Source organism: Accipiter gentilis, chromosome 3 (assembly GCF_929443795.1).
Source record: "Accipiter gentilis chromosome 3, bAccGen1.1, whole genome shotgun sequence".
Taxonomy (NCBI): Eukaryota; Metazoa; Chordata; class Aves; order Accipitriformes; family Accipitridae; genus Astur; species Astur gentilis.
In genome coordinates this window covers 42,576,139-42,646,014 of record NC_064882.1, presented here as the reverse complement: position 1 = coordinate 42,646,014, position 69,876 = coordinate 42,576,139, and the positions used below count along the sequence as shown (strand labels likewise).

At 48.6% G+C, this 69,876-nt stretch overlaps 3 protein-coding genes across 6 annotated transcripts; 1 reads left to right on the top strand and 2 right to left on the bottom strand.

The window, feature by feature from the left end:
• Nucleotides 1-16,651: 16,651 nt before the first annotated feature.
• THNSL2 (threonine synthase like 2) lies at nt 16,652-27,244 on the bottom strand. Of its 3 annotated transcripts, none has more exons than XM_049834440.1 (9): nt 27,146-27,244; nt 24,269-24,496; nt 23,364-23,558; nt 22,953-23,105; nt 22,030-22,260; nt 21,007-21,155; nt 18,239-18,364; nt 17,141-17,280; nt 16,652-17,018 (listed from the first exon to the last, which is right to left on the bottom strand). In XM_049834440.1, exons 2-9 carry the CDS (start codon nt 24,489-24,491, stop codon nt 16,790-16,792), a joined length of 1,446 nt encoding a protein of 481 aa, XP_049690397.1. In that variant the 5' UTR covers nt 24,492-24,496; nt 27,146-27,244; the 3' UTR covers nt 16,652-16,789. The 3 variants fall into 3 exon arrangements, with proteins under 3 accessions (XP_049690397.1, XP_049690386.1, XP_049690406.1); XM_049834429.1 differs by lacking the exon at nt 27,146-27,244 and adding an exon at nt 25,116-25,226; XM_049834449.1 differs by lacking the exons at nt 17,141-17,280; nt 27,146-27,244 and having other exon boundaries at nt 16,817-17,018; nt 24,269-24,589.
• A 9,234-nt stretch (nt 27,245-36,478) lies between these two features.
• On the top strand, nt 36,479-40,368 carry FABP1 (fatty acid binding protein 1). Its single transcript, XM_049792111.1, has 4 exons — nt 36,479-36,608; nt 37,567-37,739; nt 39,623-39,715; nt 40,252-40,368. The coding sequence occupies exons 1-4, from the start codon at nt 36,542-36,544 to the stop codon at nt 40,300-40,302; spliced, it is 384 nt and encodes a 127-aa protein (XP_049648068.1). The 5' UTR covers nt 36,479-36,541; the 3' UTR covers nt 40,303-40,368.
• Nucleotides 40,369-42,530: 2,162 nt separating this feature from the next.
• Nucleotides 42,531-69,601, bottom strand: SMYD1 (SET and MYND domain containing 1). Of its 2 annotated transcripts, XM_049835267.1 has the most exons (10): nt 69,465-69,601; nt 58,692-58,868; nt 57,787-58,000; nt 55,950-56,080; nt 54,067-54,105; nt 50,953-51,145; nt 47,531-47,623; nt 46,164-46,327; nt 44,434-44,602; nt 42,531-42,939 (listed from the first exon to the last, which is right to left on the bottom strand). In XM_049835267.1, the coding sequence occupies exons 1-10, from the start codon at nt 69,599-69,601 to the stop codon at nt 42,781-42,783; spliced, it is 1,476 nt and encodes a 491-aa protein (XP_049691224.1). In that variant the 3' UTR covers nt 42,531-42,780. The 2 variants fall into 2 exon arrangements, with proteins under 2 accessions (XP_049691224.1, XP_049691234.1); XM_049835277.1 differs by lacking the exon at nt 54,067-54,105.
• Nucleotides 69,602-69,876: the final 275 nt, after the last annotated feature.

The window sequence follows — 69,876 nt, the reverse complement described above, 5'->3', positions numbered from 1 at the left end:
GTGTTGTGCCGCTTGCCCTTCTCCCTTGCTGGGATGTTCTGCAGGTCTCTTTTTTGTCCTGTTATTGAGGGCTGGCCCAAAGCCTGTGGATGTCAATGAAAGCCAAGGATGAGTTCAGTGGTCTGGCAGGTCCCAGGCCTGGACACCACCACCCCAGCCATGTGGGCATGGAAGTAGGGGGTGACGGTAGCTCCCATAAACTCCCCAAGTGTCACCCGGTTGGATCCAAGGAGAAGAAACATGAGGGAGAACCAGCTATGAGATGCGCTCTTCTACAAGCATGGGCTGGTCCCCAAGGTTTCTTTGTTGGAGATGTCGGACCCTGATACGGCCCCCTCCCAACAAGTTAGGGTTTCCATCCACGTTCATACCCTTCTCCAAGCCACAAGCTTCATCTCTTCAGGTAGGGACTCCCATGGCCCCCAGCCTTTCAGGCCAGAGACGTAGCCCCATTTGGGACATACCAGGTGTGCTGGTGGGGCACAGGAATGCCCTGCAGTGGGGAAGCCAGCACACCGGTCTGGGCTTCTCTGCCCTGCAGTCAGCCTTTTGCAGCCATAGACGTGAGCCCACACTCACGAGCTCTCCAGCAGCCTGGTGGGAGGCAGCGAGATTAGACTAAAGGAAGAGAGGATGCTCATCTCCTAACTTACCTCCTAGAGGCTACCCATGGCACATCTACAGTCCACAGCGAGAGACAGGATGCCCCAGAGGACCATCCTGCTCCATCTTCTGAGACATGTCTAGGGCAGGTAGGCTGAGTTTCCCTATGGACATGGGTATTTTTCTCTACTCGCTACTGAAGGACCCCAGGCAGCCAAGCGGAACTGCGGCGGTGTTCACAATACTCACCAGTCAGTCTCTGCAGCATTGACTTCTGGAGCCGAGCGGGTACCTCAGCTCCCTTTGTAGTCACCAAAGGCCCTCTGGAGGTGCGATTCACCCAACCTGCTAGCAACTGCTTTAAGACAAGATGAACTGCACCCTAAATTCCCCTGGCTGTACAGATTAGATCTCCATCAACTATAAAGGGAGCATAGCAAGACCTCTAGGCCTTTTACCGGTCTGCATTTAGTCATATAATTCCCACCCTTGGTGACTGAAGCTGGGTGAGATAAGGATTTGCATTAATAGAGGAGAAACCAGGGTAGGTGAGGCCCCTGTAACTGGAACAAGGAGAAAGATCAGCAAAATGGGCTTGGGGGTGAAAAAATTGACCTGTCCCACAGGGATGCCCCTGCTTGGGTGGGATCTCCGCTGATGACTGCTTGGGGCAGAGGGGACTTCAGCAGTGGATGCCAGCTCCCAAGACAGAGTGGGTATTTAGTCCCAGCTCCTCACTCCACCTAAATCCAAGCTGCAGGGTGAGTGGCATGTCCCTGGGCTCTCAACAGTACCATGCAGTGACACAGTGAGACGTATCAGCTCTTGGCTTTAGCTTGACCTAGCTAACCTACCATTGCACCAACTCAACCCACCATGCTGGAACCGACCCAAGGGAGTTGTCATTTTTCAGGTCTACTGCTACATTTGCTAGAGAAGCATCTTTGCGAGTGGCTTGGTCTCCCAGCCTGACATCTCTGTGTTGCAGATACATGATGTTTAATGCAAAGTGGAGGCAACATACCTTCCCTTCTGGTGCTGAACAGGATGCTCTTGCACTCAGCTACAGCTTTAGCTGTGATTGCCAGTTCTATTAGCCCCTCCATTACCCTGTTCATTCAATTTCCTTATGATAAAATTATAATTTATCCATTTTATCATTTACGCTTGGTTGTCAGTCAGATGTGATAACTGCAGAGGAGGTTATTCTTTATATTACACCTCCTAAACAGACTAGGGCCTCCTAATCTGACACCAGCAGCAGTAGGTCTACCTCCATCCATCTCTTTTTCCCCATCCCATGAGCTGGCTGCCACTGAAAAGGAGACCCTCAGTGCTACAGCTTCTACTGTAGCACTTCTAAACACACTCCTTTAAGGCCCTTTCAACAGATATCGCCTTAGCATGAGCCTTGAGAAGGAGGTTGTGTGCTCAACCCAAGCCCCTCTGTCCCCTGCCCTATCCAAATATCCCTCGGCCCCCTCCTTGTGACTGTGCAGTCGCTCATCCGTCTGAACACTCACCTGGCAGGGCTTGGTCCCCGCTGAGTTGAAAATGGTTGTTTCTAGAAGGTTGGGATCTTGGGGGCTGCAAACGTGACCCCTGAGCCTAAACAACATGCCACCTGTGCCAGATGATGGGAGAGGAGCAGCACCACCCTGGTGTCCCCCCATCACCCGCCTTGTGCCAGCGCTGATCTCCTGAGGTACACCTAGCTCACACCAGCAGGAAGGGGAAGGAGTCCTGCAGATGTGGCTTGTACCAGCTTGCCAGGCAAAAGATCAGTGCGAAAGAATGTACCTCCAAGTATAACTCCACAGATTTACCTTAGGGCCTCTGTCATTGCAGAACTATCGCCCCGGCTCGTGCCCCAACCAGATATTGCCATACAGCAAAGGTTTCGGGTGAAGTCACCCTTGGGAAAGGAGAAGCCAAGAGGACTTCTGCTCTGGCCTGGCTGTGCACCATGCACACAGCCATGGGAGGGACAGCCCGGGCTCCCCAGTTAACCGCCCAGCAGAGACCATCCACCCCTCACCAGGGCATCCATCAGCCACCCTTCTGCTGCAGAAACCTCCCGGGGACTCTTTTCCTCTTTCCATGGTTTTACTCTGTGAAGCAAAGCTATAGAACTGGCCAGACAGAACCAGGGCATCCAAGAGCCTGGGAAGGGCATGGCTTGCACCCACTGCTCGGTTTGGATGCCTTCAGGGAGGATGGGTTGAAATCAGTGTCCTGCCAGCAGCAAGTCTTCCACAGACATCCCCTTTCTGCAAGAAATAGAGAGGGGCGGTCATCCCTGGTGGTCCCCATCTCCTCTTGTGTGGCATCTAAGCAGCATCAGGGATGTGCCCATGAGGCTCCAGTGTGCACCAGGACACGGCACGAGGGCGACGGTCCCTGGCCGGATCCTGACACAAGGAGCTCGATATGGGACACGTGGCCCCAGGCCAGTCTCGGCTGCCCGCTCATACAGCATCTCCCGGAACCCCACCACGTGGCTTCTCCTCGCAACGCCTTTGCTCCGCAGTGAGATCAAAAGGCATCCAACCCACTGATCGCTCGGTTTTGTGTCGAAAGGCTCCCTGATTACCTCACCATTAGCTGCACCCATTAAACAAAATCCTAAAGGTTTTAGACAAAGCTGAGGTTTCAGATGAGAGGGCGAAGGAATGACTCAGTGCCTTTAAACGCCAAAGTCTTCTCCTCCGTCCTGTTTGTACAGCACCTAGCACGAGGGGTCCAGGTGCATGCCTAGGGCTCTGAAACACCGCCACAATTAAATAATAAGTGTAATAGCAGCTGTACTCCCACCAGCAGGGTTTCGTTTTATTATTTAAATATTCAGTTACGCTCAGTAGCACCTTTCGGAGATGCAGTTTACTTCAGCGAGGTGGGGAATGACCCCCTGGTTGGCCACCGGCAGCCACCGTTGCAGCACGGGTACGACTGGGAGCCCATCGGTGCATGTTGGCACCCATGGGAGCAGCCCTGGTGCTGGTGAAAGGACGGGGCAGGAGACGGTGGCCCCAGGGTCATGCATTTTCCCAAGGGCTAGGGCTGGGAAAGGGGGTTTTCAGCTGATATTAGAAGCTTATAGGGCCTTTAAAGGTGGTGAGCCCCCCATTGGGACTTGTCCAAATGAGACCCCCGGCTGTAGGCACCTCTCCAGCTGAGAGCATCTGGGGACAGTGGTCACAGCAGAGTCACCTGGAGCTGGGTGCAAGCAAAAGGGAGCAGGGAGGGGTGCAGAATCTGTCTTCTCCTCCCTTTCCACCTGGAGAATCAGCAGCAAACACCCAATTTCAACCCTAAAAAAAGAGCCGATGATACAAAACAAGCAACGCCGTGGTTTGGCAGCGCTGCCTGAGGTTTGGGCTGATGATCGTTGACTTGCCGTTGGGCACTGAACCCAATGGGAAGGCAACCTCCAGGAGGACAGGTCTCCGCAGGGACCTTGGAGACTGCCCAGCTCCCAGCATCGGCCAGCCACAGCCCCCCATGGAGCCCACCGCTGGCTCCTGGGGCTGGTGGGGCTCCTGGGAAGCAGCTTGCCCTCAGCCTGGTGCTTCTCCTGCCAGGTCCAGCTCATGGTTCAGAGCAGGGATGGGAACCACCTGCATTTATGGCAGAAGAAATAGTGCCATCTACTGACATTAATAACTCTGTTCCTGGAAAGTGAGGGGCAGATGTTTTTCTCCCTTATGCTGATGGGCATTTGGGGGTCATGCCAGCTCAAGAAACACCTACATAGGGTCGTGCCAGTGGGGCAACCCCACAAGTGACCCACGCACAGGGCTGGGGCATGCAGGCAGCCTGAGACACCTCCCCAGGCATCCAGGGTGGGCCCGTGGTTGGGACAGCCTGGGTACTGGGGATTCAGACCCAGAAAACCCCTGGGAGAAGAGCTGGAGGGGAAGGTGCTGGTCACTGCCACCCAACAGGGTTTAATTAACCTCTTATCCCCTTCACTGTAATTAACGAACAAAGCTAAACCCCTCCAACAGGCTGCTCTTCAAGGGTCATCCCCCATCCCATACAATTCTTTAGTATAGTTTTTTTCCTCCTTGATCTGTGGTCCTACCTCCTCTGATCCTGTGAGGTGCTGGAGTTACTGGGGCTCCTGGAGGAGTTACTGGAGAAAGTCCCTTAGCTGGTGTGGTAAGGGCTAAGATATTTTTTTTTAGTGGTCCTTCCCAGCCTCATGAAAGCCTCAACTCCCATACAAGTCCCTGGGAGGTAACTGCATTCAGCACAATGGTCCCTACATGAGCTTCAGACTAGATATAAGGAAGAAATTTTTTATGATGAGGGTGGTGAGGCACTGGCACAGGTTGCCCAGAGAGGTGGTCGATCCCTGGGAACATTCCAGGTCAGGTTGGACGGGGCTCGGAGCAACCTGATCTAGTGGGTGTCCCTGCCCTTGGCAGGGGGGTTGGACTAGATGAACTTTAAAGGTCCCTTCCAACTCAAACTATTCTATGACTCTATGAGAGAGATATATATATATATATACACACTGTATAGATCGTATATGTGTTATGCAGGGACCATGGCAGGAGAGGCCACCGGTCTCAGACATCAGCAAGGCAAAAGTCACTTCTCACATCCGAAACTGCTGGGAGAAACTCTTCCCTGGGAGCATCTTTTCCCACACAAGGAGGCACTGGGACCCCAGGTAGGGAGACCCCCGTGACAAGGAGATGTTTCCACCCCACCACCTCCCCAGGGACACGTGAGTTGCAGGAGACTAGGTTGAAATGAGACCGCATGAGCTGTGGCGAGTCGCTGAAGCCTGGTGGAGCTTGGCCTGGGAACGGCCCGTGGAAAGCGAAGCTGCTGATTTTCTGATTTTCCGAGCTGACCTACCAATAGCAAAACCATCAAAGCAGGCGGCGCATTCCTGAGGTCTGACCCAGCACGGCAAAGTCAAGGAAAGGTTCCCACTGAACTCAACGGACACTGGACCGTGGCCACAACACTTACATATAACCAAGATTTATTTATTATTTTTCCCCATGGTTTTATCCAAGACTTCATCCCGCCAGGGCTCTGTCTCATCCTGCAACAAGGAAGTCAAATTTATCCTACAGAGTCATTGTAGCACAGTAGATAACCAAATATATATAGTTAGAAACATTACTGTGTATGTATATATTTATAAAACACATATATATTATATATACATACAAATAACTTCTTAAATGAGAGGCCAGCATAAAAACCAATCAGAATAAACACTGTAATAATTCTAATTATGCAACATATTCTGCCTAACATATTTATTTTTAATGGTAGTCATTTTAATAGCTCTAAGGCCCTGAATTAGTCCAATATGTTCTTAACTATGTTCACTTTAAATACAAATGTTAATGACTTTTCCAGAGGGTCCAGCGCCCTGAATGAGCTTGCTGCACACCAGTATATTCTCCTTAACATGTTTACTTTTAATAACAGGTTTAATGATGCACTCCGGGCCTAATAACCGCGTTTAGTCACAAAGAGAAAAACCAGCTACAAAATACTTTCTCTAAAAACTAGGCTACAGGGGATTGCCATACCGTTTCAAAGCCACACTGGCCATCCTTTAATGTGCCTCTACGTATTTCAGTTCTGCCCGCATCCGGGCTGGGGACCCTGGCCACGGATGAGCAGCCCCGGTGGATTTTTGGAGCTGGTTTTGGGGTGACGCAGGGACCCCATGCAGCGGCTGAGCCATTTGGGGTGAAGGACCGCAGCTGAATGTGGCCTCACCTCCTCCCACCTGCGATGCTCGGTGGTTGGATTTGGGGAGACGCACGGGGAGGGTTTCAAAGGAAGGTGTTCTGGGCTCCGGCGGAGGCATCCCAGGGCTCTCACTGACGTCGTCAGCAGAGACGTGCCAAAGGGGAGCGCGTTTGAAAAATCACACCCACCATCCATGAAAAAAAACAAAAAAGAAAACACCACCGAAAAAAACCACCACCAACAACAAAAACCCCCAACTCCTACTTTTAGCTTTATGAGAGCTAGAAATACAACCAAATTAAGAGGCAGGAGGCAGCTGCTCTCTGCTTTTGTGCCCAGATCAACCCGTTCCCACGAGCCCGCAGCCCGGCCAGCCCCGCTCTTGTCTCAGCCCTCCTGGCTGGGGCTGGGGGCAGGCGGGACCCCCTGGGCACATCCACCCTGGCAGAGAGGTGCTTTGGGCTCCCCAAAAGAGATATTTGCCCGACAGTGTGGCTGGCAGGGCTTCACCCTCCCTGGCTGTGTCCAGACTTGTCCAAACCCAGACCTGTGTCTGGACCTGCGAAATCTCACGCGTCGGGGAGATGCTCGGAGCCGCCTCCGTGACCTGCGGGCGTAGGACCAGCCCAACCCATCCCTTTCCATCCCCAGTTTGAAGGGCGACCCCACGGGGTGTCACAGATGTCCCCAATGCACGGCAGGTCTTCGGCAGCGTGTGCTGGCAGGGCTGGAGCTACCCCAGGGGCAACACACTTCTCCCCCCACATGGGAGCATCCCGGGGCGTGCAACTTGCACCAAAAAACCCTTATGGATGGTCCTAAATATAACCACGGCAGACCTCGCCAGACTTCAGCTCCGCTTGCATGAAAAACACTTGCAAGGCTTGAACCAGCTCTAATTTGTATACCTTCTGCCCCAGGGCCTGAGCGAAATGGGAGGGTGGAATCCAATAGCATGTTGTGCATAAAAAGATTATGCCAAAGATAACCTTATTGCTAATAATAACCCTGGAATCTGATCCTGTGAATAGGCCCTATTGAATGTTTGAACACAGGCATTCCTCGGTTAGGTTTTTCTGCCTACAAATATTTCGCTTGAGTCTTTAAATACTAATCACAGAATTCAGACGAAGGCTTTTTATCTTCAAAGTGCTGCAGAAAAAAAAAAAAATTAATTCATTAATCAAAGATAATTAAAGGGCACAAAATATGCCTTTTTCAAGTGCGGGGAGCCAACCAACGCAGCGTGAAGCCATCGCGGGGACTCCGAGCATCTCTCCCACCGCGAACGTGATTTTCCCGGAGCGGCGCCCGGGCAGTAGCCTTGCTTGTTCCCAGCAGCTCCGCTCGAGCTGTCTTCCTGACATGTGTTAGGCTGTATGTCTGCCACGCAGGAAATAGGGTTTGAAGCTCACAGCCAGGAGCAAAAGCTGAGATTGAGGCTTTAATGAAGCTGGGATTGAGTGGCTAGGGTGGTTCAGTGAAGCAGTAAATGCAAACACATTATCACCTGAGAACTTGCTCCAATTTCACACCAATTAACTAGGAATGAGAGAGGAGGGCTGGGGCTGGCTGCAGAGATGGCTGATAATCCCGTGAATGGGCAGAAATGGCTCTTACGCAGACGCGCTTGTGCCAAAACGAGTTTGTTAGATAACGCCGGTCCCGGCAATTTTGTCTTGGGGAGTGAGCATGTCATTACTGGAGCTGCTTTTATTAGCAAATATTAAAAACATTTGCAGAAATACAGATGCCCGTGAGGGAAGTACGGGTGGAAAGTAATAAAGCAATAGCTGATTATTTTATTTCTCTGCCAATGCGTCATATCACAAGGGGAGGGAAGGGGCAAAGGGAGAGGGAGAAGAGGGCTGGGATGCAAAGGACTGCTGGTGCAAAGCTGGCAGCTCATGGTGGAGAATATCCCATCCTCGAGGAGCCCCTCGGGCTGTTCAGCTCTGGATTTGGGGTGGGTTTGACATCTAACCCACAGCCTGCAGATATAGGTCTGAACCCCACAAGGAGGGCAGAGCGGGTCCCCAAAACTCGACTTGGCAGCAGCAATGGGACCCATCCCCGTTCCCTCCACCTGCAGCCAGGAGCCAGCTCACCTTCACAGCACTTTAATATTTGAGCTATTTCCCCTTTTTTTCCTGTTGGGATTATTTCCAGGTTAGGAATTAGGGTGCAAAACGGATAGCAGTTTAGGGGCAGTGCTATTAAATGGATTGCTATGGATTAAATACTAAAACAAATCACATCTTCAGTGTGCTGGGCCCCACATTACCCCTTCATTAACTGCTGGCTTCGATGTCTGCGCGTGACCAGCCTGATCCTCCAAAATGCACCGGCCCTGAGACATCCTGCAATCAGCAGGTTGAACTAGAGCAATTTCTTGTACTTGGATGAAATCTTGCCATCATTTAAAAATGCATCAGTGATAAAGAGGCTACTACAGATGCAAGGGCAAGAACCCCTTGCTGGGTTCCATGCTGACACACGGGGCTGGAGAAGATCTCAAGAAAAACTGGGGTTTGTGTTGTTTTTCTCATTCGGGCTGGAAATATTTGAGAGGTTGGGAGTTTCCCATCTCCTGCTGGGGAAGGTGCCAGGACAAGGCAGGGAGCACTCCTCATCCTCTTCAGCGCAAAGTCAGATGGGTGAGAGCGAAGGCTTCCAGGCTCAGCATCATGTACCACCGTTGCTGCTCAGCCGCCGGGTTGGTCCCATCCCTGAGAGGGACATGAACAAACCACTCGTGAGCAGCAGCACCTTAAATGATGGCAAAGCAACAGCCTGGCTAGAAAAACACGCTGGTGCCCTTGGGCATGCGAGTCTATATAGATTAATTTGGATGCTTTAATGTTGGGTGCTCAAGATGCACTTCATTAGGGGACTGAAAGAAGCTGCAGCATTTTTAGAAGAGAAACCTGGTGTGCACGGTTAGTCTTGGGGAAGGTCTGTGTCCCGAGAGGGGTCTTCAGTGCTGCCCCGGCTCCTCCGCGGCAAGGCAGGACCTGGGAAGTCATGTTATCCCTGAGAATTGGCCTGTCCTGCTCCCCGGCAGGGAGCTCCAACAAAATAATTGCAAGAAAGGTGCAAACACGGAAAAAGCAGTTGCCTCTCACTCAATATTGAATTACTCCAGGCTACGGGAGGGACTGAGACATATTCCCTTTAACATCAGGGAGATATTTTCCCTGGCCATGGAGGATGGATAGCCAGCAAGGGACCAGGATACACCGTAATAACTTAAAAAAACCCCAAGTATGGGCCACCTCACTAAGAGTCAAGCAGAGTGCTGAGGCTGGGTGAAGGTGATGTCTCATCTCTGGGCAAGGGGGGCCCTGGGTGCTCCCTGCCCCACTGTGAGTCTGATTTTCGGCATCCTGCTCACTTCAGGCGTGCGTTCCCTCCTGAAAGGGCTCGGCAAGGAGGAAAAAGCTGTGGCTTAAATGAGCAAGAGTCAGCACCTGCCAAGCCCGGTGCTGAGGGATGTTCTCCCCCGGGGCAGGCGGAGTGGGGTGCCAGGGGAACCCCTTGCTCCAGTTGTTCCAGCCGCGGGGAGCGGGGACCTGCAGTCCATCCCTCCTTGCGGCATCCAAAACGCTCTCCCGAGCAGGTAAAACACTGCTGAGCGGCAAACCTCCCGTACCGTTCAAAACAGCGCGCCCGAGCCCCGGTGCAAATCCACAGGGCTCTTCCCGTCCGCTCTCTCCAGCCTGTAATTATCTTAAAGGCAACAATTAAAACTATTGAAACGCATGTGATGGGTTTAGGGAGCATAACTTGGCTAATCCCCACAAGCATCCCGAAGGAACGGAAGCGAGGAGCTCCCCGGGGGCTGGATGCTGGTGCTTTGCCGGGCAGGTAGGGACCAAACGGAGCCGCAGAGGACCAGGCTCGGGGTGAGGAGGTGGAAGCACCCCGGTCCCCAGCCGGCGTGGCACCCCGGGAGTCACCCACGTCGCAGCACCCAGGCTGGTGCCAAGGGCCGGGTGGGCTGTGGGAGGGTCCCCCCCCCCCGGTCCTCACCCCATCTCGACGCTCCCCAGGGTCACGCAGAAAGTCAGCGATGGAAAAGACCCCATCCCCAAAAGCTACTGTTTTGCTTAAAGCTCTGTTTGTAAACTTCGACAGCAAATATGTCATCTTTCTTTTTTCCGCGTCGGTCCGGGATCTAACGCAGTGAGTCTATTCCATATGTCAGATACCAAAATAATGCTGTGTTCCTACGTGGCCCCTTCTGCCTTCCCCGTCCTTTACAGCAGCATCCCACTGCTGTTTCATATTCATGTGCAAAAGCCTGTGCAAACATCCACGATGCTCTCTGCTCAAGGAGTCTCAAAGCGAAAGCAAGGAGATGGATAGTGAAGAATTGCATGAAATATCACTGTCCTCCTGTGCTCATCACTTCTTAATTATTTTTCTTTCCAGGAATCATAATTTTTCTATTTTTCTGAAAACATCACCTTCCTGGAGCCACGTTATATGTGATTTTTCCGCTCTGCTTTCTTTAAGAGGCGGTTTCTACCCTGCCATAAAAATACTGAACAGCTTTGAGAGCCCCAAAAGGCAGGGAACTAGAGAGTAAAAAAAGAGAACACAAACTCTTTGTTCTCAGTATCTCGTGATCTTAAAGCGCTCGGGGTGATCTCAGGGGTGTCAGGGCAAGGACAGAGCCACACAGGGCAGCTGCTGGCTCCTCTCTTTTCCGGCCCTCTTGCTCCAGCAAGGCAACACTTTTCCTCTCACCCATATTGCCTTTTTTTCTGTCATATGGTTTTTTAAAGATTTCCAAAATTTCTAAATTTGCTTCCTTTCCCAAAACTCAAACACAATTCTAACCATTTGGACTAAAAGTGAGTCATTTTGGCTTCAAAATATCCCTTTTTTTTAGCTCAAAATATATATTTCTTTTAAGTTTCTGCTCAAAATCAGCTCATTTTTGGTGGAACAAAGTCTTCTGTTACAATCCAAAAAAGTTCAGATTCCTTTCTAGTTAAATATTCAATTTCTGAATGCAAGCTAGCTTTACTTTCTCCTTTTCTTTCCTTTTCTTTTCTCATTTCTCTCCTTTCCTCGCTTCTAAAATACAAATAATTGGGGAAAAAATCCTCTTCTGAGCCACTTCTGCTGCTATTAACATCGACAGCCCCAAGGATGCTCCCAGCCCTGCATTCCCCTTGCCAGGGAAGCACCCTGCAAAGGGTCCCAGACCCTCTCCCGTGTTCCCTGTCTGGCTGCATCAAAACCGCAGGACAGACCCAGCCACGGGACTGGGGAGGGGACAGAAAAGCCCATGGCAAATCCAGCCTTGGGTTGATAGGACCCCAAAAGGACCGTGGCTGTTTTCTGAAAAGTGTGAGGAGCCATCAAGGCAGAGGAGCATCACTCGGGGTGCCCCAAGGGCTGCGCTATCCCAAATCGAGGAGCCCCTCACAGGCAGGCAATGCATCTGTCTTATAGTCTCTGTACATTTATTATACGTACTCTACAGATCTCAGGTTCTAAATTACACAAATGCATACTTAAATGTTTCCGTTCAAAACAATTACACATGTGCAGCTCTTGAACATGTTCCCCACTGCCTTCGCCACGGTGAAGCTCTTCGCTGTCGCCGTCTGTCGAGAACTGGGTCCAGCTACAGGCTGACGTGTGGATTTGGGGTGACCGGCAGGAGCTGGCTCCGTTCCCCCTATGCCTCCTCTCCTCCCTCCCACGCTCCTCACAGTGGCTGTGGGATAGAAATCTGTTTCTCATGGCCCAGCTCTGACCAGGGCATCCTCCAAGCAAGCTGCATCTTCCCCCACCGCTCTTACAAGTGATACAGCAGACGGCCAGTGTTTCTTCATGTATTTATTGATTAATAGCAGCATTTTAGATAAGCGAAGCCCTGCTGCCTTTGAGGGCAGGAATAATTTTGGGTGTAGGTGTCATTCAGCGTTGTGGTCACATGGCAAATTTTATTTGGGGGTTGCTTGCCATCACGTGAGCATCTGACTTTTTTATTTGGATTTCTAGAGGGCTTTAGTTCTGAGTTTCTATTTGAAGCCAGGGAGGCGAGAGGGCAGCAGGGTTGGTGGGAACTAAGGTTTCCCCGGGAAGCACATCCTGCACTGGGAGATTAATATTGACCACGGGAGCAGCACGGGGATGGGGATTTACAGCAGTGCCTGGTTTTTCACAGCAAGGGTGAAAAAAACCAGGGAAAACCAAGAAGCAAGTGAGAGGGTTGGAATCCTATCTCCAGAGCTTCAGATCGAGATGTTCATAAGCCAACAAGTTGTCGGGCTTGATGAACGCGGCAGAGTGATGTTCAACAGCCTGTGTTGCGCCGGAGATCAAACAAAGTGATCTCCTCTGCCTTTAAAATGTATGAAGCTGCAAGATCTTAAGGGCATATAAACTTACTTTGATTGCAGGGCTGGGATCTTGGAAGTTGCATTCCTTTAATTTCCTTGAGCTGGTTGGTTTCCCCGTGAAGGACATGCACAGGGTGGTGAGTTTTCAATGGAAACTGGTTTTGCCTCATTTTCCACTTCTCTCCTGCTACAAGGAAAGAAGTGCAGAGCTCCGGAGGCCTGCCTGCCTCTTTCTATGCAGACAGAAAGGGCTGGGTGTCTGTGTTTAATTACAGCCTGAAAGAACTGCATTTAAAAGACAACAGCAAGCTATTTAATTAATACTTATCATTAGCACACATAGGAATGCCTAGCAGCAAATTGCAACAACAAAGCAACTCCTTTTTTTTTTTTCCCTTGCACTTGGGATAAATTAATTTAAAAAAAGAGTAAACAAACGATTTGCACCAGATTTGAGATGACTTTTTATGGAGTGAAAGTACTGGAATAGTAGGTATTACCCTAGGACAGCAGAGATCTATAAGAGCAGGCTTTTCAATCTCCAGCTCTCCTGGAGAAGAAGCTTATCTTCATCTATCCATCTATCTATCTTTCTATCTCGGCATTTACACAGGGCTCATCCCCACGTCTGAGCGCCTACTTGTCTTCATACCTGTCCATAAATTACACGGTGCCCCCAGGGCATTATAAATAATAATTCAACTCCCAAACCTTCAGAACACTGTTTTAAAGCATTGGCTTATAATTCACCATGGTGTGGACTCCTCCTCCCAGCCCATAAGGGTAACGTTGGAGCAGAAGGACGTGACGTCCTGGTCAGCGGAGGAAATGCCCCAAAATCAGTTCCTTGGGTGGGAGAGATGGGGTGGGTGGCCATGAGTTGGAAGATGGGGATGGACATTGTGGCAAAGCATGGGGGAAGGCACGACTGCTCAGCTCGTGGAAAATACATACATAGCATCCTCATCCACAGCCCATTGGGGAATTTTATAACCCCCCAAATTTTAGCTCAGCCAGCACTGCAGACAGCCAGTCATCCCATGTCCCCCTTTAATTAATAGTACTCTTGATGGCACTATTAATGGATGGAGTGAGGAACCACAGCATGACTCCGCTGCTGATGCCTCCACGAGGTGCAACGCCAGGCGACGAGTGCTAGCTCGGAGGCAGATGGCTTAAAGGGTAGACCCCACGTGTAGCCAGACAGATCCCAACTTACACTGGGACAGGCACTCCAATCCCTTGTTGGACAAGCCAACAGATGGCTACAGGACAGAAGGATGCTTTGGTATGTGTGAGCTATTGGGTAGAAACCTCCAGCTGAGCCATGGGGGCCCTATTTCTCTATCCCAGTACATTGCATCTCCATCCCAACACATTACTCTGTCCTCGAGGTACGTAGGCGTTAGGAACACGTCCCAGCCATGTCCCTCAGTGTGAAGGGTGTCCTGACCTCTGGGGGAACACGGGGTCCCCACGGAGGATGGCCATGGGCTTGTGGGCATCACTGTGTCCTGGATCACGTGGGTTGGCTCTGCTCAGGGTGAGGGCCCTGAAATGGGAATTTTTGCTGGAGAAAAGCATGAGCAGTTGACGTATGAGATGAATTATCTCACAAGTCTGGCCTGGATTTGTGATCAGCTCTGGAAGGTGCAGAACTAATGTATCATTAACCCTGGGAGCATGCCAAGCTTCCAAAGCCCGCAGCCACCCATCAAAGTGTCGAGTGAGGAGATACCGCCTTTCTGCACGATTTTCCTCCCTCCGTTTTCCATCTTTCCATGAAACAAAGCTGACCTTTTCTCGGCTGGAGACCTGAGAAAGAGTGAGCAGAGCCCCGAGCACTTGTTTTGGGGCCAAAGTGGGAGCTCCTGGTGTGGAAGCACACGGTCCCCGAGCAGGCGGTGGGACACGGCATGTCCACGAGGCCAGGTTCATCCCCGCATCCCTGGCACCCGGGCCACCATTGCCCTCTGTGGGACCGTGGCCACCCTGCAAGCCGAGCCTGTCTGTTCTCCCTCTGCCTCCACTCCAGGCGTGAAACAGGCTTTTCCTGCTGCACTTCTGCCCCAGAAATCACAGAGACAGTTTTTCGAGCGTGCTGCACAAAACCAGTCCAGTTTGGACTGGGGGAGAAGCAGCACCCTCACCCCATAGGGGTATCCTCAGGGATGGTTGAGAATTACACCCCTTTTCACCCCGCATGGGCATCGTCTGCAGCAAGGCTGGACCCTTTTACCCATCCTACTGCTTCGGGGCACTGGGATGGGAGCGTGGGATGTATTTGCCACGCTTTTGCTTGCAAAACACACCAAGGCTTTGGCGGGCTGTGAGCCCAGTGCCCCTAGCCCCGTGCTTCCCAGGGATCCCTGGCCGGGGATCTGGGTCCGGTCTCTCACCCTCCCGCCTCCCCTCTCCTGCTCCAGTCCCGGCCAGCAAGCTGGATTTGCAACCTCTCACTTGGATGCGGATCTGGGTGCAATTTCAGGCCTCTCCCCCCCTCGTGGGGTGTCTCAAGCTATGATTAAGAGCTAAATTACAACTGGGCAACCATCCCTGGCCGAGAACCACAAGATCTGGGGAGGCAGCTATTAAAGACGGTGGAGTCCAACGAGAATAACGTGGGCATCAATGAAAGGGGCAGCTGATTGCGGGGGTCAAACAGGATCAGGGGGGTTTCTCATCGGCACCACCAGTGTCTTGCTGCGCCGGCCCCCAGTGCAAAGCCATCCTTTGGGGCAAGGTTATTCCTGATGACAAGGCTGCGTTGCTGCTTAAATAAGAGGTATTTTGCTGGCCACTTTGGCTCTTAAAGAGGGGTAAATGATGGCCTCGTGAAGCATCAGACCTTTCCTGGACCCCACCACCATTTTCCTCCCAGCTGCTCGACCCATGCAACTAGGAGAGCTGCTAGCATTAAAAACATCCAGCATCCAAGCGCTGTGGGGTTTTGCATCATTTTCAACCAAGCCGTTTCCCTCAACCCCGTTAATTAGGATGGGGCAGCCTCAGCCCCCACCTTGGAGAAGGCACGGGTCCCTCCTATCCTGCAGGGTTTCGGTGGGATGGAAGGAGGCAGCGCGGGGCCGTCTGTGCCGGGGGGAGCAAGAAAAAGGCTGCCCAGGTGCCAGCAAGGTGGCTTGCAGCCCAGGCAAAGCTTCCCACCCTTCCCGCACGTTCTGCAACATCCCATGCTGATTCACTTCACAGAATTTACTTTTACCCTGCTAAATGCCACTAAACCTTCAAATTAATCCTCCCATTACGGGACTTCCTTTGATGTCAAAGGGGGAATTTTTTTTGATGGCAAAGGGGGATTTTTCCCCCCTGGTGTAATTCCTTTTTTTTTTTTCCCCCTTTTTAGGCACAAGAGATTCCTGCCAGATGCATGACTTGTGGAGGCAGCTCCCACACAAGGTATTTATATATTTATATGTATATGATGGGAACGTGGCATTGAAAGACCTGAAGTTTCAGGCAGAAGATAAGGGGAATTTCCCATTTCCTATTTGTTTCAGTGGAAGTTGCCCTGGAAGAGTCTGCAGCAGGACTAGGACCAAAAGCTGCAAGATATGGCACTGGAAAGTAGCTCCTTAAGATAAACATGTCCAGGGAAAACTTCTGCTATTTAACTCCATGACCGAGCAAGTTTTGATGCCTGGGAATGATCCCTGGCACTGCTTAAATTACAGGGATGGGTAAAGCAGATCCACTCCAGCCGTGCATATGTTTCTCACTGAGCATCTTGGGTGCTACTGGGATTGCTGGGCTGAACATCCCAGCACGGGGCCAGAATCGCTGGATAATGCTCAGGAAGCTGGTGCCTGTGGGTTGTGCTAAGGGAGCTTTCTGTGATAGCTAGTAATGATAGAACAGGTGGGTTTATTCAGGGTTTCAATCAGTTTTTATGAATTACTAGGAAGAAGTGGACACAATTGCAGAGCTCTTTACTGAAAATGTTATGAAATAGTCTATATAATTCAACAGCGCAGTGTGTTCTTGCTAATAACTCATTGCATGGAGAGCATAGGCTCCTCTCCCAACGTAACACTGGGCTCTCCTGGGAAAGGAAAATGAGCCGGCCGTGCCCCAGTAGCTCAGGTCTGCGTGACCCCCTGCCCAGCAATCCCCCGCCGCCGTGCCATGGCTTCAATCTGCTCCCGGAGTGCCTGCGCCCAATCCTGTCCCCGCTCCAGGGGAGTGGACCTGGTCTCCATCGCCCTTAAGGCAGTGATTTCAGGGGGAAGCTGGAGAACCAAGCCAGCTCGGAGCAGGGCGTCCTGAAATTTGGCTGCGGAGGCTGGAGCTAAGCAACACCGGGGCATGCTGAAAAGGAAAGAAAAGCAAGAGAACTTTTGATGTAAGTGAGCCCTGAGCTGGAGGTGCTGCAGGAGCAAAGGGAGAATTGATGCTCTGGTCCCCGACGCTCCCACCACGGCTTTCCTTACCTGTTCGGCTGTGAGTAGTGGTAGTGAGCAGCCACAGCAGAGTGGGGACACAGCAGGTAGCGGTTTTCCTCCCAGCAGCGTTGCATGGCTCGCACGATGTCTTCGTCGGAGGCTGAGCATGAGCGTAGGGTCTCAGAGAGCTGCGGCCCCAGGGGAAACGTTTTGGTTTGCACAGGGCATCACCACCCCATGGGTATCCAGCCGGGCTTGTGCCACGGGCAGTCGGAAAAAGCAGTTGGAAATAGGGATGCTGGAGGATGGGGTTCCTTAGGGACTGAAGGAAAAGGGGTTGCTGCTGCAGCCGGGAGATGAGGCACTGCTGGAAAAGGCCACAGGTCCGGGGTGCGAGCAAGGGGTTTCCATCCCCAGGTGCTGGGAGCGTGGGAGGAGAGGAGCTGAGATTCAGCCCCTCAGCTCTGCACTGCTATTTGCAGGCTCCAAGGGAGTTTCTGAGAGCTTGTAAAACCCACCCCAGTGTAATAGCTCTTCTTTCTTTTAATAATGCGATTTTTTAGTATTTATTTTTCCTGCTGCGCAAGCAGGAGCGGGTGCCGGGCAAAGGATGCTCAGTGGGGGACGACACGTGTTGGATGGGAAGAGGCAGGACTTTGCATCTGGCCCAAAGAGCCTCACAACTCATATGTTTGTTTTTCTCTTGTACTTCTTTCAGCTTTGTGTTTGTGCTCCCATTTGGGACAACGATGAATTGCAGCACCGATCCCAGCAGACACACTCCCAAAGGGCACACTCGGTTTGTGCTGGCATCTGCTGCACGAAGCCTCGGTGCACAGCCGATGCCGGCACTGGGGTGGCCAAGGAAGGGGTGGTTGCACGTTCTGCTTAAATAATTGTAGGCAGTTTTTAACCAGTTTTGCAAAGAAGAAAGAGGTTTCTTTAAAAAAAAAATAATTTAAAAGGGGGTTTTAACATCTCCATGCGCACACACTGATATAAAACTCCTCTGGCCTCACACTTAAGTTTTTGGTTGGAAACTCTCCACTATGATTTTTTTATTCTGAAAATGAGTTGAAAACAACTGGTAGCAATAAATCTCCTTACACATGTATACGCACAGCACCGCATGCGTGAGGAACTGACCTTTCTGTGCAAATCCTCCGGCAGCTTAAGGCTTTTCGACACGCTGAATCGCTCCATCAGCATTTTCGTCAGGCTGCTGTCGGAGCCCAAGAGCAGCCAGAGGATCCTTTCCATGTTGTAAGGCTCCTGGGATAACAAGGCAATAGGTGAGCAGAGGAAATTTGAGCACCTGTCTCAGGGGGAGAGCACCTGAGCGGGTTCTCTGATGTCTAATTAGGGTTGAGGTCCTACTGCCACGTTTTTCTTGGTGGAAGCTGGGGTGGGCTTTGTGTCTTCCCCCCGCATACCTACATCCCAAGACAAGTCTTTGGGAACACGATGTCTTTCAGACCTCTGACCTGTCAGAGCAGTCTGGCAGTGGCCATCGAATTAAAAAAAAACCCTAATGAAGGGATCACTGATAAATCAACAGTGTGACCACATCTGTACAATCACCTTGAGGAACCCAGGCTAATAACACACTATATATTTGAGAACCAGAAATATCCAGCTGTTTACTCGGTGTTGTAGATGCTGCTGTGAGTCACCCAGCTCCCGCGTGACTTAATGAGACACCCAGCTCCCTGCAGGGCTGACTGATAATCTTTATGAACATATAAGGCGCATATAGGGCCTGACTGGCCTGTATGGCTATGTAGCAATCGGCGTTGCAACACTGCAGCAAAACTTGGTGCAAGACCGTACAGGAGGGTCCCAAACGAATTTCACTGCTCACTGTCTCATTCCTGCATGCTCACAAGCACCAGGAAATGTTCTTCCAGGTGGTTTGGCCAAGATACTTTGTAGGAATGTACAGGACAAGGGGCACCGACTACAGAGTCCTCATCACATCTCCTGGGTTCAAGTCCCGGTCTTGGATGAGCTCTTTATATCTTTTAGGAGCTGACAGTGCCTGTGACCTTTTGTCTCTCCATCCTGTCCTACCTTGTTGAGTCATCAGGACTTATTCAGCCTTTCGTGTCCTAATCTGGGTGGTTTATGGCCTGAGTCCTGTTCTTCATCTTCCTACCACCATCTCCCAGAGCCTCCAGCCTGTTATCTTCAGTCTAGTCTGGGTGTAGTCTGCCCTTTGCTTTAGGCTGTCCCCTGTTTTAGGCTGTCCTCTGCTTCCAAACCTGGCTGTCCTGAGAAACTACGTGTCAGCCTGCCTGGACTTCGATGACCTGCTACTGGAGGTGCCTCCAGCACCGTCCTCCTGACACCCCTTCTCCTGCCCTTCCTTCTGCTGCTCCCACATCCAGACCTTCCCCTTCACCCTCCATTTGTACCAGCCTTCTGGTTTCCACTACAGGTCACTACATTGGCACCAGTAAGTCAAACTGGGCCAGGACACTGGTGCAAGCGCTGGCCTTGCCATTTAAGTTATTAGCCAGCTCTCTGGTCTGATTTTGTCCCATGCCGCTAGAGTTGTCCAGGAGAACATTGGGTCCCAGTTTGGAGGACAGGTCATGCTGGGGACTGTTCCTAAGGAAAGCTGTGGTGTGTGGACATGAACTGCACGGTGCTTCCTGACCTCAGGGCCAGAGAACAGCCCCCGTTTGGCTTTAGGTACTGCAAAGACACAGAATCCGCTGTGATTCTCCTGGGATTGCTCCTCACAAGGCTCATCCACAGTAGACTTTCTGCTTCACCTTCAACTCTTCAGTTAGTGTTTAACTGGAAAGTTTTCTCTGCTTTAGCTGAGTCTGCAGAAGAGGCAACCTAAAGAGGTTGTGCACTCTCCATCCTTGAAGGTTTCCAACCCCTGACTGGACAAAGCCCTGAGCAACCCGGTCTGACCTCAGGGCTGACCTTGCTTTGAGCAGGTCCCAACTACAGATCTCCTAAATTCCCCTCCAGCATGATTGATCTGTTGAGCTATGGAAATACTTGCATGGTTGCTTCAGATGTGAGCTGAACAATGATGTCCCATGGAGAGGGATGTGCAGAGGGATACACCCATCCAGCTCCTCGGGAATCTCTGAGGAGCCCAAAAAATTCGTGCCTCGGAAGGAAAGTCAAGCTGCAGACCACAGCAGCCTGGTGATGGGGGCATAATGACTTAGTGACTGCAAAGCACGGCAGTTCCTCCAGGCTCCCAGGTCCTCCTAATGTGTTTGAACAGCTTTTGGAAAATCCAGGTAGCTTAAGGCCACAGTGATCCAACACCAAGTGTTTCACACTTTGGTCACTTGTTTGGAAGCAGATCCAATCCCTGTGGATCACAGGGTAGGTATGAAATGGGAGGAATTTGCTTCCAGGTGTTTGGTTTCTGTACCTTCATGACTTTTCATTTCTGAGGCCTTTGCCTGCCTGCTGAGACTTGTTTTGCTCTGAGCAAGCTGCAGATGGCCATAGATGAGGCACTTCTTCTGGACTTCCCTACCTTCTTCCTGGTTTCTTCTCTTGCTTTTGGTGGAGCCTTTCAGAAGGATCAACAAAACGCCTGAGACGTGATGGGATTTATACTTTTCTAAGTGTCATATTTTGAGAAAACATCCCTCTTGCTAACCTTGCACATAACGAAACCCCAGAAACCCAGCATTTAAGAATGAAGATTACAAAGTCAAGCCCTGAAAAGCGAGGAGGAAGGTGTTTGATCTATCTCAGCTCAGCAGTCTGCAGCATAAGTGCTCAATATGAGTCACACCTCTTAATGCATCACTGAGAGGCACTGCCAGTGGCAGAATTATGCTTTCATAAACCAGGTAGAACAGAGTACAAGGAAAAAAAAAAATTATAAAAATATATATTTGGTATTTTCCCATTTTGGCCAATTCATTACATACCTGAATATCCATGGCTGATGCTAATGTAGCCTTCACGCTCTCTGACAGTGAGAAATCTCCATGTTGAATAGTCCTATGAATGATGTCATTGCTGTTAACCACGGCAACAAGTTGAATCGGGAGACCCATTTTCTGGGCAATACAGCCAGCTAGAAAAAAAGTGAAAAAATACATGCATGCCTGATGAAGAAACATTCAAAGGAGATTTAGCAAAGAAGTCATTGTACAAATTGACTGAGCATACAGTTCAGAAGCAGACACAAGCGACATTCCCTAATGGACTCTGAGATACCCGTCTTTAACGTTCTGATAGAGCACCAGATTATAAAATCCAGGGATGCAATTCTCCACCTGCCATCGAACACTGACCCTTGCGCATCTCCACATTTAAAGATGGGTGGGAAGGGGACCAAGAGGTCAGACAGCTGCTGTTCAAGGAAGAGAAATGAAACTTTTTGGCTCTTGCAGCTTATTTAAGCTGCCTCAGATGGGCAGCCTGGAAGTGCAGTGAATGCAGTTGAGTACATTGAATCCTTTATTGCTTTCATAAGACGGTTGTATGCCTATTTTGGGATTAAGGCAATCAAGGACTCACATTTAGAAGGCCAGATTATGCAATTAAGAGTGGTTCTCTTGACTCCACGCTACCATGCAAACCAGAGTAGGACCAGGCAGGACTCCACACCTCTGTTAATGTCTCACTTAGGAAACCAGAGCCACAGTATTTTCCCTCTTTTCTGGATCAAACACATTCTGCTCTCTTCTAATGTGCTCATCCTGAAGATAGCTACAGTCATCATCAAAGGGTTGGTTTGGGATTTTCTGCACCTTGCAAATCATCAGTGACACCCGAATGAGTAATAGCCGTACATGAGTAATAAAATGTAAGTGGTTCTGAAGAAATCCTACCAGAGAGTGGGTGTTTTAATAAATAGCAATACCCAGTATCTGTAAAGTGCTTTTAGCCCATAGCTCACAGCACTCTCTCTCCTCCTTATCTAACCTATCTTTTTTTCCCTTCACCTGTGATATTTCCTCCTCCTCCTGTTGGCACAACAATTTCCACCATTGGCAGTGGGGTGGTATCCAGAGACGGGGCGCGCTGAAAGTACGCATAGAAGTGGTGAGCAATCTGCACCATAATCCTAGACCAATTGACCGAATTCAAGCTCATCAGATTGTATTTTCTGGCAAAATCGACATCAGCGAACAGTTCCTTGATGGGCTCGTCGATTTCATCGCTGTTCCCATGAGCTGTCAAAAGGAGAATGGAAAGATTAGATCTGCCAACATCAGCGCATCAGGCACAAGGTATTTCTGCTCAGAAATAGGGCCAGTCTCAAGCCCTGGGGTTTTCTGCGGCCAGGGCCGTCCTGAGCTGCCCATCTGCCTCAGGGGTTGAGTAGCGCCGCGTGGATGCCGGGTGGTTTCTGCAGACACTGCGCTCTGGGCTCTTGCTTATACCAAGTATATATTTGCCAGGAAGGCAAATGCCTGCATCCCCTCTGAGATGCCAAGGTGAGACCTGGCTGAGCAGAGGAGTCCATGGGACAGCTCAAGCATCCAGTGGTGATTCCGAACCATGGGGACGGCACAGCAGTAGGGGATGGACCACCCGTGAAGGTGAGGGGACGGAGGGAAGGGGTGACTCTTGATCCTTTTAGTGCCAAGTAAACAGAGCTGAATTCAGTGCAGCTAAACACCAACCACCTGCATGGAGGCAGCTTTGATCTGTGGCCAGGAGAAAAGGAAGCCTTGAACCACTTGGTCACCAAATTGGGGATGTCTGCTACAGGCTCCTGTGAGCCAGATGTCTGGGCATGGTGACCATGATGGCAATGACCCAGCTGGCTGCAGCTGCTAAAGCAGCAGGCCCCTGAGACTTTTAGGGTCATGGTTTTGACACAGCAGGGCCATAAACTGGACAGTCCAACAGCAGTGCCAACCGGCAAAGACGTGGACGTTGTCTTCAATGACAGTGGTCATCTGAAGTTCCTGTATCTGGGTGCAGAACCCCTTGGGCAGCACAACAAAGATGTCCACGTTCTTCTGCCCTCTCACACTCTCGATGGCCGAGCTCCCCGTGTCCCCAGAAGTCCCTGTTTCAAAGTGAGGGAGAACCAAAAAAAGCAAAAAATTGATGCGTCAGTCAAACGTGCATCTCTGCAATTTAAGAAAAAGATGCAGAGATGCTCCATGAGATGTTTTTGTGGCCCCAGCATTGCTCGGAGATCACTCACCAGGCACCCACAAGGCAATACTATCCTGGGGCATCAATGGGAAGGGCGATGGGATGATGCCCGTCAAGGTAAAAACCTGCCCAGAAGTGTTACCCCCCCACAAAGAGGCATACTCACCCACCAGAATAGTGACGTGCTGCTTTTTTTTCTCCAAGAAGTACTGTAAAAACTGTCCTGTGCAGGACAAGGACAGATCCTTAAATGCATAAGTAACCCCGTGCCAGAGCTCCAAAACATTCAGCCCGTCTTTCAGCCTGGACAGATGGACGACGTCCTTGTGTCTGAACCTGCTGAAGGCCCTGTCAATCAGGTCTAGAGGGAAAATGGTTAGAGGGGCTGTTAGATTGGGTAGAGGAGTATTTTTCTGACCCATGGTTTCCTGCATCTGTGCTCTTCATGCTCCTGGGAAGCTTTCTGCACACCCAAAGACTCTCAGTTGCTGGAGATGTGACAGATATCCAACAAGTTATTCTTAGTTATTAGGAGTAAACCAGCCCAGCTTCATTGTGTTCAATAGCTCTAGGGCAAGCAACCCCAGAGGACATCCGACACAATCAGAGCAAACCGTGTTAACACACAAAATACAGGAAACCCAAATTTTATCATAACACGCCGTTGAGACAGAGGTTGTAGCTGCCCTCTGGTGGAAGTGATAGCTGTTAAGTGTTAAAAACATTAAAAATCAGATCTCGGCGAGAGCGTGGAGCAGCAGAAAGCTCTGGTGGGAGGGCAGGTCAGCAGAGCAGCAGGGTCCCTCAGCAACAAGCAGGGCCATGGCATCAGCCATCGCGATTGCAGTCACCAGAATCCCTATTTGGACACAGGGGACACCTTTTCCAGGAGGTGGCAAATACCAGCGGGGTGACAGAGGAGAATAGGGTAGAGAAAGGAGCAGGCAATGGTGCAGCAGGCTCCATCCTCTGGGGGTTGTGTGAAGAGGATGGGGCAGGCAAATGCATCCGAACGCCCCAAAATCCTCGTGCACACCCCGGCGAGCAGCTCTCTGCACGGTTGAGGCTCACCGTTGAGCGTGCTCGGCGGGACCAGCTCAGCCGTGATGAAGAGGGAGCACAGCTCCTTCACCAGCTCCCGGTAGGGAAGGCGGCTCCACCTCCGAAGGGTGTCCCGGTCCAGCGAGGGGATGCGCTGGGGCATGAAGAGGCCCCCGTCGGGTGCATAGCCGGAGAAGAGGGCTCCCTCGAAGTCGACGGCCCCTGCACCTCCCCGCGTGCTGACGTACTCCATGGGTGCTGGGGGAAGGCACCGCAGTCACTGCCACGGCCCCAGAGCATCCCCCCTCCAGCGGGAACAGCCCCGCATCCCAAGCTGACTCCCCCCCAAAACTTCCCATGTGGACAGACAGAACTCCTCAGGGAAGAAAACGCCTCTTCCCATGGAAAAAAAAAATCTCACAGCGTGGGGAGCTAGAGCAGACAGAGCCGGCGGAGGGCACGCAGCGTTTTGCAGGCAGTGGAAACGCTGCCCGAGATTTGCACCGAGGTGGCTGGAGCCTCCTCGTCCCGCTTTCCCTGCGCCCTTCCCACCCTGCCCCGGAGACACTTTTCAGCCTGAGCAAAAGCCCTGACAGCGCAGAAGTCACTGCGCAAGTACGTCATGTCCCCTGCAGGCTATTTACAAAAGCTGGAGTTTAAAAATTTTAAAAAAAAACAAACCCACAAATAAATAAATATTTTTTAGAGCAGGCTGATTTTGTTCAAAGGGGTTAAACTAAGGACAGGATTTAACTCAGTGTAGGAAAGGCTGAGCTAAATCCACCAGATTCATGCAAATCCCACGGAGCAGCCGCCGGCATTGCCGGGAGAGCCCCTTCTCGCCCCGATCCCATGAACCCCCCCAAGCCGTTCCCACCTCAGGCACTCCGGCCGACGGTGCAGCCCCTCGGCACGGCCACAGGCCTCCTGACCCCACGCAGGGGCAAGAAAGCGGCCAAGCGACTCCCTGCCACCACCGCCACTTGCAACCCGGTCACCCTTTGCGCTTGTGCTCACGGAAAAATTCTCCCCGTTGCAACCCGCCAACGTTTCCCCTCGCTGCGGCAAGGGGCAGCAGGCATGAGCTGCAGCTGGGGAGAAATCTAGTTAAATATTAGGAGGTAGATTTTAACCCTGAGGGCGATCAAGGACGGGGCGTAGAGAGCTTCTTGTCTCCGGTATTACCGCAGAGAAACTCAAAATTCAACTGGGGAAGCACCGAGCCACCTGATTTCACTGTGAGGTTGGGCTTAAATTTGAGATTGAACCTGCTTAAAGCAGGGTTTGGGTCAGAAGCCTCCAGAGGTCCCTTCCAACTAAAATCAGTCTGTAAATCAGCTGTGCAAAGCCAAGTGTTCAACCTGCGAGGATGGGATGTCATAACAACCCCGGCCCACCGATGGGGAAACTGAGGCACGGGAGGGAGAGGGGACATGCACGAGGCTGCGCAAAAAACCTCAGTTCTCCTTTGCAGGGAAGGGCTGTGCACCCCTTCCTTTTTAGTTTAATAAATAATAAGTGGGTTTTGAAGGGCAAGGTCAGCACAGGACTGGTGGCTGCGTGGACCCGGGGTGCTGCTGGACCGCGTGCAGGGACTTCAGCCCAGGAAGGCAACGTGCAGAGGTACAAAGAATTGCTGATAACAGCCAGCCGTGAGTCAGGAAGCCCGTGTCTGCAATAAGGGACACATAGCCTGCCAAAGCATCAGAGTCCGACCCGACACGCTTTGCCTCTCTAAGTCTGGTGAGTAACTGGAGCCGTGAGAAAAGTCTCTGGTCCAGTTCTCGCCCTGAGCACTGATGTGGAAATGGGCTTTTCTACACCCAGCATCCAAAAAGGAGCATTTCTGCAAGCTCCTCAGTGGGAAGCAGAAGCTGAATTTCAGGCTCTGGGCAAAGTTGCCCGTGATTGTGTTGCTCAAGGTCGAACAGGGCAGCTGGAGCAGAGCAGGAAGCAAACAGCAGCTTCTTAATTATAGATCTGAGCTTATCCAGTGGGCCAGAGCACTGCTAATAGTCTCCATTTTCTGATGACCTCTAGGAAAACAGCTAGAAAGGGAGCTACTTATCTATAATTATAAAAATTTTATCACCCAACCAGCCTGCACCTCCCCACCATAGGGAGACCTCCGTGTTCAATGTTTCTCATTACATTGCAAAGATGAAGCCTGAGCCACCCAAACCTGCTGTGGCCCCAGGGTCTTCCCCATACCCAGAGCCCCCAGGTCCTCACGGCACATTGGCCTGTAATGGGGTGCTGACCCTGTAACGGGCATCTCTCCCCATCCCAGATGTGCATCCAGGTCCTTTCACAAGGTGCTGGAAAAAACACACAAGCAGGGTTGGACCTTGTTCTTCAGGGATGCCTCAGGTTTAAATCGACGGTGAAATCTCCCCAGGGCCATCCCTGGAATCACAGAAAGCCTCCAGGGTCACCTGGCCAGCGGAGGCGAGTGGCCAATGTCTCTGAAACAGAGCCTTAGCTCCCCATCGTGGTCCAGTGGTAGCTGACACAAAAAAATTCAAGTAGCATCTCTGGGGAAAAAAAGTGACATACTAGAAATAAAGAAAATACTAAAAGCTGCAGGATACATGATTTGCCTCCTCTATTCTAACCTCTCCCACAACGGTGTGCCAAGGTGAATTCAGGATTTTCCTTCCTTGCAGCAGTCTCTGCCCACGCAGAGGCAGAGCTCACTTTGAGCCCAGCTCAAATTTAGGCTAGAACGAGGACAGGATCAAATCCCCAGGAAAAGCTGCACAAGCTGGTAGTTTTTATTACCAGTGTAATTATTTAATATCACCAATGTGCAGCTGATCATCTCCACGAGGGTCACCCAGCACGCCCCAGTGGGACCTCACCTACTCCCACCACCATTAGACTTTATGCCTCTGGGCATTTACTTACCATATGTCTGATTCTTTTAATGTGTGCCTTAGCTGTGTGAGATGACTTCACTGATTCATCTAATTATTTTTTTTTCAGGTGAAGAGCTTACAATGAGATTGATGATCCCTTTCAGCATTACATCCCTCTGGGGTGCATGCAGGAACTCCGAAAAAAAATGGGTTATACCAGGATACTTGCTGCGCTGTATTTGCAGACAGAAATAGCAGCAGGGTTGTTGCCAGCTTTATCTATGCCCTCGGCCTATCAGCAGTGATAGCCCTTGCTAATGAGGTCATCGTTTAATGCTGTGATGGCAGGGACAGCTTATGTGGCAGCCACAGGTGAGCACAGAACACAGGGCAAGCACCTAGGTCATGCACCAGGAGGACAGTGCCATTTATTGGGAGGGCTTTTCCCATGCTCGGCCCTGCAATATCCATGCATTCCAGGTTAGAGTGCCATTTCTTTAATATTATTTTGAATTTTAAAAGAAAGGAGGGGAAGAGAGTGCCCGTGCTGCTGCATGCCAGCCCGTCAGGGCTCATCCACCGCAGCAACAGATCAAGAGCTGAAAAATGTAATAGCCTTTAATTAACCTGGTCTTACTCAGTACCTCTATATTCCTGCCGGGATTTGCACTTCCACTTTGGACCTTGTCTGTTCCTGAGCAGTTCATGCACTTTGGACCCACATGTCAGAAACGAGCTGTAATTGCAAACCCCAGCTAAGGCTGCTGTCGGACTTTTCCAGCTTTTTTTGGTACTGCATCAATTTTACACCCCTCCAGACAGAATTTCCCTAGCCTCCCCACCCACCAAAGGCATCCCAAAGCGTGGCGAGGCCTGAGGAAGCAGAAGGGCACATACACCAGCGAGAAGCCAATTTTTCCCTGCACAAGGCCCTCCCCCCCCCAAAAAAAAAAAAAAAATCAGGTCTCACCCCAGAGCGTTGCAGCGCCCGAAGGAAAGCACCGCAACGCTCTCAGCTTCGTCTTTGCTGAGCAGTTTTCTATCCTCTCCTAGAACGGACCCCTCTGTATGTCCCAAGCACAAGCAAGGCGTTGGGTTTGGGTCCCCTTTCCATCTCTGCCCACCCCAGCAGAGCATCCCACGGACCCCCGCGAGTCCCCGTGTCACTAGATGGCGGCAGTGCCTTGCGCCCACGGAGGAGATGCACGAAGGCTGCAGCCTCGGGGATGCCTTGTTCTGCTCTCACCCAGCCTTTCCCACCTTCCCACTGGTCCCTCCGCCTTTCGGGCCACGGAAACCCAGCCATCCCACTGGGATTTCAAGGAAGAGCCGGGAAACATTTCTCCAAAGAGGTCCATTTTGGAGGCGAGGAAGAGGAGGCACGGGCGATGTCCAGCGGTGGAAGGTCGGGCTGCGAAGTTGGGCGGCCTGAGCCGACGCAAGAGCTCGTCGAGGTGGGAAGGGGGTTCTTCATGTTCGCCCCATCTTCTCCCTGAGATCCGTCCTGGGGTTTTGTCACCCTCCTTTGTCACTCCAGCAGGGTCTCTCCTCCCCTGGGGGTCTCTGGAGCCTACCCCCAGGGACAGACTCAGAAAGGGGTACGTGGAAGGACCCCAACTCGCAACCAGGACCAGAGCATCCCAAATTCAATAAAACAGCATCACATAAGCCTGAGCAGCACAAAAATCTCCCCATATCTCCCAGTCCTGTCTCTGTCTGCAAGCTGTCTGATGTCTGAAAACCATATACAAACAAAAAGCTTTCAGAGCTACCCAAGCAACACCAGGCAGGTCCAGTAAGCAAGTGATAAGGACTTTTGGGGTTTTGCAATGCCATTTACTACGCCATACAGAGTACGTCCCAGTGGGAAGCGTGTTATGTTGCCTGAGAAAAAATATATAAGCTTGTTGCTGGGGATTTTTGAGGAATTTCTGTGTCCCCTGCCCTCTCATGCACAGAAGTATGAACTTTGGCAGAGAAAACAGGGAGATTCCTGGTAAAAACTGTAAGGTTTTGGCCAGAAATCAAACTATTTCAGTTCTGCCTTTCTCAGAGGCAGACCCACACGTTGGTGAGGTTTGGAGATCCATAGCATGAAGGGGGCTAGGAAAGTTTGCAGAGAGTGTCTGCAGCTGCACAGGCAAACGCGCACCCAGAATCATTTGTTTGAGCCTCATGTCGTCGAGATATAAGGCAGAAATGTACAACTATAAATGAATTAAAGTGCAAGAAGCTGCCCCTTTGTTACGGCAAATGTAGCTCTTTTCCCCTCTTTCTAAATCTGATATAAGTTGCCAGTATCTCAGCTGAATGAAGTAGGACTTCCACGTGGGACACATCTTCTCACCTACAAATATGCACACACACACACACACACTTTTCCACCTCCACCTCCGGTGATTTTGCAGGGCAAGGAGCTACCAGGGCATTGGCTCTTTTCCCACGGCTGGGTGCGATGGTCTTTCCTCACTGCAAGGTGTTTCACAACAAGCTCAAGGACATCCATGTTGTGGTTTGGGTCTTGTAGACCAAAGTGCAGCACCCACTCGTAAAGGCAGAGCAGAAAGGAAACGCGAGGATGGGATTGTGCAATGCTGGCTCCCGCGGTGGGACATTGAAGATGCTATTACCTGCAGAGGGTTGTGCAATCTGGTCCTAATATGCCAAAGTTTACATTAAACCCCAGGGCCAAATTTTATCTCAAAATCTACATACCCATTGGATATGGGGTCTGGGACCACCCGCTAGGGACTCGACAAGGAAGATGCTGTGGAGGCTGAGCACTTACAGCACGTTTGCTTTATCAGCTTCTCCAGGTGACTTTGGGAAAGTCAGTCAGGTTCTGTGTGCTCCCTTATGTGCAAAATGGGGATACCTGTGCTCAGGGAGGTGCTTTAACTATAGCAAACACGGCAGCAGTGCCAAGCGGGACATGCACGGAGGCAATCCTGGGCTTTGTCCACAGCTCTGGCCTTGCTGGCACCATGGTCATTTCCCATAGAGCATCTCCCTGGTGCTCCATGGTGAACCTGGTGAAAACTCAGGTGCTCTCAGACCCCATGCAACCTCTCTGCCCTCCTTGCAGCAGTGTCCTGCCTCAGCACTAAGCCTCTGGTTGGTGCATAGCTCTTGTGTCGTTGCTTTCCCCAGCCAAGGAGCACCATCTGCTAGGGAAAGTCTTGGAGTCTTTTGTTTGTACTTTCCTTTATTTTAAACAGAAGCTGTGGTTATATATTTGGCTCAGAGAGAGACAGGAATGACCGTCTTTGGCACAGCGCATCTGCACATTCACTCTGCAGCGGTGAAAATACCAGGGTGATGATCACCCCGGAGCATGAGGCTCCACTAGATATCATGGGTGTGGGACACCAAGTCAATTGCTTTGACAGTGATACTACATTTATGAAACGCCATTTCAGGGAACGGGACATTCATATAGTGCATGTGTGTGGTGAGATGGGTTGCACATCAGGACTCACGTGCAAACAGTAGGGCACACAGATGCACAGGCTCCTCCTCATGCCTATATGGGCCTGAGAAGCTCTGCTTGACTAATTAGCTGCAACCCACTGTGAGCAGTCATTAAGTGAGCGGCTGTGCTTGATAAATCAGGATAGAGGAGAGCACAGGCCAGCTGGAGAAGTGAGCACAGGCCCACAGCAACAGCCAGGTGCCCCTCCAGGATTGGAGCTCGTCCGACCTTCTGTAGGGTCTTGGAGGCTGCTGCTCTTTGCATCCCAACATGCAAGTCTCCACTTGGTCAGACCAAGGTTTATTATCCCCACTGTGTCTCAGGGGCTCTTCATGCGCCCGGATCAGATGGAGACATCTGCACTGCAGACGTGTGGTGGGGTGAGGTGAAACACATTTGCATTGGTTAAATGTTCATTGGCTCTGCTTTGGGAGAGTCTTCCAGACCTTCCTTACTCAAGAACATTAACTGCTAATGGCTCCATTTCTTTCCCAACATTTTCTTTCCCTGCCCTGGCACAAACTAGCTCCATAAGCAGCAAGCACCATCTTCAGTCCTTGTCCCCTGACTACATAAGCTGGGCGGTGGGATGGAGGACACCTTCATCCCACCAAAGGCCAAGCTGCAAGGACAACACGTGCCCTCTGAGGGGGTGAGCTGGGGTCCACGTGTCCGGAGAGAGGCAACAGCACTACACCGCAGACGTTTGAGGCAAGAGGGTAGGAGGCAAATGGCAGAGCCAGCAGCTTTATTCCTGCTATAAAGCAAGACCCTGACAGCAAAGGCCTGCTCTTCTGTAAGCTCTGCTCCTCAGGTGATCATAGGCAAGCAAAGCTTAGGCAGCGATAGGTCTCATGCTATCAGTGAAACCGCAATTGAAGAAGCAATATTGAGCCTTTGCTCCCTTTGGGACCTTTGTAAAAAAGATGACAAGGGCTGAGGGCTGGCCTTTGCTGAATTTTGGCATTAATGAAAAGCTTTATCAAGCAGCAGCGCTCTGTACAAGCTGCCGCTTTTGGCAGTATTATCAAGGCTCTGATAATGGCATATCTAATCTAAACCAATATGAACTGGTGCTTGCATGTCTACGGCTTGGAAGTTACAGCTTGGAGGCAGCCACCACCCAGGAGACTGCCACAGCTGTTTTAAAAAGAGAAAAATGTGGGAAAGGTGCCATATTTCAGCTCAGTGCTGTCTTGGTAATGCAGCACAATGAAAACTTGGCGGAAACCAAGAGGGACAGAGAGTTGACGGTGGCAGCAGCATCTTTTTCCCATCCCATCCAACCTTTTGAAGCAATGCAGTCATGTGGCCTGCTGAAGAAACCTTTGTTCCTCAAGGTTAAAGATAATCAGACCAAAGATGTGAAAACTAGGCAGCAGACCAAGTTCCCAGGTACAAGCAGAGCAGAAATAGGGATCACACAAGCAATAATATGGGTTGAGAAAGAGGGAAGCCCACCTGGGGATCTGTGATTGGCAAGCCTGTGTCCAAGCTCTTCAAAAAAATGGCTAGGAGTTTTGGGGTGTCCAACTGGTTCTGCATTAGAGAAATCCACAACTAAATCAGCAAAAGCCCTGGCTTGTAGCCTTTCACATTTGGGCTAAGAAAATTTCAGGGTAGAGCCCAGTCCCAAATTCCCAAAGCACTGAGGTGAAACCAAAGGCTTCACAAAGTCTGGGGAGTCATTGGGGGGATGGATAAGAAGAGCAAGAGAGATAGAGGAGAGGTGCATGAAGACATTCCCAGACCTCCACAAGGCTGCCAGGTACCCCGTCCTGGGCTACAGCGAAGTGCCTCTCCCCACACAGCGCTCCAGCTGTAAAGTCCCTTTCATAGTTCAGAGCTTAAATAAGAGCTCTAGCTCAAACTGGAGGAGGCAGAGAAGGATTTTTGCTGCAGCAGCCCTGAGACTCAAAATCCTGTTCCCCACCATAACGTCCAAATCCTCAAGAAGAAGTAGGAGCGTGGTTTCCCAGTGCCCTGGCAGACACTGAGTAAAAGTGGGAGCTGGAACTGGGAATCCCAGGGAAGGGTTGAGGGAAGGTGATAACAGCCTGCAACTGCTCCACGGGCAGCTACAGAGATGACAGGGCCAAACTCTTTTTGATTACGGCAGATGTTACAGCATGAGGCACTGGCCACAAATTGCACTTTGGGAGGTTTGGGTTGAGCACCTCTTCTTCAAGAGCTGGGTGGTGCAGCCCCAGGGTGGGTACCCAGAGAGGCAGAGAAGGTGGGTTTTGAGGTTTAGCCAAAGCCACAGCTGAGCTGATCTGGTGTTGGTAGTGGTCTTGCTTTGAGCAGGAGGGTGAACCAGAGACCTTCAGAGGTCCCTCCCAAAGCGGCATTTCTCTGATTCATCACCTTGGGACACAGAGCATTCGGATACCTCCATGACTAGGAGAGAGCTGAGAAGATTTGCACGTCCATATCTTTGATTCAGGTGCGAAAAGCAGAAATAAGACACTTGGTCCTTTTTTTCTGAAAAGCTTCTAAGATCCTACGCTTTGTTTTCAAAGCAACTTAAACACAAACGTACCCGCTGGCTCCCCACGAGACATGGCTTCCTCAATAATTTTTGAAAATGATCCGTGCCTTTTCCTCTTTCTACAAACCAGGTCCAGGTTTTAGGGTGTGGATTTAGTCTTAATCAAATGGTCAGTTGACTTGGCCTTCTGTCAATGTAAATCAGGTGCATTTTCTTGGCCCTGGAAAGCTAAAATGATGTAATGTTTTAAAAGATCCTGTATTCTGGTGGGGAGATGTACAAGTATTCTGAACTTTGCTGTTGAGATTAAGTTTATCTTACCTGCTGTTTGCTCAGCAGACCTGGCTAGATAATAATTACCCTGGCCAAATTTCATTCAGTAAAGGTTTCTTCTTTTTTTATAAGAACTTCTGCATTTCTTTACTAGGGGAAATAAAAGCACGCAAGGCTGGCAGAACACTTGCAGACAAAACAAAGAGGTTTTATTTTTGATCATTGATCAAAAATCAGTTGGTCGCATTCCAAACTTGCCAGCAGTGATCCATAGTCCACATTTATCCAACACACCGAAGCTGGGTGCATAGATATTTTATATGTATCCACAATGAGTAGAAGAGGAGAGGATACCTGCAGAAAACAACTTGGGTGCCAAATGGGGTGAATTCTTTCCTGAGTTGCCCATTTCTGCCAACTACTCAAACAATTTCTGCCCAATTACCAAGAGAGTCCTGAATAATTATATCCCCCTTTTAACATTTGATGGGTGACATCCAGACCTTAGGAGCCTGGCCTGCCCAGAGGGAGTTCTCACCCAGCTTCTGGTGGTTTTCTAAGTGGTTTAGCTCCATAGCTATATAGCACAATAACCATTTAAAAGTCTGTGGTGCAAAACCTGGTGGGCTTTTCCAAATCCTGTCTTAGGTTCAGGTCTCATTAGCTTGGTGGTTGTATCTCCTTTCAAGCTGGAATGGGTGTCCCAGGGAGATTGTGAACCTGGGAAGTCTCATCTGGCTGAGATGTCAGGCTTCCTCAGGGGCTGGGGAAAATAAGGTGCTCCTTCAAGCACCTAAGATTGGTTTCATCTTGGATAACATGAAACATTTACAAATGCCCGAGGCATGTAGGCTTCATTTGGAGAGGCTGGAGGGGGATAGGCAGCCCTGGGACACTACTCATGATGTGTTTCTCCTATTTCTCTCCTTCGACTTACCTCGATGTCAGCTCAGAGGTACTCATGGCACTGGACGTGGCTGAGATTACCTGAGAAAGGTCTCTCCCTACTGACTTAGTGGTTACCCCTTCTCCCTAGCCTCCATGTGGAAATGGGTGACAACTGGGCATCCCCCCCGGCACTGGGATGTGGTCAGATGTGGCTGGTCTGGGAGTGCATCTCGCTGAAAAATGAATGGAAACCACAACTCCAGGCTGCTCCGGTTGATGACTGTGGGGCGAAAATGAGCCGTATGGAGCATTCCCATGGTGATCACCCCACAGTGCATTGGGAGCGCTGGGCTCCAAAATGAGTCAGATGATAGAAAAATATTCAGGTGTTTTTTTCAGGTCTGAATCTCTCTCCCCACTGTGCAAAGAGAAAGGACCTGAATTGCCTGGAGGAGCTGCTGAAGGTTCAGGGCATGAATGGGTGGGAGGCACACGTGTGCTTCCAGGTGGTCCGTGGCTGGACGACGTTGCCTGGTGGGAGGCAGGGAACTGCCAGCTCCGGCTGCTGCCAGGACCTGGCCGGAGAGGTCAGTCACCACTGTCCCCATGAAGAAGACACCAAAAAGGGACATGTGGCAGCAGGGCCTCGCGTGACCCCAGGGTATTCACCCGGGGCGGGGGAAAAAATGAAATGCAATTCCTAAGGTGATGTCATTCCTGTTGGGAAGTGGGGGATAAAAGGGAAAAAAAGCTGAGAAGCTGTTTGTTTGGAGAAATTGCTGAATCAGCCCACCCCAGATGAGTGCTCTCCGAACCTGCCTGACGCCCTCCATGGCGCGGAGGGGTGATGTCCCCTGTGGACATCCCCCCCCCCAGTCAACTTCATCTACCATCCACCCCAGCAGCAGTTTTTCCCTCTCCTGCCTTGTCAGGCAGACACTGCCTGTACTAATTAACCAGAAACTGAGGCTAAATCTAGCCCGGGCAGCGTCACTGTGCACCACTGCAGCACAGAGCGTGGAGGAGGGCGGCAGCCCCGGGCTCAGCCAGCAGGATCGGGACAGTCGGCTGCAGAAGGCTCTGACACCATCTCCAGGTTGGAAGGAGACAGGGTTTTTTTCATGCTCATCCATGATTTCACTTAAAAAAAAAGCCAAAGATGCTATGAGAAGGCAGAATGGAAGAATTGCAAAGAGGAGAAGGCATGTGAGTGAAAAAGGGGAAAATCCCTGAGCTGGTGACTTCGGGAGGCAGGAGGAATTCGTTGGGGCAGAGGATGAGATGGGAGCAAGAAGGTGAGCCTGGGAGTCCAGACCCAGAGGGTGGATGCTCAGACGCTGTGCAGCAACTCGGGATGCTCAGCCGAGGGGACCACACTGGGAGAGGAGCCCAGCCCCGAGTCCTGCTTTGGGGGGAGGAATTGGGCTCAGCTTGGAGGCTGTCGCTGGCCCTAATTCTGACGTGGTGTTTGGGAGAAATTCAGCTCCGAGGGCAGGGATGCTCCTTCAGTACACGAGTGGCTGTGGCTCCTCTGGGGAAAGGAGAGGAAAGGGGGGTTTAGTGGTGGCTCCTGGCAATAGCCTTGCTAGATGACTAATGGTACTGGTCCATCTATCCACATGAAACCCCTTTCTTGGAGGCAAGGCCGTAGTGATGGAGTCTGAATTCAACTGCAGCCTTCAGCATGGGCCAATTCAAGCCCAGGATTTCATTTTGAGTCGTCTTTTCTCCTTAGGGGACAATGCTGATTTTGTGACTACTGCTACATCTGGGTTACACCAAAACCCACCATTACAGAGGACCGCTAGGCATCTGAAGGAATGAGCAAGTTAGTGTCTGCCAGCGTGCAGTCACTACTCTTCATGCCAGTGCTAAAGACCCAGCGTGAACATATCAGTGAATAGAAACCCCACCAGTGTCAGCTCCAGGGGACACCATAACCTTTCACTGCTTTCTCCTCTTCCAGATGTGCACTTCCAAACTGCAGGCTGATTAGATGATTTGGCTCGTTCGTCTGATAATTGATCTCTTTGCACAATTTTTTTTTTAATAATTGTTTATGGATGCCACGTTGCTACCTCCATAAAACGGGTTTATGGAATTTTCCCTGCCCCCACGTTGTAAATCGAGGTCTGTAAAATGTAGAGCAATTTATCACTGACCATTGCCCAGTTTTATGTTAATGTTTGAACATGCCCATAAAAGAATTACATCATCTTACCTCTGACCAACTTTTAAGGCAAAAGGACCTTATAAAACCAAGCTCTGCTTACCAGCAAGGCACCTTCTCTTGTGTTGGGAGCACAGAGAGCTTTTCCATCATGAGCTTCACTGGAAAGTATGAACTCCAGTCCCAGGAAAATTTTGAGCCTTTTATGAAAGCTCTTGGTAAGTGCCTGCATGTGCTATGTGCTGCTTTGCCTCTGCAGATCCCACTGATATTTGGGAATCTACCTGTGCTGATGATGTAGATTGAAAACATCTCTCAGATTTCCTATTTCTGTCTGTGATCTTGCAATTGTTGGGGCTTTTTAAAAAATGTATGTGCATGGAGATGTGATCTCAAAATAGAAGAGAAAGCATCTCTCTGGCTGGTGGCTGGAGGTCAGGAGATGCTGGGTGAAATTTTATGGCTTGCAGGAAAATGGTCCCAGCAAGCTCTGCAGCCACAGACCAGCACAACAGAGTGCTGCACACACGTGATAAGCCAGCAGGACCCTGGTGGCTTAGGGCAGCTAGAGATCTGCTCTGACAGGCTGTGAAAGTTGATGGCAAACAGGACATCACTCAGCCCACCATGCTGCTGCTTAGCGATGCTACAAAGCCCCAGATTCCACCATTCGTCGGAAAAATAGTCGGGGTTGTTTAAATGCTTAATGATGAATGTTGCTAGCTAGATTTCCACCAGTGTCCATGCCAGGGAAGGTGCTCCTGCAGAAATTCAGGAGGCTTTGCAGTAATTCTGCACAGTTATGTGCTGGAGGGGCTTTATCTGTCAGATCAGCTTCGGGCTTCGAGAGAAGACTTCAGTGAGCTGGTTCTGAGGGAGCCTGAATCTCATAAAAAAATCCACTTGGTTCCCCCATTCTGCCTCGATTTATTCCCTTTTTCTCTGCTTGCCTCTCAGTGAAGGAAAGAAAACAGGATTTTTTCTTTCCGATTGATGCTTAGCCAGGGAGGTAGCTGTTCTGCTCCCAGCCAGGTCGGTGAGACGAGGGAGATGTTTCCACACTGGAATAGAAATCCTCCCAGCTGTGGGTCCCCAATCCTGCTACATTCATTCAGCAGTAGCAACCTGCCCACCGATGGCTCCAAGCTCCACCTAACGTCTCTTGTTCCTGGGCAGGGCTTCCCGATGATCAGATCCAGAAGGGTAAGGACATCAAGAGCATCTCAGAAATTGTGCAGGATGGAAAAAAGTTCAAGGTTACTGTGACCACTGGCTCCAAAGTGCTGCACAACGAGTTTGTCGTCGGGGAGGAGTGTGAGATGGAGATGCTGACAGGAGAGAAAGTCAAGGTGAGTGATCAGCTCCTCCTCTGCCAAGGCTGCAGGGGCTCAGGGATATTAAATTTCCTTTCCAGCCATTCCCTCTGTACTTGAGCAAAGGGAATGACGAGACCACGGGTTTTATCTGACACAGGGAAAAGAGCCGGGTAATTCCCCAGCCTGGTTCTGTCTATCACAGTTTGCGTGCATGATTTAATATAATGGGAAGGGGCTAATTGCTGAAACCAAGTCTGCAGATGTGACACCCGCTGCCCTGCAGGTCCTCAGCAAGTCTCTTAGGGACACATTTCTGAAAATGACAGTCCATTTATGAGCCACCTTCCTGAGAAACTCAGAGCCTGAGACTCTGAAGTTCCCACCTCCCCTCTTCGCTTTTATAAAACAAGCTCCCCAAGCAGCACTTCTGCAGATGAAGCCTTGCATTTCTAAAGCTATTTTAATAGCCAGTTTGGAAAGCACTGGAAGCCAGTGTTTGAATAGCCCATTTGGAAAAGGGGGATAGAGATGCTTTGATAAGTTTTTCTGACAGCAAAAGGTCTGAAAGATTTGAGATGGAAAAGGATTGACTTTCTGTAATGTTGCAACATGAAACATACTCCCACCTTTGTTTTGTTGACTTAAAGGTAGTGCAGGAAAGTCAGCCAATGAATCCTAAACCAATAAATCTCTCCTTTTAAGTCCCAGCGGCTGTTAGCTTCTCTGCTAGCCTTTTCCACTGCTTCTGTTTGCACTGGGTGAGATGATTTGGCAAGGTGAGGATCCATCACCCTTCAAATTGGGTCAGCTCCCGTTCCTGGACATTAGTTTCCAATGGTTCATGAAATGTCAGGACAGCGCCACCGCCAAATATTGCCTCTCACCTCTACCTTGGGAGAAGATGATACCGCAGGGACTTTTGAAAGCAGGAGTGATGATCACCCAGTGAATTGGGCTCCTAGAGCCACACCAGCTATGTCACGATTTCCAGCATCATTGAATATCCTTGCACATAAACTAGGGGGAAATGGCTGTTAGAAGAGTTTTACCCTCCATAAAGCAGCAACTCAAGGGTGGATGAACATGTCTTCTAGCTGGACAGACAGATGAACAGAAATGGGTTTTGCTGTGTTATTTATTTGAGTAATTTCAATGATCAGTGATAGCTGCCCTGGGGATGCTGGTGCTGTCTGTAGCCTCTGGGGGCAGAGACTCAGCAGATGTGCCTGTCCCTCTGAGAGCTTTCCAGCCACAAATGAGTTTCTGAAAGCTCCTTAAATAGTTTCCCACCTTGACCAAGACTCCCCCCAGCCCCATACTGTCACCCAGCTCCCCGACACCCCACCCCAAAGGAGGCTGCTGCAGCAATATGCAATAGGTGGGGGGTGGAGAGGAGGTGACATGGAATGCCCTGGCCCAGCTCAGGTGGCTCTGCAGTCCTCTCCTTGGAGGCGCGCAGCTCCCCTTGGTCTGGGTGCTGCATGAGGAGCTGCCCCGACGAGCATCAGGGCTGCATGGAGTCACCAGCATTGGCAGGGTGAAGAGCCTTCCTTCTTCTTCCTCGAAACTCATGTGTTGGTGTGATGCCAAGGGATGCCAAGGATCCCTGCTCTGGCATCTAACAGTGCGGGAGCCATGAGTCAGTCTCAATCTGAAGGGGAGAGAAGTAGGTACAGCAGCAAAATCACATCCCTGGAGAGGCCAAAGTAAACATCCATACACTTGTGTTGTAGTCACCACGACCACAATCCTCTCTCCTCCTCCTCCCAGGAAAGCCAAAATCACCAGGGGAGCAGCTTACTCCAAACAGCTTGCAGGGGGGCTGGTGGCAACTCAGTACAGAAGGGGAAGGACAAAATGCAAGGGTTGAGATGGTCTCCAGCAATAACGCGAATGCCTCTGTCTCCTTCTACCAGGCTGTTGTTCAGATGGAGGGTAACAACAGACTGGTCGCAAACCTGAAAGGGCTGAAATCTGTCACTGAACTCAACGGAGACACCATCACCAATGTAAGTGTAGAAGAGAAGGGCAATGGCTGGAGTAATGGTGCATACAGCTGCCTTCAGTAGTCTGGCCCTAGAAAGCCTACAGAGATGCTGGGGAACTTTGGGAGGTGCTGGAGATGAGCACGTGCTTGCACTCAGGCTCTGCAGCCAAAGTTGATCAGTTGGCCAGGCACTGAAGGCAGTTTTTCATTATAGTCCGATCCAAAATGTACTCTTTTAGACCCCAGTAGGCATTGCTGATCAAAGTTTCATATAATAAAGGCATGTTCTCACCCATCCAGCGGTAAAGGTATTTATGTGTCTGGGCTTGGCACTTTTAAAGAGAGAGGTGCAGCAGACTGATGCCAGTTGAGGGGTGCCAGATTATCCCTACCTACTTTGGGATATTCATGAAAAAAATCCAAAGCTTTAATAATTCAGTTTATAGGAGATGATAGACTGGGGACCAGTCTTGTTTTGATTTGCAAGACCAGATCCTTTCCAAGTAGAGTTTGGAGCCAAGCACCATGAAAAGCTAACATTCTCCATTTGTTTTTCAGACACTGACCATGGGAGACCTCACCTACAAGAGAATCAGCAAAAGAATCTAGAAACCCTGCACACGCCAATCATTTTACTGTGTAAAATGTGTCCATTGAAGTAAAATTTATATTAAAGGCCTCTTCATTATCATCAACCTCTTCCATGTTGCTATAAAGAGATGCAAGCCTTCAAAACTCACACAAGCCCTGGTAGAAATTGGGCAACAGGCTGAGCCAAAGCTGTGCTCGTGTCAGTGAATGGAGCCGGGCTAGGGCACAGGCTCAGAGCCATTGAGTGACCCTCTGAAATGTGCTCCACACCGATGAGTGTTCTTCCAGCCCTTTCCTGGGGAGAGGTGTCAGGACCCTGCTGGGGATGTCCCGGTGGGTTGTGCACCCATGGCTGCCCTGGCTGGGTGGGTGGAGGAGCACTGGGCAGGAAAAGGGCTCTGTTCCCTTTTCTTACAAACATGGCCAAAGTGACCACAAGGGGACTGGCAGGGCCAAAGGATGGGGTGGTTTAGGTGGGCTCAAGGAAATGTCAGTGATCCTGCCCAGAAAGCTGCCTTGGGGAAGCGACCAGCATGGGGGCAGTTCGGGTGTCCCAACTGCCATCTTCATCCTCACACCTCTGCAAGAGGACCCAGCCCTACAGGCTTTGGTCACACCATCCTCACCTGCTCCCCATTCCTTCCCACCAGCAGGAGGGCCCCAGACAGCCTTCAGACTTGTCCAGTGTGTGTTTCACCCCAAGCCACACCTGATAAATTGGGTTGAACTGGAATTGAACACTTCTCCCAGGGTGATATACAGGGGGGTTTTCCTGGCGGGAGATGGGTGCTGGTTGTTCACAGTGCAGATACAGAAGGAGCACCAAAGTCATCTCCCACACTCTTGCTTGGCACTGCAGGCTGGATGGAGATGCGGTTTGCTGATGAACACAGGAGAGGAAACCCTTCTTAGCTGCCTTTTCCAAGCCCTGTGCTTTGACGATGATTGGGAATCGTCACTGGGAAATTGGTATATGGCTGGTGTGATATACCTAGCTGGGATGATGTTCTTACAACTGCTCAAAGCTGACCAGGATGTTAGGAAAACACCACAAGTGCTTTCTCACCTCCTCCTGCAACCCCAGCATGTGCCACTAAAGGACCAATTTGTCCTCACGTGCATCTCTCCCATAACTCCTCTCTCCTCAGGGAAGGTTTCGATGTTACAGGTCAACATTGATGCTCATGCTGAGAATTGAACCAATATGGATTGTCACACTGGGCGTCAGGTGGGCACCTCATGGACAAATGCAAGGGCTTAGTTCAACAGTGCCTAAAAGGCAGATGTTGGCCTCCAGTGAACTCATCTTAGATCTGGAGAAATATCAGCAAAATCACTGAGAAATGTCAAAGAGGAAAAGCCCTGGGTTTGTTTTCTTGTTATTCTGCTGAGGAGCAGGTAGGGCAGTCTTGAACAAACCGTCCCTTTTCATCTTTTGGCTGCCACTGAAGGTCTGGAGCAAACCAGTTGGATTTTTAGATGGGCAGAAAGCAAAGCCTGTTTTTTATCTAGAAATCCAGCCACTGCTTTTAGACTTTTCCCTAGCTCCGTTGGCTGCCCCCGGCAGCTAATCCATGGACTATCCCTTTTTTTGCTCAGTGTAAAATTGATAAGTACCTGTCTAAGCTGAAAGGCAGGTGCTGAAAGGCATTAGGGCCCCCAACTCACCCTGAAGGTGAGCAAAGATGGATCCCCCTCCCTGGAAACCACTTGTTCGGTTAAAGCAATCCACACAGCCAGTGTACCACACCAGTGCAACTGGCTTCTGGCATGGGCTCATCTCATGTCCATCTGCTGCCATCACTGCAGATGTTTTCTGATTTTTAACTAAGGAGACTAATTTACCGTCATTAATTTATCCTGACTGTAGGAATTCCACTTAGTCTCGCTTGCAAAGTGCCCACAGTTTGATGTTGCACCCATGTCAGCTGCAGAATCATTTTTCATCAGTTTTTCATCAGAAAAACACCGCTTTACACAAAACACCATCTGTAGGTCTCACTCAGTTTGTACTCAATGCCCACAGGCATATATGACACTTTTTGGAACCAGCTTCCTACTTCTACCGTCCCTTGGTCAACCACCCATGGACATCACTGGAAAGAAATGATGTCATCACAAGGAAGTGATGGGAAAGAACACTTAGGAAAGAATCAATTAAAATTTAACCAAGGACTTCAGGATCGGGACTTGTGTCGAGAGAAACAGGCTTCCAATAATAATGTAAATAATTTTATAACGGGGGGGAGGGTTGCTTGATATTTAATGCTAGTGGTAGAAAAAGGATGTTGTTTCTGCCAAGATCTCTTCTGCTTTGAGCCCTCAGAACATTCTTCAGGACTCTCCCCCAGGACTTCCATGCTGTCAGACTGGTGCCACTGGAAATAATCCTGATGGATATATCACATTCCTATACCACATTCCCAATGTTTGGAGGTGCCACAGGTGATGTTATCGCACAGGCATGAATGACAGGCATCGTGTCAAGCTCAGGGTTTATTCCTTCTTGTGGAAGAGGCTTGGTGAGGCCTCATTGCTGGGCTCAGGCATGACTTGAATCTTTTGGTTTTTGAGGGCAGCTTCTCTCATCTTGTAATACATGTACTCATTCTGCTGGAACATGCGCAGCTCCATCTCCGTCTGGACACGCATGACCTGAGGAACACAACAGGTTACAAAACCTGTGATGCAGGGGATCTCGAAGCAAGTGAATAATGCACTGCCTGAAAATGGGGACCATCCTTCAGGGATGTCCAGGGCCATGTAATGACTGATGCATCTTACTCTAGGTGTCCCACCAGCAGGACCAAAGCTGACTGGACGCAGATATCCAGTTACTTTCTCAAACCTGGTTGCCCATGCACTGTGAAGGTGAAGAAGGCATCAGCCCTTCCTGCACCCAGCTCTTCTGCAAGCTGCTGGGAAGCCTCACGCTCCCAAACCTGATGGAGGACCTCAAGGCGATGCTGTGCAGAGCCAGAGAGCGAGCGCTCTTCCCATCCACACCCCGGGTTTGACTCTTGGTGTGACCCATCACGGAGGTGGGGGTCACCTCCTGTGGGAGGAGGGAGAGGAGGAGGAGAGGGATGCTCAGCCCCTCTTCAACCACATCACAGTTGCACCCCCTGCATCCCAGGGTTCACCATGAGCAGAGTCATTCGTAGTGCTGCATTATAGCAGAGGCTTAGAAGAGATTTCAGGAAATGTTTTTACACCTGTCTGTGAGTTTATTCAACCCTTGCTTTAGGAGCACAGAGATAACCACGTGCCATATATCCACTATTTTCCTCCTAAAGTGAGTGGGAAGGGAAATACAGAAATGTAGGTTCTGGGGTCTCGCCCTCTGCTATATATAGGGAAACAGTCAACAGACAGGTTGGCTTTAGGTACTAGATACTCATTTTTCTGATGATATAAAATTGCACTACTAAAGGTTATAGCTCTGCTATAATGGGGACTAAGACATCAATAAAGTATTTCGTTTGGTATTGTGTAAGTTTTTTGGCTAATAAAGGAGAATGCTGTAAAGCCAACAGGTCACATCAGGTGAGTTAAGGGCTAAAGAAATTACAGATCCCCAGCTGCAGTTGTAAATATTTCATCATAGCTGAGCAGGTGTAATTCCCCAGGATCTGCAGCTCCTGAGCCTAAGCTAGGAAATACACCTATCAGTCATTTGAGGAAAAAATACATTGCAGCTTAGAAAGACGGGGGAGTGTTAAATAAAGAAGAATGGACACCGACAAAGAAAATCAGTTGGTAAACTGGGAACATCCACCATATGTAATTTGATATAGTCAAATTGTAATGCCATCCATCCGAGAGTAGCGAAATCAGGGTGAAGAATGGGAGGCTCTGTCCTTGGGCACAGCAGTTTCAAAGAAGATTCAGGGGCTAAGCAGCCATTTTTAATGTATGTCCCGGTGCAGGATAAAAGCTATTTTTCAGGGATGAAAAATTCCCATAAGAAGGGACATGCACTTCCCAGCAGACTGTAACATAATCTAGAGAAAACCACAGCACTAGTAAGAAGCAGTCAGCAGTCAGTATTTGATACATATCTCAGCTCTTACGGATGGGTTGTTTCTACAGCTTGAATGTTATTTTGCCCAGAAAGACAGCAGAGGCAACACAGGAGATGACACCTACCTCCAGGTCTTTGGTAATTGGGTGGGAGGGTCCGTGGGTTATCAGGAGAATGGCATAGGCTTTACAGATCAAGCCATGCCCAGCTTCAATGAGACCAGCATGCCAGTGAGTCACTCCTGCCCGCATCACGGCCATCCCCAGCTGTGCGTTGTTGGGATGGTATATTTTCCTGGAAAAACATTGAGTAATTTCAGTTCAGGACAGATCTGGGTTCCCAAATGTTTGTCAGTGATGTGATATGTTTGCCAAAGAGCAGACTGTTTACTCAAGGGAAGAGCCTATTGCCTTCCACGCCACTGCAATGTGCAGCCCTGCTTAGAAAGGGGCAGACATGAGTTACACGAGGACCCGAGTTGTACAAGGATGTGAGTTGTTGTGAAAGGGGATGAACAACTTGCGAACGGGGAAAGTTGGACACCTGGGTTAGAGAATGCCAAGCTCTGTCATTCCTTGTTATTTTGCACAAACAAAACCTAGATCTGACCCTACAGCCCAGATGGCACCAACTTAACTTCAGACGCTTAATGCAGTGCCTAAATTGAGAATGCAACAACCACCAGCTTCTCATTCAAAGTGAGAAGAGAAACAGGTGGTTCCAGAAACTCCAAAATTGTTCATCTCGCCCCCTGGAGATGCATCCCTGCCTCTGGGGACTATCAGATCACTCCCCTATGGCCAGTACCCGAGGAGGGAAAAATGAAACCTGGCCTCTACAGCCAACTTTAGAAGCTGAGGCAGTTAGAAGCTGCTTGGACTTATCTGAAGCCCTGCCTTCAAGGGCTTATTTGGCATATTGAATTGGCAGATCTTAAAGAAAGGAAGGAAATTACTGCAGTCCTCCCTCTGGACTGAAAAACTGAGGGGGTGGGAGGGAAGCAATTTCCTCTGTGTCATTCAGTTAGCTCAGTGCCAGGGCTGGGATGTGAAGTGGCTTGTCAGGCCTGCAAAACAGGGAGGTGAGTCTGTCACCCCTCTGAAAACAAACAAAATATCACAGGCCTTTTGGGGCAGAACTGACCAAAAAGAAAGTAATGGGTATGAGATGGTCCCAGCAGGGGGGTGAATGAGATGATGAAATGGGCTTTTCTCTCTTCTCTATGGTCTCCATTACTTTTTAATTTTATATTTTTTCTATTTAATACTCATCAGTCCTGTAGTAAAACCTCAGTAATAATAAAGTACATCATTTTACTGTGAGGTTTTCCCCAGATCTATGTGAACTAAGCCTGAATTTCTTTGTTCTCACTGAGCTTTTACCACAGGACTTGTGTATACTAATTAGCCAAGATAAAAATCCATATATTATTCAAGAATGAAAGGATATCTTGAGTGACAGCCATTTGACACGGTTTCTCTTTTCTCTACAACTTCTCCTTCCTGCAGGGTGCAGGGGAATAGACCATCTCCTGCAGTGACAGCCTCTCTGTCCTGTACCCAGGCTCTGTGTCTTGCTACCAGGGCAGCCCTGGGGTGCTTCTGAGACAAAACGAAATGGCTAATGAAAGATGTACCCAGACCATTTGCCAGTTACAGTTTAGTAAATCAAGGTGTTTGGGAGCTCTTGTGCATTTAAGAAGGAGTCCCTCTCTGTCTGGTGATATAATCAGGTCCCAGTCTGAATGCCAGCACTGCTGCCTTGATAAGAGCAGACTAAAAAAAATTATTCCTGTAACACATTGACTGACATTGCACAACCACAGAGAGCTGCCAAAAATAGGGCACAGACATACAGGTAGCCGTCCACCATCCTCTTGGCATAGTCAGCTGCTTCCTCAAACATCTGGAGGTAGGAGAGCACCTCGGAGGCAATGCTGAGGATCCTTAGGAGGTAGATGTTCGTGTCTCCCAGCACAGGCTCCTGTTTCTTCAGGCACTCACGGCACAGCTTCACAACCTGCGCCCGGAGAAAGCAGGGAGAGGAAAGGCAAGTCAGAGCACCTTTGGCCCTGAAGCTGCCACACCAAAGCCCTGTGGGTTGTGTGGTCCATACCAGTCCCAGAGGCCAAGTCAGCCTCTGTGAATTTTGGGGAAGATAGGATATGTTTTGATTCTTCGAGAAATATCAGCCTAGCAAAATGATTGGTGCTCAAAGCTTTCTCTCCCAGGGTTACATTCATAAAACTGGTGAGGAAAAAGTGATGTCTACTGCTCAGGAGAAGAAAGATCCCAGGAGGCTGGGTTTTGTCAGATAGCAAGTGCCTGCAGGACTTTTATACCCCAACACCATCCACCCAACCTCCTACAAGCACTTGATACAATGAATGCTCTTAATGACCCCATGGGGCTGGAGACATGGGGCTGCGCTGTCCCATGCCTGTCTGCTCAGCTGTGTCACATCTGCACCTACCCGTGACCCAATGTCCAGATTTCTGCTCTGGGAGGCTTCAGCCTTTTCCCAAGCTAAGTTCAAAACCAGAGGCTCTTGCCCAACCTGGAGTGTTTTCCTGAAGCTGTTATGCTCTGAAGAGAACAATTAAATATTTCCTGGGTCAGCAAAAGAGAGGAAAAGGAAGAAGTGACTTGAGCTCTCTCACCCTTTGCCCTTGTGGCCTGTGGTCCAGGTAGGATGTGGGTCTCCCACACCACACACCCATCCTCAGCACCTAACAAATGAGCAACATGCAGGAGCCAGGAGGTGAAGAGGAGATCAAGAGGCAAACAGCCCACAGCTCCGTGTGTCAAGTCTCCTGACTGTCCCATTCATCTCTCAAAACCACCGTCCCCCTTTTTATGAGGCTACCTGGCAGAGTTGACTCATTACACTTGCCCTGTGACTCAAGTTTTTAACCCAGGAGGCCCTTGGTTCAACACCTGCGTCAACTGGAGGTGCTGGAAGTCACCTGAATCTCCTTGTATCATCACTATGAAAGGGATCAGTCTGGAATGTTGTCTCAGACACAGTCGTGCTTTACAGAGGGCAGAAACCAGTGTCAGCTTTTGCAATTTGAGCTGCCCTAAAGGCAGGAAGCACATGGCAGTATTCAGGTTACAGCAGTGGGGATTTGTTTCATCCTTAAATCACTGATGCAGAGAGGGAAAAGACCTGCTTTCCCTGGCAGGCCATATACAGCAAGAGAGCAAAAGTAATGAGACTCACTTCATGGTAAAGTCCCTCCATGCGGGCCTTGTTGATCTTCTCTAGCGTGTCCTTGGAGAACTGGATGACCTCCTTCACTGTCTCTGCAGAGGGCTGGGGACAACATTAGGAAAACCAGTGAGGAAAACGCACAGCCTGACACATGCCAAAATACCCTAGTTGAAGGGATGCTTGTTCTGCAGTCTGGGAACCTGAATCAGTTCAGCAGGATGCTTCCCACATAACCCACTACCCTTCTACTGCTGGCTGTATTTCCCAGCGTGCCTCTCAGACCTGCCCGAGACTGGGCTGAAATGGTCCCAGTGCCAAGTTGAGAGGTGAAGCCCCTGCTGACTTCAGCAAGTGTTGCTCATCAGGGTAGCTGCCATGTACCTCTGGCATGCATAACTGGGTTCCTCAACTCCTCCCCCCGTTTCTCTTCTCTAGAAAAGGGACAGAATTGACCCTCAAACTGGGAGGTCTCATGAGACACCAAAGAGGCTGTGACAGTCACCATTTAGTGTGTATCAGGTGCCCCTAGTGCAGTTGCTTGAGAGAAATAAGGCTCTTGAATGAGAAATGGGTGGAATAAGGATAGGAAAGATCACTAAATTTTACCCACTCTGAGAAATGCTGTCATTAGATCCAAACACCATAAGATGGTTGATCTCAGATTTCAGCTGCATCCAGAGAGTGAAATGTGTTTTCTCACACACCTCAAAGAAGTTTGGATTTCACCGTGTATTTGAAAACATGATGCACATCTAGGCTTGCCCGGCAAAATGCTAACTGGCTCATAATTAGCTGCCTCCTCTTCCTTAATTTAATGCTGACATATAACATTATGATATCCAGCACCATCATTCATCTTCCACTTTTCTGAGCCTTTCAAATTTGCATTTTCAAACTATTCTAACTTTCATGACCCTCCTTTTCATAAATGGGAAATCTGAAACCAGCCCACAATCACATGAGTCCAGAAGCTTTCAGGAAGAGCCTGGTCTGGAGACATGTGGTAGAGCCAGAGCAGAAGCATGTGCCCAGCAGCCAGGAAGGATCTCTGGGTGCAGATCAAAAGCAGAGACCCAACATTGCAACAAAGGACGCAAAGATTTGGAGTCAGGACATAGGACTGTCCCATTGTCTTTTTCCCACATCTACTCAGTCAGATTTTTGAGGAATCTGTGAAATTCTGCTAGTTGGGGAAAGCTCTTGAAAGTTTAGTAAGGAAGGAAAACCATATATATATATATATATCTGATTATAGACAAATAGTCTATATTATTAGACTAAAGCTACCACAGCTAATCAGATTTTGGCAGCTGTTTGAGCAGCACACAGGGTTTTCTAGGGCATAGAGCACATTCAAAGGCAATGTTAACGTCAGTGCAAATCACATCGCTATGCTGTCTGAGTAAAGACTCCCAGAATAGGTATTTCAAACAGCACTTGCACAGTGGCTTTGTCTAATAAAAATCCTCTCTTGCATTTACTAGACCCCTAAGTCTATTGTCTTTATAAGCAATGGGAACTTTGCTACTATTTGGAAGGGGTGAAGGACTGGAGGTCGGAGCGGCTGTTGAGGATGTAAGCTGTCAATCTTGCATATATTCATAGTGCTTTTTCCACACAGCTGTGACTATTGCTGCTGTGAGGCAAGTGAGCCTGAATTCAGAAAATGTGATACAGCTGGTGGCAAGCAGACATGTTCTGTGGGTGAGGTCAGTCTGGATACTTATTGTCTGTGGGAGTGTATTTTTAATAGCTGAAATCATGCACCTTGCATAGTTACAGGCGTTTTTCTATACAAGCACTTCAGATTGTGGAGGACATTTACCCAAAAGTGCATGTCTTCCTACTGCATTCTGCAGAGCATCTCTAATGCTCATGAAGAGTGGATGGTGCATCTCACTGCTCAGTCAAGGCTTGATAGCAGGTGTTGAATGAGAGCTGAAATTTTTTTATGCTGTCCTCTGGAGGAGGTGTTCGAAAATATTTCTACAGAAAGTCAGATGAAAATGCTTCTGCATCAGAGGATTGAGCTCTGGGACAGCTTTGCATTAGAAGTGGGGAGTTTCAGTAGTTGATTAGCTTTAAGATGAAGCTTGATGATTCAGTAATGGGATTATATAGGAGGGTCTTTTGCACTAGAGGAGAACTTGACCCAGCAAGCAAAGGGTCTCCTCTAGTCCCATGTCCTATTTCCTATGACAGCTCCCTGATACCAGTTCGATCCCATTTCTCCAAACCTTTCTCAAGGAGAGACTTATACTCTGCAATATCCAGCCTTTCCTGACTGCCACCTATATGAAAAAAGAGTCATAGGACTGAGCTTGGCTTTCTGGTAACTAGTGAGCTGGATGCTGAGGGGTTTGTGCTCCTTCCCAGGAAGGTGCAGCTCACTGGACCTCTCCTGGTGGCAGTGCTGGTCTGAGGTCACGGTTCCTCATCCCACCTTTGCTGTTTGGTCCTTCCCCACATCAGCCCCTGAGCTGTACTGTCTGATTCATTACATGACTGCTCACTAGTGCAGATCAATGCCTTGATAAGACATTAAATTGCCCTGCCTTCCTTTGCCTTCCCTTACACACCTTGTAAAGCTTGCAGGAGTAGAAACCTCCTAAGCTAACACTGCCACAGAGGACAAAAGGTATGACCAATTATATCCTTGGGCAGAGGAACCAAAAAGAAACTTTTAGAGCTACCAGAATGTTCATAAACTGGAGCTGCTGGCCAAGCAACACATCCCACTGCCAACAGTAAGACACAGCCTTACACCCTCCCACTCCATGACTTGTGAGACCTCCAAGGAAAATGCAGATTACTTAAAAATGAACAGTCAACATGTGAATTCTTCGCAGTCAGTCTGCCCACAGCAACTATGCACAAATGTCAAGCAATGCTCAGGCTTCCCACATTCCTGGAGCCAGTGTGATGGTACACGTTTTACAAACCATACAGCTTCAGCAGCGCTGGTTAGTCCTGTCACCATGAATCACCTGCAACACATTTTCCTTTCTGCTGTTCAAAACTTTGATTCCCTTTCAGTTCCTCAGGAAAAAAACCACAATCTAACCGCCAGCATTTTCTCAGCTTTAGACCTAATTTTCCAATGTTTTAGCATTCTGCCTGTTGATGGACTTTTAGGTTAGAGTCAAAGACAAATTTTGTGGGCTTTTTTTAAATTAAAAACTGCATTTATGTTGCATAATAGGGATTAAACTGGCCTTGCATGGTGGGCTTGAATTGGTGTTGTGCTCAATCAAGGTTCATTTCTGTTCTCATTTTTCACATTGGCACTAGCCAGGCTTCTGCCAAAACCTGACTCTGTTCCTATTGAGAGTGTCCCCGGGCTGAGGAACCACAGCCCCAGAGACACACAGATGCCTTGGTGGAGGAGACACAGCTGCCCCTGGGTTTGGACACAGCAGCACAAAGCATACCTTGCTTTCCCCCTCCTTCACTGCCAGCATCAGGTCATCCTTGATGTGTTTTTTGCAGTGCTCGCAGGTGCAGTCGAAGTAATACTGCTTCTTCAGCTGTTTCTGCCGCTCCTCACTCACGTTGAGGAAATCCACGTAGGAAACAGTCAGCTCGTCCCCTGGAGAAATCTTGCTCAATGCCCGCAGCTCGATCCTGGGTGCAAAGGAGATGAGATATTGACTTAGAGATGCAGCAGAAGCAAAGGTGCAGCCATAGAGCCATCAGGGACAAATCCTGTGACCTGCCCCTGCCTTGCAGAGGTGAGCCCTTGCCCTAAGGTACTGCTTTAGCTCTTCAGGGAGGCAATGCAGAGATGGGCAGAAGTCTGGTTAACTGAATACAGAGTAAAACCACAGTCATACCAGTTTCTCCTGCCCCTCTGCATGTCCCTGGCGGGGATATGTAAGGGTCCGAGCTATAAACAGATTATGGCTCCATTACTTTATCTGGACGGGGGCTGAACCTAGACATAAAATTTTATTATGTTGCAGGAGATCTCGCCAGAAGAAAACCCTGAGACGAGAAATACCCAACAAGCCTTGCAAAATGCTGAGTTTGGACTTTGGGTCTTTTTTTAAGTACTGCTTTGCATGTTACCCACACATCCCTGGCTAGACTCCCAGATTGAGCTGTGCTGCTTTCAGTATCATTTTCACTCTGAAAAGTTAAGACAAATTCCCTCTGGGTGCTGGATAAGAGATGCCCTCACCCTGTTCATGTATCTCTACATAAAGACTTTAAAACAATTCTCTGGAAATAGTCTATTTTTTAATAGCTAATGTGATCTGATGCCTATTGCTAATACAAATGACAACTCAATTGCCAGCCAAGGCAAGCCTTTGATGACAGGCTTTTGGAAAGCCAGACCTTTGCACCTGCCTTTCTCTCATGTCATTCCCCACAAAAGGTCTTTAACAGTGTGGACACTCAAAAGTATTCCCTTGCTCTTTCGCTCTACGTGCTAAATCTCCCGGTTACTCTGGGCCATCTCTCAGTTGCAGGGGCTGGACAGGCACAACTGAACTGGACAGGCTGAAGAATTTGGCCAGAATGGGAAAAAGCTCCATCAAATACCAGTTGCGAAGTGGTGCTTCTGTATCCATCTACTCCCCCATCTAGTAGCGACTCTACCCACAGTTAGAAATAATTCACCGCACTTGAGATCGGTGACCTTGGGCTCTCTGCTCAGACCAGTTAGTTGGTTAAACATATTTTTGCAGGTAGGCATACTTACAGGTTATCAAAATGAAGCAAGTCCCATGGTCTGAGCTGCCACCCTACCGTTGCACTACCGTGTGGTACATCAGCCCTGGGACTCCCTCACCGTGGGCAGCGTGCCTTGATCATCCTCCTGCTGAGTTCAACAGCGTGTTTGATGTACACGCCTGCTATGAGGTGGACCTGGGGGGACCTGCTGGCTCCCACCTGAACATGAGGTGCTTTAGATGGGACCCAGTGAAGGTTTCACCAGAGGCATAGGTGGCATAGGACTCCAAGGTGTCACCAGGTGCATTAAAAGTAAGACCTTTGGGGAGGACACAACTTCTTCTGTGTGATCATATTTCTGCCAGGGGATTGTAATTCTCTTGCAATTCCTGTTACAAGCTCTCAGCACCAAGGGGGTAGCTCTGAGCCTTTCAGCTATGCTACAGCTGCTGTGAAAACTACTCTCTGAGGCTGATCTTGACCTTCTCTGGGTGTTAGAGCATATCAATAGCATATTTCATACAAAATTTATCACTAAACATGCCATCGTCGTGAAGGGCAGCTATTAGTTACATCACAACCACAGGTAAATGCCAGCCAAAGAAAGGTGCAACCTGCTACTCCAGGAGAAAGTGCATAAAAAAGAGCAATTCCCATCAGAAAGGTTTACACATATAAACATCCCTGTTCACACTTAACAGGATCCTCGTTAAAGTGAGTCATGCAACCAGAGAAGCAAAATCAAGCCTCTGACTTTTATGATGCCCCTGATAGCCTAAGCACCGTAGGTATATTTTAAGCAGCCATCCCTTGTGTGGGGGGGATTGATAGCATTTGGGATAAGCCTGGAAACACATGGCATATTTTAAATGCTATAGTTAAAGAGACACTGTCAGCCAAGAGCACCCCAGCAAGCTTGTCCTGTGCTCTTTCCCCAGTGTCTGCCCCAAGCACCAAGGACCTTGAAAGACACACGCACAGGCACAGTGAGTGCCCCATAGCTCAAAACTCAAATTGCCCCAAAAGAGCAACTCTAATCAGAAGCGAAACTCATTTGCCCCTTTTTCTGGTCCTATCTATAATGCACTGAGTAAGTGTCAATGGTGAAGAAGAGAACTTCAAGCGTATTTCATGTCTTATTTGAGGAAATTGCACGTTTGCTTGAAATTAAAGTTTAAAGACAACAGTGTCCCTTTAACAGGACTGACTATAATATACCAAGTGCAATGAGCTAAGCAGAGAAGTTTGTTTTTTAAATATTTTTGTGATTTCTTTAGTTTGGATCAGGTAACAGTGGCATCATTAAAGGGTAAAACATTAATCAGGTATTATGATAAAAAAGGGTGAAACCTACATCTCATGGCACTGTTACTGTAGGCAACACATTCAACGGGCACCGTTTGTTGCAGAAGAAACGTGGACTATTTAGTATGTCAGTAATGCAATCATTTCTCATCTCCTAATACGCAAGGTTTTATTTTGGGCTGTACAAGATTAGCGAGACCTTGTTCTGACTTTCATGCTCTTGCTGTAGTCAGGGGAGGAGAAATGAGAAGTGGAGAGGGGAAATACTGACAGGGAGGAAGCCAAGGGAGAGAGTGGGAAGGCAGAGAGGGAATTTGCAGTGGGGGAGACAGTCACGGTATTACCACTATCATTTTAATTTACTACAAAATGCAGAGTTAAGTGAGGTTTGGGTTTAGTGGGGCTTTACATGGGGGGGAGGAGTAGAAGTTCAGAAAATGGGGAAAGTGAAATTTTCTGCAAACAGAGGGAGCCCCTCAGGCTGTTTGCAGCTTTTCCATTAAACACGGGGCATTAGGGGTACAGGGCAAGGGGGGAGGATGATGCTTTCAAGACCGACCCACCTCATCTGTGTGTGGAACATTGATCTTACAGCCTCATGACTGAAAGACAAAACAAACATCTGCAGTTTACACAGGTACAAGTACAACAACAACAAAAAATGGGTACGTGGCGGATTTGTTGGAGAACTGTCCAGGCACTGTGATTTTAGGAGTGGTCTTGGCCAGGGGGTGTGCAAAACCTGCTTCTGATGTTTGGCAGGCACAAGGGGGCTAGTTCTCCTGCACAGGAATGTCTCCACTGACATCAGTAGTCATGCTCTCTAAAACACAGCTTGAAACAGAAATCAGACTGGGATATCAGCAACAAGGGATGTGCTCTGTGTGACGAGTTTAGTGTGTCCTCAAGTCCAGTATCGTGCCTTGAGCACTGACAGAGTGCTCGGTTCCCACAACAGGGGCTTATCATCAGGTTTCCACAGAAAGACAAGAAACCTTCATAATTTACCTGGCCAATAACCAGATGGTCAAGTTTAAAATCAGTAACAGGATACATGTGGGAGCTTTGACAAGCTGCTAGGCAAACAAAATGCTATTCCTCTACTTACCGCCCAGAAACTCAGACTTCAGGCTTGCTATCACTGCTAGTTACCTCCTCCACTTCCCAGGCTGATTGGAGAGGTTCTCCATTATCCCACTATGGATCTGATCCAGGGCAATTGGATTTCAGAGCACAGACTCCAATCTGACTTTGGATCAGACCCTGTTTCCCACCAAGGTAGTCATCCTAATGCAGTTTTGTTTTCTCTTTGCTCGTTTACCATCTGCTTGATAAACGCTGGTACAGTTTTATCAGGTAAAACCAGCAGCGGTAACTGGAGTGCACAATGTGTTAAAGAAGGGGAGGATGGAGGGTTAACTTATAGCACTAAAGTTTGGTGAACACAGGAATTTGTAAAATCTTAGCAGAAAATTTGGATGAAATACTGTGGCTGTGCAGTTCTTGGCAAGCAGTTTCCCACAGTTAATGTCATACACACACACACACACACACACACACACACACACACACACACACACACACACGATGCAAGTTGCTGAATCAGCAGCAGTTTATACCTGTTATGGCCTGGAGGCTGGGAAGGGCAGAACATCCCTCCCCTGGGCTGCCCCGAGCACCGAGAGCAGCAGCCTCCGCTCCCTGCTCTGTTGAAACATCCCTGCATTTCCCACTTTATCTCTTTCCATCTCACATGTCCTGCAGAAGTTTTCTTACAAGACTTGAGTGGGAATGGGGAATGCCCAGCGGCTTAGGGCAACCTTCACTTGCACGTGACTCAGTTTGCAAATAACAATCACAATTGTCATTAAGATCCCATTGCTAAAGAGTTAATCAGTGATTAATAGAGATGGTACACTCTCACAAAGATGAAGGTTGTGTTAGGAACGGCTATAAACACATCAGCAGATGATAGTGATACACAGCTGATTGCAAGCTTCAGTTACGAGAAACTCTTGGACTGTGGACTCGGTATAATCTTTAATAATTTATTAACCATAATTGTTTCTTAACTATTTATAAATAAAGCCTCAGTATAAGGGGTGATCTAGGCAGCTACTTAGTACTTTATCTACCTATTTTGAGTCCGGTTTCAAAACGCACAGAAACCAGGGGAGAATTCTTTGCTGGTTCACTGGATTTGGAGTCAAACCTTGTGTATTTGTCTAGTGCATCAGACAATAATTTTTAAAATAACAATAATGAGAGAGAAAACAGTTCCTCTTTAGAAAGTAAATCCTGATCTTTTTTTTTTCTGAGCTAGAGAAGGAAACAAGAATGAATAGATTTTCTGGGGCAGGGGTCTGACACTGAGGGGTTAGCAGAGTCTGCTGAGTTGCCCATTAAGATGCATCCCCACTGTGCCCAAGGAAAGAAATCCACTCACTTGCCATTGTTGAAGATGACAGTACAGTTGGGCCAGCAATCATGGTTGGCCTGGCAGAGATTGGGGAAGATTCCCACACCAACAGCCTGCAGTCCTCTTTGGTCACTGAGGGTAAAGCCGTTGCAGTTGATCTAGTCCCAAAACACAGGCAGGAAGAAGCATTAAAGGAGAAAAAGCTGAACTCGGCTACATTCAGGATTTCTCAATTCCCACTGATGCTTTAGAAGAGGTATGTCTGCAGCATAACACCTCCAAACTTTAAGGAGAAAGGAGGAGTGCCTACAAGATTATTGCAGAAAGTAATTGTAGAAACATCTTTAGCTGGGATAAAACATCAGAAGAGAAGAAATGCAGGACTCATGCAGATGGACCAACCCAAAGCAGAGCTCTGCAGAACATTTGCTGTTATTATTCATTTGGGATGTTTAAGGTAAATTTGGTTTGACCGTGCATCAGTTTTCTTATATTTGCTTCCTGCAAATAATTCAGAAAAAGGTCACAGGAAAATGAATTTGAGGCAATTCAAGCAGAGCATCAGCAGAAAGCAAAGTTCACGCTTATTAAAACAGGTATCAGTTAGAAATTTACCTTGAGAGCTACATTCAACATAGCCATATTTACTGGGTGACCCACAGAGATTATAAAAACCAGTTACTACTGTTTGTTATGAGTCTCAGACAATTTTCAGAATGACTACTTTTGGGTGAGATATATACCAAGAATAAATTATTATACTTTTCTATATGGCACATTCTTATCACATAAGAACAGAACTGTTTTCAGCTGCAAACATGAATCAAGGAAGTATTTGCAAAGAGAAAATGCGATAGTATATACCAAAGGAAATAATTTCATCAGTTGCTAATTATTTTATTCTGTTAATAGTCTTATTTCCTTTTTTTAGCTGATTCTGTATTTTATCTGTACTTCCTTACTTCTGCATGGGCAAGTTATGTCAGTCACTAGTACATAGGTCTCCCTGAGCCCAGTGGACTGGATTTCCTTTGCGGGGTGTGTACGAAAGGATGCTGTGTCCCCTCTCTGTGCTAGGGCTGGCAAAGACAACTTCTCCGCCACACCAGCAACTGGCAAAGGTGTGAGCAGAGTGTGCATCTCATCTCAGCTCACGCTGGCCCCTTGGGCAGTGTTGCTAGCTGAGAGGTTAGGGCAGCCCGGAATGAATACACCCTGACTTGTACCGGGGCTGGAGGCAGAGCAGCTCAGCCTGAACTGGCTTCTGGGAATTTCCCTCTCTGCTACGCTGAGAACAAAAAATTGTAAATAACAAGTCAGGAATGGATATTATTAAATATATTTAGTATATTTTACCTATTTTTATAATGTATATAATATATATTTATAATATACATGTAAAAAATCTAATGCACACAACGTAATAGACATTAATGCATACACTAAAACAGTTCTGTCACATTCACATATATTCTATGTATATTTACTAAAAAATATATTTAAATAGATTCTCTCAGCTCTCCCAGGTGCAGAGAGATGCCCAGCAGGACTTGTGATGTCAATGCGGCACTTACAGTTGAGCGAGCTGCTTGCCTGCATGTTTAGACAGATAAAATGTTTCAGACCTTGCCCTTGCCATGCCTCAGTTTCCCAGTGTCAGTGCAGAAGTGATGCGGATAGGGAATGGGCAGTATTCAAACCACCTGCAGCAAATGCTGGTCTTGGCTATCCCAAACGCTATGGTCTTTTATGGGCAAGAGAGGGATGAACTCAGCCATCCTCAACTCAGACCAGTTGGAGACTTTCTCTGGGAAGCTGGCATTAAAAGCAGCCCCCCATTTGCTCTCCCACCCCTTCAACGTACCACTCCGAATATGTGAGAGATGTACTGCATGCCGAATTGCTGGCTCTGGGGCGGCCAAAACTCGAGGAAGCTCTGCACATCAGCACGGAGCTCCTTCTTCTCCTCCTCACCAAGGCTGTCCACGTGGTTCTGCAGGTCATCGATGGAGACCAGGCAGCCCTCTCCCAGTCCGCTGCCTTCCCTCTCTATCTTCCACATGATGCGGGCAGCCAGTCTGGCCAGGAGAAAGCCCCAAGTGTTAGCACCACCACCACCCACTGCAAGGAGAGGGACTGAAGGACCATCGAAATTCATTTCATGGGTGGGAAATTGTGTGCAGAGAGACCAAGGCAGGCTCAGCATCAGACGGCTGATGGCTGGTCACCATCCACGGGTTTTTGAAGGAAAGGGAGATGCAGGGCTTTGCCCTGACATCTATGTTCTCGTCTGGAGAAGTGCTACAGACCCTCCTCAGGTCCCCAGCCCTCCACAACAGCCCTCATTTCCTTGAGGATTCCTCTCATTTTCCATGATGGAGCTGGGATGTGAAGTCAAATCAATGTATCCTATAGATAAATCGGGGAAGAGCCCATCTCCTCTTCCACTTTTCCACCTACTCCCCACTTTCCTACACCTCCGAAATTGCCCTGGGTGGGTTTGCCTCACCATGTTCAGCTGCAGTAGACTTTTTTGGGGCCCAGCACCAAAAAAAAAAGCAGAAGCGCAACCACCTCGCACCCCAGATGCTCCTGCAGGTCCCCATACCCTCAGCTCAAGGATACTCCTGACCTTTCCCAAACCATCTCCCACCTCTACCCTCTCCAAATCAGGCCACCCAGCTCTTCCTCACCACCCTCCGGAGGGATGCCCTGTCCTCTCCCACCGTCCCCAGGCTGCCAGCTCAGTCCCTGGGGGTCAGCTCTCACCTGATGTTTTCGGTGGGTGCCTTGCCGTGCTTCTTGATGGCGGAGCACTCATTTTTGTGGTTCAGCCAAGCTGCTCGCTGGCAGGTCCGGTCGCAGTAGTAGGCGAACTTGCACTGGCCACAGCGGTGGAGCCTCTCCTGCCGTTTGAAGCAGGTGTGACAGATGACGTGCGTCAGGCTGGAAGGACAGAAGGACCCGTTGGCTCATACCTTGGTGAAGGAAGGGCCAGCTCCACCCAGCAAGGGTTCTGCCAGCTTTTTGTCCCTGGGCTCCCCACAGCCACTAAGGATGGACTGCCAGAGATTTTGGGGGAGGATGGAGAAACATCCCACCCAGCGTAATCTTTCTGTGCTTGCCCAGTGCTGTTCCTTTTCTGTCTGGCTATGCCAAAGAGACAAACATTTTGTTTAAAGGAGGACAGCAATAAAGCATTCCCCAGCTCTCAGCCCTCTTGTCTGCAGCTCATCTGCTCCTCCTCAGCACCGCCACTGTTAATAGGATTTTCAGGCTGTTTTCATTTTCTTTCTGGCCCCTGCTGAAGCACCAGCCACCCGTTTGCTGAGAAGAAAGCAGATGCCTAATGAGTCTGTAGCTCGGGCGAGCACAAAGAAGAATGTGAAGGCAAATATCCAGCCTGAGAGCTTCACCTGCCTGCAAAGCCTCTGAATTTGGCTGAAGTGAAACCGCTGCTGAGCACTAAGGCTTTCCTGGGCCCCACATGGGCCACCACCATGCCCAAGAGACTTAGGAAAACATTGGGCGAGAGGGACCAAATGGGAGCGTGACTCTGAGCTGTCCTAACTGCTCTCCTAAGCTTTCCTTAGGCACAGGCATGCTGTAGGGATAAAAAAACACATCAGAAATATTCTGCTAGAGAGGCGTATCACGATGAAGAAGACTGGTAGATCAAAGTGGTTGCATAGGGAAACACTGTGTTTATACTGCTTGAAACCAAGATACGTTTTCATGGATTAAAAAGCAGCTTTGCTTATCACTTCTTTTTGCCACTGGGCCAAAGGTGTAGCTGTACTGGACACCCTGCACTTGGCAACTGTTGGAAATCACATGAGGAAACCAAGAAAACTGCCTCCTTCGAGGTAGATCTTCTCATCACAGAGTGGTTTATGTCTTCTCCTCCTACCTTCGGTCTCAGTACACATCTCCTGGCTGTCCACCCTCAGAAGACAGCAGCACAGAGCCCCAGACCAGGTGGGTTTGGGGCTCTCCTGGTCCCAGTGATTCCAGACAAATGCTTACTGTGGATTAGTGAAGATCTGAGGGACCAGGGCAGGCTCCCAGCCCGTTCAGCAGGACCCTAGGCACGAATGCTTGAGGCACAAATGGATTTTCAGCTGCTCAGGGATGGACAAGGAACATGAAACAGCTGAAGACAGAGGAAAGATGAACTCTCAACAGCTCTCAGGAGCACTGGCTGGGGCAGGACATGGGGTGGGCTGGCTGTAATGCCAAGCTTAGGGAGCAATACTTGCATTTATGATCACCACCAGATTTTATTAATAAATCTAGCGGATCTTTCATCTTCACAAGGCTGGTATGTTGCTGAGCTGAGAACATCAATGATTTACTGCTGGTCAGTGGCCCAGAATATGTCACCAATGGAGGTGTTGTTAAACATTACAGGTAATGAGCACAGTGCCTGATGTGAGGATGCTCTCAGGTGCTCTCAGGGCATGAAGTCCTCCCTGTTTAGTCTGGCGTCAGCTTCAGGGCTATGCTCTTTAGGCCACTTAAAGCCTTCCTGCAGATGGGCTAGTGATGCAGATTTCTCCTCCAAATCCAAAAGCCTGATGTGTCTTTCTCTGGTGCCAGCAGCGTTAAGTGCTCCTCACTGGCTATTCCTGCTCCTGGCTCTGTGATTTAACTAGTTGACAGGTTACTGTGAGTTAGATGGTCACAGGATAACTGGGAAACACCTTTCAAAAGGAGCAAGTTGCTTCTTTAGAGTGTTCAAAAGAGGATTTCAATTGTATGTATGTAACTATAACCAAGGCTGGGGGAGGAATGCATCAGAGGATACTGATGAAGAAGTCTAACCTCACATCCTCCCTCCGAGAGTGTCCAGGGACCCAGACCAACGGGAAACCTCCCCCATGTGCCCCTTTCACATGTCCAGCTGCTTGCTCCTAGGACTTAATTCGTTGGGAAAGAGGGGGAGACACTTTGGTCTCCTGCCCAAACAACTTTGGGACTTTCCCTTTGCTGCTAGAGAAGGCTATTTACTGCCTGATTTGGTGACCCCAGCTGTCTGCTTCTCCAGGCAACTGCCCACTTTATCTCTGCCTCCAGCCAGGCTTGACAGGACAGGAGAATTTAAATTCCCATCACCTAGACACTATTGGTCCCAGGAGGGAGATTCTCCTCATTGCAAAAAGGTCACTGACCACAGAGGCTTCATTATAAAGGGAACAATATTATCACCCACAGCCCACAGTGGGGAAACTGAGGCACAAGGAAATAAAAAATTTATTGATGATCACACGAGGAGGCTGTCCCACAGGCAGTAATCAGACCCACAGCCCCAGAGTCCCCTGCCCCAAGACTGTCCTGCCTCTCCACTATACAGATATATATATATATAAACATATGTGTGCATATTTATATCTATCACAGCAGACTTAAAACGCACTTTCATTCCTCTGGCACTGCTGCGTGAGCTGCTGACACAACCCAGCCTGCGCTTTAGCTCTTGCAGGATTAAGAGGGCCATTGATTTAAAGCAGGATGACCCACAGCAGACAAAACCACGTGCGAAAATGAGGTTTGGAAGATGACAGCAAGCAGTGATGGAGGGAGCCTGACGCAAGGCAAGCACCTGGGATGGGGTGTGGGGCACATGTCCAAGAAGAAGGATGCAGCCAGCTCCATTAAGTCAAATGAAAGAGCTGGGAGCTGGTGAGAAATGTGGGGCTGTGCTCTGTCAGCTGTCAAGTCAAGGGGAGAGAGAGGTGCAAGAGAGATTACATTCCTTGTAAGGCAAAGGAGAGCCAGAGAGCTGATAAAACCTGCGTGGTTACATTGTGCCGGGAAGCACAGGGAGATATCTCACACAGGGAATGGGGCTCCCTCCTGCCGCCTGTGTGCTTTGAGAGCAGTCAGAAAGCAAAAAGGCAGTCAAAGAAGTTTTTCTGTAAAGAGGAGTGACAGGTTGGAGGGGAATATGGTGCAGCAAAACCCAAGTCCTCAAACAGAGGCTTGTCTTCCCACAGCTCTCTCTCCAAGAACAGAAAAATCCTGAAATGATGGCTTTGCATTTGCTGTTTATTGCATAAGGTGTCCATAGTTTCCAAATCAAACCCAACGGGTGGAACTTACTGTCAGTCCTGGAAAGCCCTCGTTTCTAAGGAGATGCAGAAATGCACAAAAAAAAAGTTATACCAGACTTCCCGAGGAGGTGAAGGAACAGTTCATGTAGTATTGAATCTGCAGACACAATTACTCATAGGTAATCTGACTGGCGGGTATAAGAAATACCACATCTCTCACAAAACCCTCATGGGATCCTCCCTGCTCAGAAATCGTTTAAAAGAAGGCTGGATTTATTGATAATGTGCATTACCAGGACTCTAGAGGCTTGGGCTCAACTCTGCCTGACCCTCCAAGCACCTAAATCCCCCAGGTGCCCCTAGGAAGTCGTGCAAAATTCTGCTGTCCCAGAGGCACTCAGAGCCAGGTGCCCCAAATGGGGATGGCAAACTGGGGCTCTCCCTTGGCCCCAGGGCTGGACCTTACGACAGGTTCTGATGGCATCTGTCCTGGAGGTAGAAAACACCAAGGACACCAAAGGCTTCCAGTGGTCCACAGTCTCCCCTGTCAACCCCTCTGCAATGGTTAAGGTCCCCCAAGGACAGAGGGAGCAGCCTCAGGTTAAACCCAAGTCTCTCAGCCTGTGGAAATCACTGATCTGTAAAGACTTCTCTGGCCTAGAAAGTGTTTGTCACAACCCAAAATGGCTCCAGGTCGCCCGGATGGACCTTTCTCTCCCTGTAGAGGATGCTGCTTGGCAAGGCAGCACTGAACATTTCTGAGGAGATGTATGGCACCTACCCAGGAGCCCTGAAGGTTTTAGTGATCAGCTTCCCTTGCTTTAACATGGGGACAATAGAACTGCTTTCTGCTGTGTTTATGTACACCATGGCCTCTGGGGTGACCTCTGGTCCTTCATTCACTGCCATCTTCCACACACAGTGAGAACTTCTTTTTTTCACCTTGCCCAAAAGCAGGATCTTCATTAGCACAGTGATTTCTCCAGCCCGTCCAAGCCTTGCCAAGTCAGGGATTTAGGACTGACTTGGAGGGCAGGTGCCACTGACCAACTCACTAAATTACTTTCTTGGGAGCCTCAGGCTTCTTTGGCCTCTCATCCGAGCATCAACCGAGCTGAACTCTCAGGGGCTCATGAGCTCTGGTGTTACATAGATGAGACACACATAGCTACAGTCAGAAAAGCAATGATTCGATGTGCCAACCAACAAATGCAAGAGGTGACAGAGCACTGTCAACTAAACCATGGCTCCCACAAGCATGGTTCTCAGTGAAATCAGAAGCAGCAAGTAGTTCTTGTGACTGCTTGGATTAGATTCAGATAGATTAAGATCTGTTGGACCTGCCAGGACAGAGGGCTGAGCACTGCCATAGGAAATATATTAACCTCACCTCTGAGACATGCATAACCCAAACATCTGTCAACCATTTCCCATCCAGCACCCACAGCATCTCATTCACTGATCTGGAAAAGCAAGGTGAGATGGCTGTAGTGCAAAGGAATTCAAGGAGGATTTCATTGAATAGCTAATGGACATGGTGAGAAGCTCACAAACTATTTAACGTGAGTTTATTTTATTCTGTACATGACAGATGACACGCACAGATGACCTACCTTACACCTAAGTCCACCTGCTTCATATTTATTATTGGCTGACTAGGCATCTCTCTTCTCAACATCCTACAGAGGACAGCATAAGAATAGCCTAAGATGTAGGCAAAGTCCACTTGGCTTTCAAAGCAGAGGCTGTAACACTTCATTAAACACAAAAGCCTAAGGAAATGCACTTACTCTTTCAGCAGTGAAAGGAAAAGGGAGGTATTCAATTCCTAGCTTCTACTGAGGATACCTATAATGGTGAATTATTAGCACAGTAATAGTTTTGCTCCTTTAAAAAGGGGGTTGGAGCTTAGTACTTTTATCTTTAAAATGTTGGGGATGACACATTCTGGTCTGTCTGATTTGAGTGGAGGATTTATTTTAGACTAATTTTAGACTATTTTTAGTCTTTCATTACAAAATTTCTCAGCCTCTTTTTAGAGGTGTGGGTGTGGTTTTCTTTAAAAAAGCTAGGTTTTCTCCCAGGTTTTATTTAAGCTTTTGAATAAATAATAATAAAAAAACAAACTTCAGAAAATTTAAGCAATGTGAATATGATCACATTAGCTCTCAGTTTTTATTGGGATCAGCTCAAAGAATTTGTTTCTATAATCTTTTCAGAGTCATACTGTTATGGAAAATCTTGCATTTCTTATATCCCTAGGTCATCCCAGCTACAATAATGGAGCTATCCACATTTCCCTTGGAAAATGTTTTGGGCCTGCTTCATACATCAAAAAGGAGGGCAAAGATTGAATGACCTCAAGTTTTTAGCAATTTGCAGATCACTCATCAAGCAGGTCTTCAGGTGATCTTGGCTTTCTACCACATGACACTGTTCGCCTTGACGGTCTCTCAAACACCACTGGTTAAAGAGCAAACCTTCTCTTGAAGGTTGACAGAGATATATTAGGCATCCCCACGCCTGTAGGAAATGTAAACTCTTACACGTGTGAGAGCCAACTGACATGCCAGAAGAGAAGGTCACATACTGTACACTGAGCCCAGGCAATGGGAATGCCATCCACCTGAAGGTGGCAGTGAGGAAAGGAGACATGGGCTCTTCAAAGAGAAAGTGAAGAGGGAAGGAAGGATTAAACCCCAACACATAAGCAGAGCACTAGAGAAAGCTTCAGTGAGAGGTAATGTCAATGGGGAATGCACAGGGGCTTTGCAAATCAAAAAATGTCCCCAACAAAGGCAAAGAATCCCTTGAGAAGATAGATTCCCAACCTTCTGCATCTATTTTAGGGCAAAGCAGGCCTGACACTGGCATTTTCTGAGTGCTATTTCAGCTGATAACAGCAAGGCTGATTCAAATGCAGATCAGAGAGTATGTCTCCACTTTATCCAAACAGCAGAATACTAGAGATCACACTGAGTTCTGCACCCCCTCTCAATCAGTATTCACCGTCTCTCTAAACAGACTGCTCTAGTTCAGGTAGAAGTAACAGGCTTGATGCAGGAGTCAACGCCAGGTAACCACTGTATTAAGCAAAAGGTTATAGAATCATAGAATTGTAGAACTGTTTGGATTGGAAGGGACCTTTGAAGGTCATCTAGTCCAACTCCCCTTGCAATGAGCAGGGTTAACCTTGTGAGTCATACCCTGGCCTTAAAAATCTAAGAAACTATGAGCTGGCTGATGTCTATAGGAACCTTCTTTAGCTTCACTTTGAGTTTTATGTACTTCTTGACTAAAAGTCTCCAGCACTGGGTAAGAAACTGCTGCTCAGACAACCATCGTTAAGTTGAAGAGTACAAGCCCACATTAGCCTTAATGACTTCAGGGACCTTCAGGGTCCCTGTGACCTTCAGGGACTTCCAAGGTGGGATGCAGTCTGCAGATTTAGACACCTGGATGTGCTCATCTGCACCCTCAGTGTCTATGTAGAGATTCCATCAAAACACTTAGTGGGGTCTGGAAAGTCATTCAGCTCAAAGGTAGGTGTCTGTGTTCAGTACACATTATAGTGCTCCATTGACTGTAATGGGCACTTTGGGCTGGATTCACTTGCCTGGACATAGGAGCCTAGTGTTATTTTAGGCTCTGCAGGGACACTCATCTGGCTTGAGAGGAGGCCTGAGTCTCATAAATCCTGTTTTGTACCTGTCAGCTCTAAGAGGATGTCTCAAACACCCTGGGGCATCTTAAATGACACTAAACACCTATGGCAACTGAATCCTGCCATTAGCTGTATGCAGACACTTATAACAGACCTTAGTTTTGGGCATCTTAATTTGCAAGCTGAGTCCCAAAGCATATTGCTGGACAAGCCACCACATCACCCTGTAGGGTGGTCCAGTTAAATTGATGGGTCTTACTTGCTTATTATAGAGTTTTGTCAAAGAAAACGCTTCTCCTTTCCCTGGCAAAATAAAATTCTCAACACCTCCTCAAGCTCAGCCTCCTACTGAAAGACATTCATACAGTGCAGTTGGTGACAGCCTCAGGTCCAAATTACTTCAGCAGTTCCTCATATCAATATATAGAGAAGAGCCTTTGCATCATTTAAGCCCGAAGTGTAGTGTATCCACACTTTCTGCTGTGAGCACCTAATACCAGGTGCCAGGATTAGTTGTTCAGGCTTCCTAGATCCCTGTACAGTCGGGTCAAAGAGGTTTGTTCTTCCTATAGTTTCTCAGAGTATGAAAGGTAGGTTTCTGCTATGCAACAGCCCTACGGAGGGGTTTCTCACTTACACACCTGAAGTTAAACACCTATAGCAGATAATGCAAATTTTTCATTTCATAATTATGTTCTTCAACAACTCAAATGATGATCAGCTTTTATGGAGCTCCCCCATTTCTGAACAGTAATACCTCCCATCCCTTTGACAGCTTTGTGCCTGGGCACAAACACAAGGTGCTTTCCATCCTGTAGCACAGCCGAACCAAGCAAATTATGTTATATCTCTCAAGAGCTTCTCCTACTATTCTGAAAGAGACCATCGCTTTGCCTGCTGTGTTGCCACATCACATGCAGTCACACAGAAGATTGCAGTGTGGCCACTGCAGTTTGATTGCCATCCATATACATCATATACAGAACTTGGTTTCAACAGCAAAATCAGGGGTGGGATTTCAGGGGCTCAGCATCCACATTGGGACGAGGCTTCCCAAAGGACTGAGCTCTTCAAGGGGCTGCAAAGTACAGACCAACTCTGCACTCTAGGGCTTCCATGGTGGTCTTTATACACAATGAAAGCTGAGGTCTGTGGAAAATCTGGTCACATATTTGGTAGGACCTGAGCCGAAAAATTAAACCCACCAATCACTCATATTTGAATCCCCTCTCCATAGTACACATACACACTGCTTTCAGCAAGAGAGAAAGATGTTGAATGGAATTAGGATGAGGGACTCTGGATTTTGGCTTTCCCAAGGCAGGGTGAGACCCTTTTTAATAGTGTAGACTCAACACCAATTTTAGGACCTATACATGTGTGTTTGTGGCCAAGGAAAAACACATGCCTCTTCATTGGAGTCTTCATCCATGCAGAGGCAACAGCAGTTTTTTCAGGGCAAAACCAGTCACTGTGGCCTTGTGTGGATTTATTCTTGCAGGTCCTACAAGGATCCAAGCTCCCCTTCTTTGATAGCAATCAATTCAATGGGGTTTTATGCAATTGAATACCCTGGGACAGCAGTAGAAGGTACCTTGAAAACCAAGGCCCTGTGCATGTAGGAAAAGCATCTGGGCAGTTTTCACAAGAAAAATGCATGTTTCCATTACATCTCAGGCCCAGGTTATGCCCTGCCAAGCACTAACCAACAAGCATTTACTTGGCACCACCTGATTCGGACATTTTGGGAATGTATTTCACCACTGACGTATATGAAGTGCTTTGGGATGAAATGTGCCACAGGAGGGTAAGAGTCCATTACTATTGCACAGCAGCACGAAGAAGAAGCAGAGAGATGACTGAAGCTATCCCCATCCTCTCCAGTCACAGAGAAGGGATGTGTTTACCTTGCCACCTTGCTGCTCAATATCTGGACCTGCCCCTCTGGGAGCTAAACAAACTCAGCCTTGGGGGGAAGGGAAGCACATCTCTCCCCATCTGAGGTTTGCTCTTGGAAACCTAAGCCTAAGACAGAGTCTGCAGTCTAAGAGCTGATGTGGTGATAGTTTCTACCCTTATCTCACATTACAGAAGTGACATTTGAAAATGCAGTGAAGTTGTAGCTCTTCCACATGGACAGGTCTACTCCGTGCACAATGCTTGCAACATTTCACATAGAAGGAAAAAAATTCTCAACCAGCAATCAAAAGGCAAAATATTTTCAATGGTTTAAAAGATAGCTACTATTTTTAATAAGGCATATGGGAGAAATAATTGTTCATAGCCACTTCCAAAGTATCACAGCAAGATTCCAGCTAGTGACACAAGTGAAACTGAAGTACAAGAGCTAAAAGGACACGTCAAGGAGAGATGGTTTTGTCACTAACTACTGTATTTGTACTCAGGGTTAAAAATTCAAGAACTTAACATTTTAAAATAAAAAATGACATTTCTAATGTGAGCTCTTGCAATGACAAAATAAAAACTAAAAAGTGTCATTGCTGCTATTGTAAAGATTCATAAACATGTTCACCCTCTGACAGTATAAGGGCAAGGAAAAAGTGAATGAAAGACAAAAAAACCTTACTTTCTGCTCTGTCCATTTAATCCTCAATTCTCTGCTATTGCCAGATCACACAGTAGCACGAATCAGCTCCAGCTACAAGATGACCAGGATTAAAACAGCAGCATGAGCTCTGCTTTGGCCCCAGACTTCATTAGTGCAGCTGATTCGATTGGGGAAAGCTCAGCAAGGCAGAATCACTCACCAACCTATTTAGTGTGCAGAATATTCACTAAAGTCACTGGCAGTTTGGGGCAAAAAATTCAGTCTTGGGACTCACAATGATGTCCATGAAGAATGCTCACAAGTTTCCTAAGCCCAGAATGAAACCCTCAGCTGACACCTAGGTCCTCGGTTAAAAAGTTTGGGCCAAATTCTGTTCTCCGCATATTACAAGGCTGAACAAATTCCATTAATGTCTGAGGCTTTATTCTAGATTTATCCCATGGAAGATTAACATAGAAATTGGTTCTCTGTGTCTTTTAGCTTTCAGGGCATTTCAGTAAATCTTCCATTGATTTGAAGGGCAGAAGTGGGCACCTACCAGCCACACCGGCAGTGCAGGTTGATTGAATGTTGTTCGTCCTTGAAACAAGCAGCAGCAAAGAAAAATGCATTTGCACCAGAATACAGTTGCTGGCTACATCAGTGTGAACAAAAATTTAAAACCACTCTCGTGCAAAAGTGAAAGCAGAAACTAGTCTCCAATTAACTTGGCTAGCTATAAATATAAAATCACTTTAACAGAAACAATATCACTCGCAGACCCCACTAGCTTCTAGTTAGAAGGCAGCAGGCGATGAAGCTGCGTGTACAGCTGGGAGGTGGTACACGTAAGCAGAGCACAGTGTAACTCATTTTTATCACGCATTATACATCAGAGGCTTCAGCAAAGTCAGACTGATATGGCTGTACTTGAATTACACTAACTCCTGGCAGTTCACCAGAGTGTAACATGGGTCCAGTTTTGTGAGGCACTGAATACACTCAACTTTCACCGCGTTTAGTAAAAGCTGATGGCACCAAGCACTTTGCAAGATCACATCCTGGAAACAAATGACGCCATGTTAAAAGTAAAAAAGCTGATCTGAGCCCTGGGAAAGACATCCACTGTAAGCTGTCTTTACAGAAGTGCTTCTGACTTCCCTTTGCACCCTTTTCTGATGTTGTCCAGACACTTTCAAACTTTTGCCCACCCGGCCAGATTAAATTTTGCATCAAGATTACTTTTGGTCTGTGTTTTACAAGTGCTTTTCTCTTACCTATCAAAAACCACGGCTGCATAGGCTGGCTCCGCAAAGATGACATCCCCAGGCAAAAATTCCTTCCGGGCTTTCAAGCCCCTGCCTTTGCCTTCAGACGTGAACACTTCGACTGACTCCATTTCCCCTTTGGTCATCCCAGGGACCCCAAGGCTTGGGAGGTGGGTATCTCAGAGCGAGCCAAATCTCCTGTCACTCCTGTCAACTTTGACTTGCTGCAAGACCACGCTTATAAAAGGGCTGGCCTCCCCCCACCCCCAGCCACACCGTTTCCCATAGGAGGGCAAGGGGGTGGGAGCAGGAGAGGCAGGAGGCGAAGATCCTCCACGCAATATCACCGACCTACGCAGGGAAGGCACAGGGCTGGGACTGCTGCTTCATTAGGAAACCCCTCTCCGAAAACTACGTTTGG

Coding starts and splice junctions, on each gene's coding strand:
- SMYD1 (XM_049835267.1), bottom strand. CDS start 69,601: ATGACCAAAGGGGAAATGGAGTCAGTCGAAGTGTTCACGTCTGAAGGC. Junction 58,869..69,464: donor GCAGCCGTGGTTTTTGATAG/GTAAGAGAAAAG, acceptor CTGTCCTTCCAG/CCTGACGCACGTCATCTGTC. Junction 46,328..47,530: donor TGGAGGGACTTTACCATGAA/GTGAGTCTCATT, acceptor CTCCGGGCGCAG/GTTGTGAAGCTGTGCCGTGA.
- FABP1 (XM_049792111.1), top strand. CDS start 36,542: ATGAGCTTCACTGGAAAGTATGAACTCCAGTCCCAGGAAAATTTTGAG. Junction 37,740..39,622: donor TGACAGGAGAGAAAGTCAAG/GTGAGTGATCAG, acceptor TCCTTCTACCAG/GCTGTTGTTCAGATGGAGGG. Junction 39,716..40,251: donor ACGGAGACACCATCACCAAT/GTAAGTGTAGAA, acceptor TTTGTTTTTCAG/ACACTGACCATGGGAGACCT.
- THNSL2 (XM_049834440.1), bottom strand. CDS start 24,491: ATGGAGTACGTCAGCACGCGGGGAGGTGCAGGGGCCGTCGACTTCGAG. Junction 23,559..24,268: donor CCCGCCGAGCACGCTCAACG/GTGAGCCTCAAC, acceptor TTTTCCCTCTAG/ACCTGATTGACAGGGCCTTC. Junction 23,106..23,363: donor GCACGTCACTATTCTGGTGG/GTGAGTATGCCT, acceptor ACTTTGAAACAG/GGACTTCTGGGGACACGGGG.